Below are 72,089 nucleotides of genomic sequence, written 5' to 3'. Positions count from 1 at the left end.
TGTGGATGGATCTCCGACATTCTCCAAATCCCGAGCTGGCTTGGTGATACTATAAGACAAAGGAAAGAAAAGAGAGTAAGTATAAAGCTTAGTAAGTAAGTACATAAATAATAAACGATTTATTAACATATTTCTCAAGATAAAACAATCATAATAGTATATATACACATGTTCAGGTCAATCTGTTAAGTTACTAAATTCATTATATCTAGAGCTACGGAACTCCAAATTAAGATCCGTTAAATTTCTTAGATACTAGACTCACATATCTTCTTACCATAAAATTTTCATAATTTTTGGTCTAGCCAATAAGTACAGTTTATTATTTAAAGTCATCCCTGTTTTGATGTCCGATAGTTCTGACCCCTCTACACTAAAAATTAATTATCTCTTCGTACAAGATTTGGATAATGTTCCTGTTTGTTTCTTCTAGAAATATACTCATTAATTATTTTAAGCATATAAATTATAACCCATAATTATATTTTTTACAATTTTTAATGATTTTTCTAAGTCAAAACAAGGGATTCCAAAATCATTCCAATCCTATCTCACAAAAATTAAAATATCTCATAATATGAAAATCTTTTGCTTACATTGTTTCCTTTATAAGAAAATAGACTCAATAATCTTTTATTTCATATCTTATTTAACCTCTAATTCGATTTCGATGATTTGTGGTGATTTTTCAAAGTTACATAATTGCTGCTGTCGAAAACTATTTTATTACAATTTTCACTCTTACGTAATTTCACTTACTCCATTCCATCTTACCAAAAGTTTGTTCAACTATAGAGCACATTGCTCATAAATTTCCATAAACATATGCCTGCACTTATTCATCACATGGTCATGTTCACATGCATTTTCACTTAGTCGATTTCCCATTGAACTCATCGGAATAATAACAGATACTCGTTGGCCTGCACATATTACCACCCTTGTAACCAAAGCTATCTGGTAAGCATAGTAGCCTGCACTTAGTACTACACATGTGACCAAAAATTTGGTACACTTAGTAGCCTGCACTTAGTACTATACACGTGACCTAACCATTTGATACACATAGTAGCTTGGACTTAGTACTACACACGTGATCGAAGTTTTCGGACACGCATAGTAGCCTGCACTTAGTACTACACGTGACCTAAAACCATCTTAAACACATAGTAGCCTACACATAGTACTACACATGTGTTCTCACAATGGATCATTCGTATCATTTCTATTCTGAAGGTTCAACTGGGAAATTCTTCACTTTTCAACATTTAACAAATTCATTCATTGTCTATTTCTATTCGTAATTTACATCAAATGATCATTCTATAGGCAGCCATATCTCATAAAATAATGAAATATAATTACATAAAAATAATTGATATATTATTTACATAAAAACTTACCTCGATGCAAAATATTGTAATTTTACAATTTAGTCTAATATCTTTTCCTTTCCCTGATCAAGGTCGATTCCACGTCTTTCTTGATAATCAAGTTTGGAGATTGAAAAACCCTAGCTATGTCTTCCTCATATGAAATTCGGCCAAAGGATTGAAGATGGACAAAAATTGGCTTTTAATTTTGTTTTTAATTCATTTTAATAACTAAATAACCAAAATGCCCTTAATGAAAAACTTTGGAAACATGCCTAACCATATCCATTTTTGTCCACAAACTTAACCAATGGCCTAATTACCATATAAGGACCTCCAATTTAAAATTTCATAACAATTGGACACCTCTTGCATGTAGAACTCAACTTTTGCACTTTTTACAATATAGTCCTTTTGACTAAATTCAGTGCCCAAACGTCAAAATTTTCGAACAATATTTTTACAAAATAATTCCGTAAAAATGTAGACCATAAAAATATAATAAAATCACATTTTTTATGTCGAATTTGTGATCCCGAAACCACTTTTCTGACTAGACCCAAAATCGGGCTGTTACAAGTATTATAGGTTTATGAAATATATATGAAATGGTTGCCTATTGATGTGTAAATGTGGTATAAATTGCTTGTGTAAGGATGCTTAAATTTGGTGGCAAAATTGGCTTGCTAAATAGCCTATTTCCGTCCACACGACCTTGCACACGAGCGTGTGTCTTGGCCGTGTAACACCCAGTTTTCACACGGGCTGGTCATACGGGCGTGTGGTTGGCCATGTGTGCAAGTCAATATGTATGCCCTATTTTCACACGACCTGATGCACGAACATGTGACTCATGTGTACCACACAAGTTAGACACACGGGCGTGTAGTCTGGCCGCTGGAGCAAGTGAAAGAGTTACACGGGGTCAGACACGGGCTGGGACATGATCGTGTGATCCCATTTCGAATGTCTACATGGTTAGAGACAAGGGCATGTCACTTGGCCGTGTGAGGGACACGGTTGGGGAACACAGGCGTATGATTAAAGTTTGATATGTTTGATTTAAGTACATAATAGATGTGAATGAATGTTTTTTATTGAATTATGATGTTTCTGAATAAATAATTGTTCTGAATTGAATTACAAGTCTGGTAATACCTCTTAACCTATTTCGGTGACGGTTACGGTTTAGGAGTGTTACAACTGAATTCCTAGTAAAGGTGTCAAACCCGTTAGGCAAGTATGTGTTAGTTGATAAAGTGTGTAAAAATTTCCTTTTAATGATTAGAGGTCATTGTTTCTCGCTAATCTTATGCTATTACCGTTCGATGAATTTGATGTAATTCTTGGTATGGATTAGTTGACCACTCATGGTGTGGTAGTGAATTGTGGAAGAAAGTTTATCGAACTAAAATGTGAGAATGGTAATGTTCTTCGGGTTGAACCAGATGAATTAAACGACATGCCTGCAGTGATTTCTTCCATGTCTACTCAGAGATGTATATGAAAGGGGTACGAAGCTTACCTTGCCTTTGTGCTGAACACTAAATAGTCTAAGTTAAAGATTGAGTCAGTACTGGTAGTATATGAATATTCGAATGTGTTTCCGGAAGAATTTCCAGGGTTTCCTCCTATTAGGGAAGTAGAGTTTGGTATTGATTTGACTCTTGGTACTGCGCCTATTTCGATTGCCCCTGATAGAATGGCCCCAATAGAATTAAAAGAGTTGAAGGTTCAGTTACAGAAGTTAACTGATAAGGGTTTCGTGAGACCGAGCTTTTCACCTTAGGGTGCTCCTATGTTATTTGTGAAAAAGAAAGATGGTTCGATGAAACTATGTATAGATTATTGACAAGTCAACAAGTACCCTTTGACAAGGATTGATGATCTATTTGCTAAATTTAAGGGAGCCATAGTATTTTCGAAGATAAACTTGAGGTCCGGCTACTATCAGTTGCGGGTTAAAGAATCAAATGTGCCTAAGAATGTGACAGAGGTCAGAAGCTTTTTAGGCTTGGTCGGTTATTACAGATGGTTTGTTAAAGGATTTTTTTATGATTACCACTCCAATGACGAAGTTGTTACAAAAGGATGTTAAGTTCGAATGGATAGAGAAGTGCCAGCAGAGTTTTGAGAATCTAAAAGCGTTGTTCACTGAAGCTCCAGTGTTAGTTCAACCTGAGCCGAGAAAGGAGTTCGTGATATTCAGTGATGCATCCTTGAATGGTTTCGGATGTGTGGTTATGCAAGAAGGTAGAGTGATAGCCTATGCATCCAGACAACTAAAATCGCATGAGAAAAACTACCCGACACATGATTTAGAGCTAGCCGCCATTGTGTTTGCATTAAAGATTTGGAGACACCATTTGTATGGTGAGACTTGTCGAATATTCACCAATCATAAGAGTTTAAAATACCTGATAACCCAAAAGGATTTAAATCTTAGGCAATGGAGATGGTTAGAATTGATAAAAGATTATGAGTTAATAATTTACTATAATCCAGGAAAGGCGAATGTTGTCGCCGATGCCCTAAATAGAAAATCCTTGTTTGCTTTGAGAGCCATGGATGCTCGGTTAGCCTAGAAAATAGTGTTCTCATAGCAGAGTTGAGAACTAGGCTGATGTTCCTTTAAGAAATTTGTGAAGCTCAGAGTAACGACAATGAATTGTAAGCCAAGAGAAGTCAGTGTGAATTGGGTTCTGAATCCGATTTTTGGGTTAATTCGATGGTTGCTTGATGTTTCGAGATAGGATTTGTGTTCTTAAAGACACTGAGTTGATTCATAATATTTTGAATGAGGCACATAATGGTCGTCTGTTAATACACCGTGGTAGTACTAAAATGTACAACGACTTGAAGAAAACATATTGGTGGGACGGTATGAAGAGAGATATTTCCGAGTTTGTTGTAAGATGCTTAATTTCTCTTCAAGTAAAAGCTGAACACCAAGTGCCTTCAGGATTACTACAGCCTATCATGGTTCTCGAGTGGAAATGGGATTGAATTACCATGGATTTTGTATCGGGCTTACCTTTGACACCGAGTAAGAAAGATACAGTGTGGTCGTTATTGATTGATTGACGAAGTTGGCTCATTTCATCTCGGTACGTACCGAGTACTCGCTTTACAAACTAGCTGAGCTATATATTTCTAAAATTGTGAGACTTCATAGAATACCCTTACTGAGTATATCGGATAGAGATCTGAGGTTTACCTCACAGTTTTGGAAAAGATTGCAAGAAGCCTTAGGCACGAGGTTGAGTTTTAGTACTGCTTTCTACCCACAAATTGATGGCCAATCCGAGAGAGTGATTCAAACCTTAGAAGACATGTTGAGATGTTGTGTTCTAGAATTCCAAGGTAGTTAGGAAAAATACTTACCTTTGGTTGAGTTTGCCTATAACAATATTTTTCAGACGAGTTTAAAAATGGCACCCTATGAAGCATTGTATGGTCGAAAGTGTCAAACTCCTTTGTATTGGACAGAGCTCAAGGAAAGTAAATTGCACAGGGTTAACTTGGTTAAGGAAACCGAGGACAAAGTAAAAGTAATTAAAGATTGTTTAAGAACGGCATTAGATAGACAAAAGTCTTATGCGGATTTGAAAAGAAAAGAAATTGAGTTTCAAGTGGGTGATAAGGTATTTTTGAAAGTATCCCCATGGAAAAAGGTTCTGAGATTCGGTAGGAAGGGCAAGTTAAGTCCTCGTTTCATAGGACTTTATGAGATCACCGAAAGGATAGGATCGATAGCTTATCGGTTGGCTTTACCACCAGAATTGGAAAAGATTCATGACGTATTCCACGTGGCTATGTTGTGCCGTTATAGATCAGACCCCTCACATGTGATATCACCGATAGAAGTTGAGATTCGACCGGACATGACTTATGGTGAAGAGCCGATCAAGATCTTGGATCGAGAAGTCAAACACTTGAGAAACAAGAATATCATGTTAGTAAAAGTGTTATGGCATAGGCACGGGCTAGAGGAGGCTACATGGGAGCCCGAGGAAGCCATGAGAAATCAATACCCACACTTGTTTACCGGTAAGATTTTCAGGGACGAAAATCCCAAAGGGAGAGAATTGTAACATCCCGAATTAGGGCCTAGTCAGAACAGTGGTTTTGAGACCACAAATCTGAGATAGAAATAATCATTATATGGATGTTATGAGGTCCATGATATATATGCATGCCTGTGTGATAATATCGATGAGAAATTTTACCGATAAAATGTCCAATTGAGTTATTAGGACTAAATTGAAATAAGTAAAAAAACATGTGTTCTAGTTGATTTAAGGGCTTAATTGTGATGAGATTTGAAATTTGAAGTCCTTATTTTGCAATTAGACCATTATATGTCATTATGGATAAAAATGGACATAGGAGGGATAAAATATCAAAGTTATAATGGAAGGGCATTTTGGTCCATTGGTTAATAAAAGAATTAAAAGGGAAAAATAGTCAAAATTTGTGTCCATCTTCATCCTCCTTGGTCAAATTTCACAAGAAGCCATATCTAGGGTTTCTTTCATCCTTTAAGCTCAAAGTAAGTGCATTCTAGCCCCGTTTTTAATGTTCTTTATATTTTTGAAATCATCGTAACTCGATTTAGCTATTTCTACCTTTAATTTGAGCTAGGGTTCAAGTTCAAAAACATACCCATGAATGACATGCTTGTTCTTAGACGTCTAATGGAAGAATATAGAGGTTTGAGGTATGATAAACAACTTTTACTAGGTGGTTTTTGGCGAAATTGATAAAAAGGACCTAATTGTAAAAGTTATAGAAACTATGTGTAAATATGTGAATAAATGAAAAATTTGGGTTGGTATAAGAGGGAAAATGATTCGGCTATGCTTGAATAAAAAGAAAAATGAGTATTTTTCATTTTACGAGCCTAGGGGTAATTTTGTAATTTTGTAAAATTTTAGGGGAAAAATTGTAATTTTACCATATTATGAGTTTTGGACTGAAATGAATAATACGTGTATTAAATAAGCTAAATGTGCTATTGTAGATCAAGAGGGACGAGGGATAGACTTTGACCGAGGAAAAGGCAAGGTTGTGGAGTAAATCGCAAATTTGCCATATGTTGCACCGAGGTAAGTTGTGTGTAAGTAATTCAACAACTCCAATATTAAGTATTTAATATCTGACATTATATTATACATGTATGTATGCTTTAATAAAATTGACTTGTGATGTTCCAATAGAAGTTTAGTAATAGCCTCGTGTCTTAGAAGCTCGGGTGACTCAAAAGAATACTTAGGACTTGGATGTCGTGACACCATGCTAAATGTGCCTGTGTAAGACCATGTCTGGGACATGGCATCGGCGGTTATATATGTGCCAATGTAAGACCATGTCTGGGACATGGCATCGGCGATTATATATGTGCCAGTGTAAGACCATGTATGAGACATGGCATCAGTGATGATATATGTGCCAATGTAAGACCAAGTTTGGGACATGGCATCAATGATGATATCTGTGCTAGTGTAAGACCATGTCAGGGACATGGCATCAACAATGATATGTGGATTCATGTAAGACCATGTCGAGAACATGGCATTGGTACTTTAATTGGTGTATGACAATCGTGAGTGTTCTTTAGTATTCTGGTGGTTCAACGGGCCATTCAAGATGTTGGGTTAAGAAATGGAGTGATACGAGTAAGAATGTATGGTACAATGATATATTCGTAACAGGTTTTAAAAATTTATAAATGATTCGTTCTTGAGACTAACTTATTATCACGATTAAGGCAAGTGTACCTATCGAACAGTAGTATAGTTCAGCAAGACTGGATTGTCGAACCCAAAGGAACTACGAGTACTAGTATTTACTTCCTTTTTATTATCTAGCCTAAAAATTAAGAGGTTTGGTTATCTAAACTAATTACTAACTAAGATTGCACAGAAAGAAAATTTGGGAAAATTCGATTGATTAAGACAATACTTAAGGAAAAATCCACCTAGACTTCACTTGTTATTTGACTCTGAATCAGACGCTTTATTCATTTGATTTGATTCGTAGAAATCCCTAAGTTATATTATTATCTCTCTCGATACTAATAACGTCTAACCCTAGGTTGAATAATTGAAATCTCTTTCTAATTAACACCCTAGAATTGCATTAACTCGATCTATGGATTCCCTTATTAGGTTTCACCCTAATCTGGCAAAATCTTATCACCTTATCTCTAGGCGTGCAATCAACTCCGCTTAATTATGACAATTTTACTCTTAGACAGGGTCTATTCCTCCTTTGAATAAGAGCTTAACTTGAATCAATATCCTGGAATATCAAAACAAGAATTAAGAACACATGACTAAGAACAAGTCAAATATTTATCATACAATTCAGATAATAATAACAAGATCCATCTTAGGTTCATTCCCCTTAGGTATTTTAGGGGTTTAGTTCATACTTATGAAATAAAACATCTCAAAAGCATAAAGATAACAAAACATAAGAAAACCCAAAACTCCTGAAGGAACTTGAAGGGTGGTCTTTAGTCTTGATGATGAATCCGACTTCTGAGATGGATCAATCGGCTTTCCTTGAGTAATTCCTCACTTCCTACTCTGCGTCCTTCTCTTAAGTTCCTCCTCAGGAGTTTAAAGAGGCTTTTGGATGCCTAAGAGCCCTAAAAATTGGCCTTTTTCTGAATAGGACTATACTTGGGCTCGGCAGGGACACGCCCGTGTGCGATTGCTCCAGCCCGTGGTCAAGGTTGTTGAATAGGCACGAGCGTGTAGTCTAACCGTGTAAGTCATTCTTCAATCCTGCCAAATGGACACAACCGTGTGACATACTCGTGTGAGGAAGTCCAAGCCGTGTTGATTTCCCACGTGGGCCTATTTTCTCCGTTTCCGGCCAGTTTCTCACTATTTTTACTCTCCTATGCTCTCCTAAGTATAAAACATGAAATTAAAGGATTAGGAGCATCGAATTCACCAAATCTAAGGAGAAACCATTCATAAATGAACTAAGGATGGGATAAAAATGTGTATAAATTACGTTTTATCAAATACCCCCACACTTAAGCATTTGCTTGTCCTCAAGCAAAAATCCTCAACTCATAATCAAAATAAATTCTTCTCAATTTATAATCCCTATCAATAATATCTAAAAATAATCTATAAGTACTCTTACATTGAAAATTCAACTAAAAGTACATCAAAGTTTCAAACATTCCAAGTTGAGCATTTTATCACGAAAACATAGGTGTCTCCCCTCATCTAAGTGATTACCTTTGATCAAAATATCACAGAGTTTAAAATTCTCACTAAAGATTCAATCAAATCACCTTAGTCAATATAAAAAGTTATTACCATAGGCTTGCTTGAAAATCAAATCTCCACCACTATAAATTGAGCTGGTACATCAATCAAAAAGGTTTTTTTAGAGGGTTGTAACGTGGCTTTGGTTAGGGGTTGTGGTCACAAGCTAAAAGAAGATGTTAGAATTGAGATTGAATTGAAAAATTACCTAGCTAGAAAAATAACTAGTCATCAATTGAATACAAGTGAGCTTCTTCTCAAAAAATGGAATTAACACTCAAGCTCAAAAATGACGAATTACTACTAATATGTATGTAAGTATTTTATTTTATTTATTTAATTTTTTTTAGAACAAGTCAAATATTTAGAAGCACAAAACATAACTAAGCAATTTGTTCAAATCAAATCTCGACAAAAATAGGGATCAAATTAGGGGATTTCAACAATAATGGGTTATGGGTTAATATTGAGGGTAAATCAATTAATGGCTTGTTAGGTTCAAAAGGGGTTCACTAAGGGTTAATTATGGAGGCAGGCTTTTGTGGAGTGAGTGGGTTAAACCTAAGTGCCTTTATCATCTTGACATATCAAATCAAATGGTGTGGTCTTGACATGCATAATCAAGCAAGTTCTAGAATAACAAATCAAAACTGACGCACTCATAATGAAAGTGAGCATGAAAGGAATAAAATATGCTCTAAAGGCTCAAGATCTCACAAAAATTATGGCTTTTTTGTGTTCAAACTTGTGAATTTCAACTCAAGATAATACCTAAACTTAGGGAAACAACCTAAAAGTTTTTAATTCTTCAAAAATCAACTTATCATGCTTGATTCCCTAATGTCTTAAACTTTAAATAATCAATGCATAAACACCTATATTTTAATTCAAGACATATCAATAAAAATCATAAATTAATCAAAATTTATTATAATAGTGATATGAGTGATTCACGTGAGAATAAGACAAAATTTAGGGATTTCTAATGATGATATAAAAGACCCCCACACTTAAGATGTACATTGCCCTCAATGTACAAAGAAAGATATATTGACAAAGATAAATTTATAATCATAAGATAGGGAGAGAAGTGAAACTTCCTGAATGATGAATGAACTCCTAAATTGGAGTCATAGAGAATAAATGGCCAAAGCAATGATGAGGGTAGAGGAGGATACTCTGGTGGTGGTAGAGGTTGGGTTCCACAAATGCTGTGCCAAAAGAATATTATATCTCATGTTGGCTATGGTGGTGGTCGAGCAGGGCATGGCAGTCGTGGAGAACCTTTCCCAGTGGAGTTTCAAGTTCTTAAGTAATAGTGAGCTTTGGAGCTCTTTCTAACTGTGATAGAATCATGAACTTTTTTAGGAAATATATAGAGAAGAACAATTACTCGTAATGAACTAGCCGAAATTAAAAATTGTAAAATAATAATTATAAAACCTAATAAAAATAAGCTTAAAGAAAAATAAAAACTAGTCTTAAAATAGAATAATAGTAACAACATAAAATAATAAATAAAATTTTTTAAACATCTTCATCGCTAGATGGTTCACGAGATGGGGGACGATGAGATGTGGAAGTGCTGACAAATCCGCTATAGAGTAGCATCAATGCTATCGAAGTGCTGAAAACACTACTACTTGAATCGAGTAAGGCGTTCAGAGATGTCAGCGTATGAAGCCGCCGCATGAATTGGACGAGAGTGGGTGGTGGCTGAGATGGTGGGTCCTCATGACATGGAGGGACATCATCAGTAATGTCCTCTAGATCCTCCTCCTTGGTGGACTGGACAAGGCGGTACTGAGGAGGGTAGGTGCCACGTCGTTTCTTGATCATCCTCATATTAGCATGCTCGAGATGCCCTATGGGGACATCTGGCTGATGAGAGTGAGCGAGGATGACTGGGCTGCTGTGTTGAGGAGCCCGAAGTGCCGAGCCAGTCGAGTCACATAGGGCCCGATAGAGATGACCCCTCTTCTGTGCCCCTCCGTCTGGTGGCAATGGCGAGGGTAATAAAGTAGGCAAGGTTGATGACGTGCCCATTCACCATACTTCATAAGAAATAGGCGTCGTGGGTGGTGACGACATCGGTGCTCTCTCGTCTCCCTGTCAGAGTGTGAGCCAAGATGGCGTGTAGATACCTCAAGGATGGAGGGAGAACCGATGCCTTGGAGCGGCTAGGATCGTAGGTGGCCGAGGCAGAGACGAGGTCCCTCCATAATTTTGAGGGGGAGTAGTGGATGTGGTGGTGGAGGGTGTTGAGTTCATTATCGTCCATGAGTTCCTCCGTGTATAGCCCTAGTGTAATCCCGAACTCGGGTACGCTCAACTGGCGTACTAGACCACCAAGGCAGAACTGGACCATTCCAGGATCATCGAAGTTTGTCATGATAGTCTAAATATGGAATGTCGAGCAGAGTTCCAATGTGAACTCGAGATATGTCGGCTCAACAATCTCAAAGAAGAGCCCCTACGGGTCAGTCGTTAAGAGGGCTCGGACCGTGTCAGCCAATTGAATCTGTTTGAGTGCGGCCCAGTCAATGCAGCGGTCCACACATAAGGGTCAAGCCCGTAATATCTGATATAATTCCTCCTAGGGTCCCAAGGGAACCTGCAGGAACGGGTGCCTAATCTCCATGGTAGGACCCAAGGATGATGCTGCTCCTTTCCTCTTCTTCGAGGCGGGAACAGCGGTTTTCTCACCATGTAAGGACGACATTGTACCTGTATTGAAAAAACGAAGTTCAACCAATATACCCCAAGAATAGTATGGAAAATCAAGACTAAATATGAATATTTCATGAGATTTACGTACTAGATGATACAAACTAAAACAACTAAATATATCAGGTTATAAAATTATAGGAATAATGAATGAATGCTTATGGGTAAGCATAAATTTCAAGGAAACAAGGAAAAATGAAAGAGTATAGCATAATGTAGTAACTAAAATGAAAAAAAAATTATTAAACAAGCATGAGTTTTTTAATATTCTAACTATGAATATTCATTCAAAATAGTTCAATAGAGTAGAGAAATCATGAAATAACCAACATATTTAAAGAAAATAGAGAGAAGAGAGAAAACAAACGCAAAAGGAAGGAGCTTGGGGCATCGAAATCGGTGTTGTAGGCGGTGCACAGGCGTGGGGGGTAGGGCGTGTGAAGTTATAGCGGCTAGGTTTAGGGATTTTTGGGGAGGGAGATGATGAATAGTGAGGGGTTTATATAGATTTTAGGGTACACGGCCATGGGACACGCCCGTGTGGCCTAATTTTTGCCCATGTGTTTTGCGAATTTTGAATTTGGGCGCGTCTAACCTTCGGTCCACGCCCGTGTTCTTTGGTCGTGTGGGTGCACACGGCCGTGGCACCGTTGCCGAGGAACTAGGATATTAGGAACACTCTATTTTTATTACTTTAGCGATTTTACTTTTGTTGCAACTTAAATTTTTATTTTCTTTTCTAATTCTTCATTTATTTTCTTCTGACAGGTTTTTCTAGTTTTGACCAGAAGAAACCCGTCAGGACCATTACTATTTGATAGTGAGATCGATTGCACAGTTCACAGAAACTGAAGAGAAATATGGCGAAGCTTACGATACACAAAAGAGCAAGAGCACGATACTTCAACCACAATCGAGGAGATGGATGAAAACCAAGAAAATTTGCTACCTCCGTATGTGACACACGATCAGCCCCACGGGCGTGTAGTCTGGCCGTGTGTCCCCTGCACCCTATTTTTACAAGTTATTATGCATGGTAGTAAAAACTCGGGCAGAGACACGACCGTGTGTGTCAGCCATGTGGAGGACACGGCCTTAAGACATGGGCGTGTGCCTATGTGACATCCCGAATTAGGGCCTAGTTGGAATAGTAGTTTCCAGACCACAAATCTGAGATACAAATAATTATTTTATGATTTCTATGAGGTCTATAATATGAATGCATGCTTATGTGAAAGTTTCATGAAGAAATTCCATGCATAAAATGTCTAATTGAATTTTAAGGACCAAATTGAATAAAAATGCAAAACTTGCTTTCTAAAAGCTTTAAGCATGAAATTGCTTTAGATTATGAATTAGAGGGTCCTAATTAGAAATTTGACCAATTTCTATAATTTTGGACAAAAATGGACATGCATTGGAAAAATTTGAAAGAAAAACCCTAAGGGTATTTTGGTCATTTGGTAATTAAATGAAATAAAAAGGGAAAACCAAGTGAAAACGTTGTCCATTTTCCTCTTTAGCTGCCAAAATTTGTGGAGAACCATAGCTAGGGTTTTTAAACTTTTCAAGCTTGGAAGTAAGTCCGTTCTAGCCCCGTTTTAATGTTCTTTACATTTTTAAAATCCTCGTAACATGATGTACCCGTTTCGAACCATATTTTAAGCTAGGGTTCATGTTGGAATTTTGACCCATGCATGAGAAGTTTGTGTTTTGATGTTTAATGGAAGAATATGATAGTTTGATATGTGTACAACATATTTTACTAGGTGATTTTGCATGAAAACACCTTAAAGGGACCATTTTGTAAAAGATGTAATGTAACAGCCCGATTTAGACCCTAGTCAGAACGGTTGTTTCAGGACCACAAATCGAGTTAGAAAAATATTTAAAAATCATATTCTGTGTTTATTTTACGTGAATTTATATATGTGAAATTTTCGTGCTTTAATTTTATCGTTTGAGTGTTCGATTAAATAAAAGGGCTTAATCGCGTAAAATGAAAATTAGGTGGTAACTTGCATAAGGGCTGAATTGTTAATGGTTTTCTAAGTTGGAGTATTTATGTTGTAAATATTCCATTAGCATATTGTTTGGACGGTAATAAACATAAATTATATGATTTTATTATTATTTCGTTAAGGTTAATTAGGTAAATTAGTTAATAAGTTAATATATCTTATTATATCATAAAATAAGCCATGTTTTTCTTTATTCATTCTCTTTAACAAAAACTAAACTAAAGAAGAAAGAAATATCAAAGCTAGGGTTCGGCACTTATTCAAGCTTAATCAAGGTTCGTTTTTGTTCGATTTTTGATAATTTCTACGTTTTTGAGATCATTGCTTCGAGTACTACAAAACCCATGCTTGAATTTTTTATTTTGATGAACATTTCGAGTTGTGCCATTATTGAGAGCTTGTGATTTTTGTTATTTGATGATGAAATATGGAAGATATGTTTTAGATTAACATGTTTTGTATTGGAGTTTTTGATGATTTTGAGTAATTAGGACTAAATTGTAAAAATAATAATTTGAGGGACTAAAATGTGAAATAAATGAATTATATGGGCTTGTATGGATAATATTCGGCCTAGCTTGGGTATGGAGAATTTTGTGTACTTTGTGTTTTGTGCTATAGGAACTAAATTGTAAAAATTGTAAATGTTAGGGGGTAAAATGGTAATTTGCCCATTTATGTGTTTTTGGACTAAATTGAATGAAAATTTGTATGAATGAGCTTAATTTGAATATGTTTACATCAAGAACCAAAAAAATCAAATTTGGATCGGGGAAAATTGAAAGTTGTCGACTAGCCGCTCTGTTCCGTTTTATATCGTCCGAGGTAAGTTTATAAGAAAATAGACATGTTTAATAGTAGTTAAATGTTAAATATATATGCTGTTATGAAATGTTAGAATTTATGTTTGTTATGGTCGAATATGAAAAGGCTTGGTTATTACATTTCTGAATTCATTTCGATCGAGTTACAAAGTCGAAAGCCCTGTATGAACCGTAGGAATAGTTAGGATACATATGTCATGACATAGGATTCTGACTTATGTGTTCGAGTAAGACCATGGAATCAATATGTGATTCAGATATATGTGTGCGAATAAGACCCTATTTGGGTCAGTAGCATCGATATGTGATTACATGTAAGACCACGTCTAGGACATTGGCATTATACGATGTGTGTGATTATCCGAGTGTCCTATCCAATTCTGAATGGTTCATCAGGCAACGATAAATTGTGATCGAACGTATAAATGGGTTGAATGATCAGGTATGAATTAGCTTAATATATAATTGAAATGAGGTAAGTAAGTGTGTTTGATATTGGTTATAAATCATGTATGAAGTAAAGGAAGAATGTATGTGAATAAGGTAGGGTATTCGGCCTTGTGAATAAATAATGTGAATATTATTGAAATGAGTTTTGAATAAGGGTATATGTGATCTTGTATATTTGGACAAATAATATATGGATGTATAAAATGTTGTCTTTGATTCATGAGCTTGTGTATGTGAATATAGGTATATTTGAACATAAAATGACATCATGGCTTTGGAAGTTGAATGATATTTTACCATTTTAACTAGATAAGCATTCGGCCAAGGTAATAATTATGTATGAGAGTTTATACATTATTTATGAGATGGTAAGTTTGTAATTAGATGTGAAAATGATATTATAGTTTGATTCAATTTAATTGAGTTGAATATATTATTGGGTTGCTTATTTGCTTATGACTTACTAAGCTTCAAAAGCTTACTTTGTGTTTTTATGTATGATTCTATTTTATAGATTTTTTATTCAAGTTAGAAGCTCAGGGATCTTCAGCAAAGTCTATCACACTATCTACAGCTTTGGTATTTAAATAATCGAACTTGAATTATGGCATGTATAAGTTAGAATGTGTTTTGAAACGACGAATTTTGGTTTTGTATAAAGGCCATGCGAAAATGGATTATTTCTATGCTTGAATTCGGTTCCAGTATAGTAATGGTTTGAGTCTATTTAGATTAATATGCTATGTGTCACAAACGAACATAATATGTGTTATGTGTTTGTATATTGAATTTGGTTAATGATTTTGCATGAGGTATGGAGATGTCAGTCGTAAATATGTTTGGTTATTTTGGATGTGCTTTATACTAAGAAGTGGTATATATGTGAACTTGCCCATTATGCTCAGTTTTGATTTAGTATGTTCTTAGTATTATTGTTTAATAAATTCAGTTTTGATAATTCGATGATGGGAATTTTGGTTGTATATATGTTTTAAAGTAGTATGTTTCTGCTAAGCAATATGATGAGCAATGAAAAATGTCCATGTTTGCTTTGATCAATCGTTTTAGAATATGTTCAAACGTTAAATGTGGCCTTGGTTTTAGGGTAAATGTTCACCATACATGTATACATATATTGATTAGGTTATACATAAATGTTTGGTCTTGTAATAAGTCTATATCGTGGATGTAACCATAATTCATGACATTTGTGATGATGATATATAAATGTTTAGTAGTATGGTTCATTATGAATGTTATTGAGTTAAGATAAATTATGAAATTGATAGGTAAACAGAAAGACATATGCATGATACAAATTTTGGTGTTCACTTATGGACTAAGTTAAGACATGTGTATATGACATTTGGTCTTATCATATTAGTTAAGTTTTTATGTGCCTTATATGTGAGTAAAGATGTTCATAATTATGGATGCTATATACCTATGTATGTGGCTATATGAACTTGCTAATTTCGTGTAAGTTTGCAAATGTATACAATGATATATTAGCCGAATAGACCAGGAAATGAAGTGAGTTGACCCATAACCGAATACTTGCTTTTATTTGGTATTAATATGTAAAGCATAATAGATCCATATAAATTACTATGCTAATGCCGCATATATGAAATTATTGATATATTATATTTTATATGGTTTCATGTGAACGATATGACCATATATACATATGATATGAAATGTTCAAACTTAAGAGTTGTATTGGTTTATGAAATAAATTTTGATTAACTTTCAAGACTTGTTTATGTGAATATATGAATATTTATATTTAATTATTCGAAATCGTGTTTTATTTCGTAATGCCTTATGACCCTATTCTGGCGACGAATACGGGTTAGAGGTGTTACATGTAAAATAAGTGATAAAAATCTGATTTTTGATGAAAATATGGGCTGTCATGAGTACAAGGAAAATTTGACTAGGTTTGGGTAATAAAGAAAATGCATGCATTTCATTTTACAAGCCTAGGGACTAAATTGTAAAGAAGTGGAAGTTAAGGGTAAAAAGATAATTTTACCAAGGAATGAATTATGGATTGATTTGAATAATGTGATTAATAAACAAGTTAAATTTGGCATTCTAGACCATGAAAAACATGAATCGGGTCTTGATCAAAGGAGGAATAAAGTATACGACAATTAGGCTCGATTATCATCATTTTTGTACCGAGGTAAGTGCATATGCAAATAATGTGGTGTTGTAGCACATTTTTATGTTTTGATATATTGTGATAAATGTTTTCTTGTTATTTTTAGTTATATACTTATTGGTTGTTATGAAAGCATAAATGATAATTGGCTGTTACATACGACATCACGAGCACGCATGAAAAAGTATGCCTTGTGCAAGCGAGGAAAATCCCTTAGAACCTTAGGAATAGTCTAGGATACAAGTGACATGTCACTAGGAATTAAGTAGTCTAAACTGGTTAAGTGGTCTGGGTTCGTGATATATGTGGCATCCGAGCTTGTTGAGTGGTCCGAGTTCATTATGCATGCGAGCATCCGAGCTCGTTGAGTGGTCATAGTTCATAATGGATGCGATACATGTGATTGAGTTCCGAGCAATGGTCTTGCGTGTCCTACTGGTGGCTAGGTAATCCTTGAGTGGTCGGATACCTGACAGCTTTTGCGAGCATCCCGTGTAGTTACACCTTGATCGATAGCTTATATGTGCAAGTCCATGAGTAGCTCCATTACGAGCATTACATGTTATGAGGTAGCTTTGGCTACGTATGTTATGTGACACTTATGTGCAAGTTTCTGTGTATCCATTAGTATTCCGAGTGTTCAACGGGTAATATAATGAATGTGATGAAAGTCTAAAGGAGGGCATGTTAAAAAGGTATGGTTATATGATATACTACGATGAGTACAGGTATATACGCTAAACCTATGAATATTGCCTTGGTAAAGAATGATTTGTGATGAGCAAGTTTATATGTGAATATGATAAGTAAGCCAAAAGGTTTGAATGATGAATTATCTTTATGTATATGTCACTATGTCTTTGCATGTTGATTTCTTACTACCATTGCAATTATTTGCATGTGGACTTTCTAAGCTTTAATGCTTACCCCCTTTTTCTTTTCATCCTTTGTAGTTCCGCCAAGCTAGCTCTAGGATCGGAAGCGGTCGGAGTATTCGATCACACTATCAAAAGATCATTGGGTATAGTGAAATTATTATTTTGAGTATGGCATGTATAGGAAACTTGGTTATTTTGTGTTATGTGCCACGCTATTTGGCCAAATTGTGAAGGCCTATGATGTTGATGATTCATTTTGTAATGGCCATGTGATATGACTTATATTTGATCATTGGGTTGTAATCTATTTACCCAAGCATGAACGTGTTAGTGCCTTGATGATGTGATGTGTTATTGCTTGGTGAATGTATGATAAAGTATGGATTAGATGCTTAAAGATAAGGGATGACTTAATGGCTTAAAATGACTACAGTCATGAATGCATAATTTGAAATTATGGTAACAAGCTTAATAATGCATGAAATTGGTGTGGAATGCTTCTAAATGGTGTAACAAAATGAATGTGCATTAGGATGACATTATGAAGATGCGAGAGTGCCATCGTGTTGAATATTTGAGTGTCTAAATATGTCATGTTGCATACTATGAAATATGTTTGAATGTATGAATGATTGAGGGTGACAATTGGCTTGGAAAATAACCTTTAAATGGTCCACACGGGTAGACACACGGGCATGTGTCTAGACCGTGTGTGACACACGATCTGTCCCATGGGTGTGTGGAATGGCCGTGTGTCCCCTGCACCCTATTTTTGCAAGCTAGAATGCTCATGTAACACCCCATACCCGTAACCCATGCTGGACAGGAATACGAGGCACTACCTAACTCGATCTCATGCACACAAACGTTCCCCAAGTCACCAAGGCTTGGTCCAATTTAGAACTTTTTCAATTTCTACTTTAAACTTCTTATTATGGGCATACGAGCCCCAAATAGACCATTGAAAACTATTCAAGAATCAACTTGGGTCCTTAAACCATCTATAAAAAATTTGACTTTGAAACAGGGCTCACGCCCGTGTGGCCATTTCAACATGGTCGTGTTGATGGCTTGTGTGGCTTACACGGCCTAAGAAATACAGGGAGAAGCTCGAGTCCTCCAACCTTGTGGAATTAATTCTAAATGTACACCTACAAGGATTTTCACACTGCCTGGCACATGCCTGTTTCCCTGGCCCGTGTCCTTCACACAGCCATGACACGCCCGTGTCCTAGCCCGTGTGCAAAAACTTGGACATTCTGTTTCTGACGTCAGCATCCCCAAAATGTCACACGGTCAAGGTACATGCCTGTGTGCTAGGATGTGTCCATCACACGGTCATGTCTCTACCTATGTGTTTACTACCATGTATACTGACTTGAAATTTTTAGGTGCAGGGGACACACAACGGGACCACACACCCATGGGGCAGACCGTGTGTCACACACGGCCTAGACACACGCCCGTATGTCTATCCGTGTGGATGATATAAGGCTATTTACCAAGCCACTTCGCCACCCTTACTTACACAACCTACACAAAAGCAACCAAATCAATACAAGAATAACTTATTTAAACCAATCAGCCACAATAGACTACATATCAATTAAGCAATTACTCATTCATGAGAGTAACTTCATTTGCATATATCAAAATGAATATTTGCCATCAGTCAAGGCTTAATACAAAATGAAGGGTTTCCAACCCAAGCCAACACATTTGGCCAGTTCTCAACGACACAAAAATAGTAAAGTCTAAGCCCTATACATGCCATATTCAAAAATATAAATCAAACTATACCGAATACTTTGATTTATAGTGTGATCGATATCTCTGACTTCCTTTGGTCCTTGAGCTAGATAGGCGGCACTATAAGAAAATGAAAAAAGAGAGGGAGTAAGCATAAAGCTTAGAAAGTTGCATATAAATAAGTATACAACATAACTTTACCATTCATCAACTAGTATCATAATACACAAGTGGCATAAGCAAAACCTACTCATCAATATTCAATACACCTCATATAGCATATATTGAGCTCACATTTCTCACATACCATATAGGCACCTATACCACTAACAACACGGTTATACTTTCCTTGTTAACTTGAAATCATACTTTCATCGTTGAACCATTTGAAACATTATCGGATACTTATTTAGCCTCAAACATAGGGTCAGCTGTCATGCCATGTCCCAGACATGGTCTTACACAAGTTCTAGCATATCTGTGCCGATGCCATGTCCCAGACATGTCTTACACTAGCACTGGTCTCAATGCCAGTGCCATACCCCAGACATGGTCTTACACTGGCTCTCATAATGTGGCCGATGCATGCCCCAGACATGTCTTACACTTGCTCACACAAGTGACCCAAATGTCATGGCATGAATATCTGATTTATTTCCTAAGGTTCAATTAGGAATTCTACTATCTCTATTCTCATCACATTTTCTCATTTCCACAATCAAGCAATATATGCTATAATAATTTCAATACAATTCAAATACATATATTATTAATGAAGTTGTACTATTTACATACAGCTTACCTTAGATTACAAAATGTGGCGACTAGTCGATTTAGTCGATTTGCTTGGCTTTCCCTGGTCTAGGTTTGAATTCGGCATTTCTTGATCTATAATAGCAAAATGTACTTATTTAGTCACTAATTAAAATTAGGCAATCGAAAATTCATATCTTTGGTAAAATGACCATTTTGCCCCTAGGCTCGAAAATTGATTTTTAACGAATTTCTTCTTATCTTAAGTCTAGATGAACCCTTTTTACTCTTATAGCAACTCCAAATTCCCACTATATCACACATTTATCATCTATTTTACAACTTATGCAAAATAGTCTTTTTAGGTGTTTTCATGCTAACACCTTTCAAAAAAGTTGTTTATTAGACACCCAAGACTCATTTTCTTCCTTAAAAACTCAGCAAACATTACAAATTCTTTCTTGGAAAAACCCTAAAATCTTAATCATTTTGCAGAATAGTACCCTCATTTGAAAGCTCATGCTTTAATGGTCTCAAAAATGTAAAAATCATCAAGAAAACTATCAAAATCACTTACTTGTGAGGATTACAAGTTGCTGAAATTTTTTAAGCTTTCAAAACCCCTTCAATTGCTGATTTTTGGTGGGGAAAGAAGATGAAAAAGGGATGATATCATCTTTCCTTTATTTACTCCTATTTTAGTCAAAATAAGCCACCTAACTTACCAAATTTTGAAAATTTGACCACCTTTGTCTCCTATGGCCGGCCATGCCTCCCTAAAGGGTCTAATTTCCCTTTAAAGACCCCCAATTTAGGTTCTCTAGCTATGTGGCACTTTTAGCTATCAAAATAGGACTTTTTCATTTAATGCGATCTAGTCATTTTTCACAATTGGGCTCACAAACGTCGCAATCAACTCACCAAATTTTTCATGCACTCTTAAAAACATGCTATAACATCTAAATAATTATAAAATAATTTATTCGACTCTAGATTTGTGGTCTCGAGATGACTATTCCAACTAGGCCCTACATTGGGCTGTTACATTTCTCCTCCCTTAGGGATTTTCGTCCCCCAAAATCTTACCGGTGAATAAGTTTGGGAACTGATCTCTCATAGTCTCCTCGGGTTCCCATGTGGCTTACACGACTCCATGTCTCTACCACAAAACTTTCATGAGTGCTATGCTCTTATTCCTCAACTGTTTCACTTCCCGAGCTAAAATCTTGACCGACTCTTCGCCATAAGTCGTGTCCGGATGAATCTCAACCTCTTCGGCGCAATCACGTGCGAAGGCTCTGATCTATATTGATTTAGCATTGATACATGAAACACATCGTGAATCTTTTCCAACTCTGGTGGCAAAGCCAATCGATAGGAAATCGGTCCTACTCTCTCGATAACCTCATAAGCTCTAATGAAACGAGGACTCAACTTGCCTCTTCTACAAAATTTGAGGACTTTGCTCCACAGGGATACTTTTAAAAATGCCTTATCGATGACTTAAAACTCAATTTCCTTTCATTTCAAATCCATGTAGGATTTCTATCTATTTGAGGCAGCTTCAAGCAATCACGAATCACTTTCACTTTCTCTTCAGTCTCTTTGATTAAATCAACCCCGTGAATCTAACTTTCTCTAAGCTCAGTCCAATATAAGGGCATTCGACACTTTTTCCCATACAAAGCCTCATAAGGTGCCATTTTCAAACTTGTCTGATAACTATTGTTGTAGGCAAATTCAACCAATGGCAAGTACCTTTCCCAACTGCCTTGAAACTCAAGAACACAACACCGCAACATGTCTTCTAAAATCTGAATCACTCTTTTCGATTGGCCGTCGGTTTACAGGTGAAATGCCATTCTAAACCTTAATTTTGTTCCCAAGGCTTCTTGCAACTTTTTCCAAAACCTCGAGGTAAATCTCGGGTCCCTATCTGAAAAAGTTGACAAGGGCACCTCGTGTAGTCTCACAATCCTGGAAACGTACAATTCAACCAATCTCTCAAGGGAGTAGTCAGTATGCACTGGTATAAAATATGCCGACTTTGTTAGCCTATCCACAACAACCCAAATAGCATCATTTTTCTTCGGGATTATCGGAAAACCCGTCACAAAATTCATAATGATCCACTCCCACTTCCACTCGGGGACCATGATAGACTGAAGTAGACCCGAAAGTACTTGGTGTTCAGCTTTCACTTGCTAACACACAAGACATTTGAAAACAAACTCTGAAATATCTGTTGTTGCTTTAATTGACCCGGGGTCTACCCACTCTAATATTTGTATGGAATTGATACCTCACATGAACATGATAGTAGAGTCCACTGAGTTTGTAGTAAAAGTGTCCAACCCTTTAGGCAGACATATGCTAGTGGACCAAGTATGTAGAAATTGTCCTTTGACAATTAGAGGTCATTGTTTTTCAGCTAACTTGATGTTATTGGCATTTAATGAATTTGATGTAATCCTTGGGGTGGATTGGTTGACTTCTCATAGTTTTGTACGGGACTGTGGGAGAAAAGTTATTAAGTTGAAATGTGAAGATGGAATTGTTCTTTGGGTTGAACCAGATGAGTTGGATAATTTGCCTATAATAGTATCGTCTTTGACTACTGAGAAATATTTGAGAAAAGGATATGAAGCTTACCTAGCTTCGGTGCTGAATACTCAAGTGTCTGAGTTGAAGATTGAATCGGTACCAGTGGTTTGTAAGTTTACAGACATGTTTCTGGAGGAATTACCTGGATTACCTCAGGTGAGGGAAGTTGAGTTTGGAATCGAGTTGGTCCCCGATACGACACCCATCCCAATTGCTCCGTATAGGATGGCTCCTATGGAGTCACAGGAGTTGAAAGCTCAACTACAAGAGTTAACTGACAAGGGCTTTGCGAGACTGAGCTTTTCCCCATGGGGTGCTCTAGTGCTCTTTGTGAAAATGAAAGATAGGTCGATGAGGTTATGTATCGACTATAGACAGCTCAATAAGGTAACATTGAAGAATCCTTTTCCAAGGATCAATAACCTGTTTGATCAGTTAAAGGGAGCCACTGTATTTTCCAAGATTGACCTGAAGTCAGGATACTGCCAGTTAAGGGTGAAAGAGCAAGATGTACTGAAGACTGCGTTTCAGACAAGATACGGGCACTATGAGTTCCTCGTCATGCCTTTTGGTTTGACTAATGCCTCGGCGGTGTTTATGGATTTGATGAACTGCATTTTTTGGCCATATTTGGATAAGTTCGTGGTGGTCTTTATCGACGACATACTGATTTACTAGCATATGAGAGTGAGCACGCGAAGCATTTGAGGATTGTATTACACACCCTGAGAGACAAACAATTGTATGCCAAGTTCAGTAATAGTGAATTCTAGCTTAAGGAGGTTGGATTTCTAGGACACATTGTGGTGGGTGACGGGATTAGAGTTGACCCAAGCAAAATCTCAGCTATTGTTGAATAGAAACTGCCGAAGAATGTGACAGAGGTTCGAAGCTTTTTAGATTTGGCCAGATACTATAGGCGGTTTGTAAACGAATTCTCTATGATAGCTACCCCGATGACAAGATTGCTGCAAAAAGATGTCAAGTTCGAATGGACAGAAAAGTGCCAACAGAGTTTCGAGCAATTAAAGGCTTTGTTGACCGAAGCCCTAGTGTTAGTACAACCGGAGTCGGGTAAGGAATTTGTGATATATAGCGACGCCTCCTTAAATGGGATGGGGTACGTGCTTATGCAGGAAGGCAAGGTTATAACCCAAGCCTCAAGAAAATTAAAGCCACATGAGAAAAATTACCCGACGCACGATCTAGAGTTGGCCGACATCGTGTTATCATTGAAGATTTGGAGGCACCATTTGTATGGAGAGAAATTTCGAGTATTCACTGACAACAAAAGTCTCAAGTATTTAATGACGCAAAAGGAATTGAATCTGCAGCAACGAAGGTGGCTAGAGCTAATAAAGGATTATGAGCTGATAATTGACTATCACCCGGGAGAGGCGAATGTAGTCACCGACGCCTTGAGTAGGAAGTCATTCTTTGCCTTGAGAGCCATGAATACTCAGCTAGCTATGTCTAGCGATGATTCGGTCCTAGCAGAGTTGAGAGCTAGACTGACATTTCTAAAAGAGATCCGTGAAGCTAGAAAGATGATAAGGAGTTGCAAGCTAATATGACTCAGTGTGAGACGGAATATGAATCCGAGTTTCGTATTGGTGTTGATGGATGTTTAATGTTCAAAAATAGAGTTTGCATACCCAAGGGCAATAAGCTTATTCAGAAGATTCTACGAGAGGCACATAGTGGTTGTTTGTCTGTCTATACGGGTAGTGTAAAAATGTACAACAACCTGAATAAAGTGTATTGGTGATCGGTGATAGCACTACATGTAACACCCCATACCCGTAACCCACACCGGAGTGGAATACGAGGCATTACCTAACTCGATCTCATGCCACAAATGTTTTTTCAATTTCTACTTTAAACTCCTTATTATGGGCCTACAAGCCCCAAATTGACCATTGAAAACTATTCGGGATCAACTCGGGTCCTTAAACCATCTACAGAAAATTTAACTTTGAAACAGGGCACGCGCCTTTGTAGAAAGGCAACACGCTCGTGCGGCCATTTCAACATGTTCGTGTTGATGGCCCATGTGGCACAAACGACCTAAGAAATACTTGGACACGCTTGTGTCCTCCACCCGTGTGGAATAAATTCTAAATGCACATCTATAGGGGCTTTCACACGGCCTGGCAAACGCCCGTGTCCCTGGCCCGTGTCCCTCACATGCCCAGACACGCCTGTGTCCTAGCCCGTGTGCAAAAAATGGACATTCAGTTTCTGACGTCAGCATCCCCAAAATGTCACACGGCCAAGGCGCACACCCGTGTGCTAGGACATGTGATGAATCTGCCCTTGTGTTTACTACCATGTATACTGACTTGAAATTTTAACGTGCAGGGGACACACGGCCGGACCACATGCCCATTGGGCAGACTGTGTGTCACACACGGCCTAGACACACACCTGTGTATCTACCCGTGTGGATGATATAAGGCTATTTACCAAGCCACTTTGCCACCCTTACTTACACAACCTATACAAAAGCAACCAAACCAATACAAGAATAACTTATTTAAACCAATTAGCCACAATAGACTACATATCAATTAAGTAATTACTCATTCATGAGAGTAACTTCATTTGCATATATCAAAATGAATATTTACCATCAGTCCAGGCTTAATACAAAATGAAGGGTTTCCAACCCAAGCCAACACATTTGGCCAGTTCTCAACGACACAAAAATAGTAAAGTCTAAGCCCTATACATGACATATTCAAAAATATAAATCAAACTATATCGAATGCTTTGATTTATAGTGTGATCGATAACTCTGACTTCCTTTGGTCCTTGAGCTAGATTGGCGGCACTATAAGAAAATGAAAAAAGAGAGGGAGTAAGCATAAAGCTTAGTAAGTTGCATATAAATAAATATACAACATAACTTTACCATTCATCAACAAGTATCATAATACACAAGTGGCATAAGCAAAACTTACTCATCAATATTCAATACACCTCATACAGCATATATTGAGCTCACATTTCATACATACCATATAGGTACCTGTACCACTCACAACACAGTTATACTTTCCTTGTTAACTTGAAATCATACTTTCACTGTTGAAGCATTTGGAACATTATCGGATACTCATTTAGCCTCAAACATGGGGTCTGCTACCGATTCCATGTCCCAAACATGGTCTTACACAAGTTCTAGCATATCTGTGCCGATGCCATGTCCCAGACATGGTCTTACACTGACACATCTCTAGCCGATGCATGTCCCAGACATGTCTTACACTGGCTTCCGTCTCGAGGCCGATGCATGTCCCAGACATGTCTTACACTAGCACTCATCTCAATGCTGATGTCATATCCCAACATGGTCTTACATTGGCTCTCATAATCTGGTCGATGCATGACCCAACATGTCTTACACTAGCTCACACAAGTGTCCCAAACGTCATAGCATGAATATCTGATTTATTTCCTAAGGTTCAATCGAGAATTCTACTATCTCTATTCTCATTACATTTTCTCATTTCCACAATCAAGAAATTTATGCTATAATAATTTCAATACAATTCAAATACATATATTATTAATATAGTTATACTATTTACATACAACTTACCTCGGATTATAAAATGTGGCGACTAGTCGATTTAGTCGATTTACTTGGCTTTCCCCTGTCTAAGTTTGGATTCGGTATTTCTTGATTTATAATAGCAAAATGTATTTATTTAGTCACTAACTAAAATTAGGCAATCGAAAATTCATATCTTTGGTAAAACGACCATTTTGCCCCTAGACTTTGACAAAATGACCATTTTGTCCCTTGGCTCGAAAATCAATTTTTATCAAATTTATTCTTATATTAAGTCTATCTAAACCCTTTTTACTCTTCTAGCAACTCCAAATTCCCACTATATCACACATTTATCATCTATTTTACAACTTATGCAAAATAATCCTTTTAGGGGTTTTCATGCTAACACCTTTCACAAAAGTTGTTTATTACGCACCCAAGACTCATTTTCTTCCTTAAAAACTCAGCAAACATTACAAATATTTTCATGGCAAAACCCTAAACTTAATCATTTTGAAAAATAGTACCCTCATTTGAAAGCTCATGCTTCAAAGGTCTCAAAAATGTAAAAACCATCAAGAAGAATTATCAAAATCACTTACTTGTGAGGATTATTAGTTGCTAAAATTTTTTTAAGCTTTCAAAACACCTTCAATGGTTGATTTTTTATGGGGAAAAAATATGAAAAAGGGATGATATCATCTTTCCTTTATTTATTCCTATTTCAGTCAAAATAAGCCACCTAACTTACCAAATTTTGAAAATTTAACCACCTTTGTCTCCTATGGTCAGCCATGCCTCCCTAAAGGGTCTAATTGCCCTTTAAAGACCCTTAATTTAGGTTCTCTAGCTATTTGGCACTTTTAGCTATCAAAATAGGACTTTTACATTTTATGCGATTTAGTCCCTTTTCACAATTGGGCTCACAAGCGTCACAATTAACTCGCCAAAATTTTCATGCACTCTTAAAAACACACTATAACATCTAAATAATTATAAAATAATTTATTTGACTTCTGATTTGTGGTCACGAGACCATTATTTTGACTAAGCCCTAAATCGGGCTATTATAGCTCAGTAGTAAACACACGGACTAAGACACGGGCGTGTGTCTTGGCCGTGTGAGGGTCACAGCCTAACTAGATAGGCGTGTACTCTGGCCGTGTGAAGTCTATACCAAATTATGAAAAATTTATTTAATTTTAATTGACCACATGGTTTGGCCACACGACCGTGTGATATGCCATGTGACACTAAATTGATGCTGACGTCATAGTCAGAGAGTTACACTGCCGGAGGACACTAGCGTGTAGAGAGCACACGGGCGTGTCCCTTGTCTCACACAAGCGTGTGGCTCTGTATTAGGGAAATTTCCCAAACTTTTCTAAAAGCTCCCTATTTAGTCCTGATCCTTTTTCGATGGCTTTTTTGGGCCTCGTAGGCCCATATTAGGGACAATTTGTGTATGTATGAATGAAGTTGTTTTAAAGAAAAAAATTATAGCCCGACTTTTTGCATGAATGACTATGTATGTGTTCAATAATGACTCGTATCCTATCCTGGCCTCGGGTACGGGTAAGGGGTGTTACATTTAGTGGTATTAGAGCTATGGTTTAGTCGATTCTCGAATTAACCTAACTTACTTGAGTCTAGCTATACATGTCATATGTATATATATATGATAGTGTGATGACTCCTGACAATATTAAAATGTATTTTCATGTAGCAAATGGATCCCGACAAAGCAGTGGCAGATGATGTAGAAAGTAATGCACTTGCTCCAGCTGAAGGAGTAATGCCATCTGAAAATAGACCAGAAACTATTAGTAGAGGTGAAGGCGACAGAGAGACCTTTCTCCACAAGATGAATGTATACTATACGAAGTTCGTTCGAATGAACCCGAACGCTCAACCTCCCCCACCTCCCCCAAATCCTCAACCCGTACCCGTGATGCCTCAAGGTATAAATTTTATGAGATTCTCTAGAATACCAGTTAATAAAATTTGAAAACAAGGTGCTTAGAAATTTAGGGCAAATGCTAATGATGACCCTCAAAAAGCAGAGTTCTAGTTAGAGAACTCAATATGGGTATTTGATGAACTATCCTGTACACCCGAGGAGTGCCTAAAATGTGACATATCTTTGTTGAGAGATGCGGCATATCACTGGTGAAGAACACTGATATCTGTGGTACCACCGGAGAGGGTTACTTGGGAATTATTTCAAGGGGAATTATAAAAAAAATACATTAGTGAAAGGTTCATCGATCAGAAGCATAAGGAATTTTTAGATTTGAAATAGGGTCGTATAACAGTTAGTGAATATGAGAGAGAATTAGTCAAACTCAACAAATATCCTCGAGAGTGTGTATTCTCCGAAGCTAAGATGTGCAAAAGATTTGAGGATGGACTTAATGAGGATATTAAGACATTAGTGGGTATTCCTAAGTTGAAAGAATTTGTGGTACACGTTGAGCGGGCTTGTAAAGCCAAAAAAGTAGTCAAAAAAAGAAGAAAGTCGAGTCTGAGGCTAAAGACACAAGAAAGAGATACCAGAGTAAGTCGTTTCCATCTCAGTCTAAGAAACCTAGAGAGATGTACTCCCATTCACATGTGTGAGCTAGACACTTATACGGGAATCGTAGAAAGTAAAATTTGGGTTTTAGATCTCAAGCTACGTCTGTGGCAATTGCAGTTAACGCTAAACCTTCCAAAGCTGAATGCCAGCACTGTGGTAGACGTCATTCTGGCAACTGTAGGGTGAGTGAAGGATCTTGTTTTAGATGTTGTTCTCTAGACCACTTTATTAAAGATTGTCCCGAGATGATGGAGAAAGAAAGATTTCAGAGTCCAAGACCGAGTGGCGCAACTTCTAGGGGAAGACCCTTGACAAATGTTGGGAATGGGTCTAGTAGTAAGAATAAGACACGAGATACAGCAGTGGGATCTGAATCTAGGGCTCCGGCTAGGGTCTATGCCATACACGCACGTGAAGACGCAACTTCTATTGATGTGATCAGTGGTAAATTTTCTCTCTATGATACTAATGTTATTGCTTTGATAGACCATGGCTCTACTCATTCGTATGTGTGTATGAAATTGGCATCTAGTATGAATATACTTGTCGAGTCTACAAAATTTATGATTAAGGTGTCAAATCCGCTAGAAAAGTATGTCATAGTTGATAAAGTATGTAAGAAATGCCCTTTGATGGTTAAAGGTCATTGTTTTCCGGCCAACTTGATATTATTGCCTTTTGATGAATTTGATGTCATACTGGGTATGGATTGGTTGACACTACATTATGCTATAGTGAATTGTAGACAGAAAGTTATGGAATTGAAATGTGAAAATAGTGAGGTTCTTTAGGTTGAATTAGGTGATGCAGATAAGTCGCCAATGGTAATTTCTTCAATGACTGCTCAGAGATGTATGAGAAAAGGGTATGAATCTTATTTGGCATACATATTGAATACAAAGGAATCCGAATTGAAAATCAAATTAGTGCCAGTTGTATGCGAGTATGCGAATATATTCGTGGAGGAATTTCCAAGTTTGCCTACAATTAGAGAAGTTGAATTAAATATTGAGCTAATGCCAGGGATGGCACCTATCTCTATTGCTCCATACAGGATGGCCCTGACTGAGCTGAAAGAATTGAAGTTACAGTTGCAAGAGTTGACTGACAAAGGTTTTGCAAAACCAAGCTTTTCACTGTGGAGTGCTCCCGTATTATTCGTGAAAAAGAAGGATGGTTCCATGATATTATGCATTGACTACCGGCTACTCAATAAAGTGACAATTAAAAATAAGTACCCTCTTCCAAGGATTGATGACTTATTTGACCAGCTGAAAAGAGCGACATGGTTCTCTAAGATAGACTTAAGGTCCGGATATTACTAGTTACGAGTTAAAGAGTCTGATGTGCCTAAGACTGCCTTGAGGTATGGCCACTACGAGTTTCTTGTTATGCCATTTAGATTAACGAATGCTCCTGCCGTGTTTATGGATTTAATGAACCGAATTTTTTGGCCATATTTCGATAAGTTTGTTGTAGTGTTTATCGATGATATTCTGATTTATTCTAGAGATGAGGCAGGGCATGTCGAACACTTGAGAACTATTTTACAGACTTTGAGGGACAAACAGTTATATGCCAAGTTTAGTAAAAGCGAGTTATGACTTTGAGAGGTCGGGTTCTTGGCCATATTGTTTCAAGGGATGGTATACGAGTTGATCCCAGTAAGATTTTTGCTATTGTCAAATGGAAGCCGCCAAGGAATGTAACTGAAGTTAGTAGCTTTTTGGGTTTAGCTAGTTATTACTGACGGTTTGTGAAAGGGTTATCTATGATAGCCACTCCTATGATGAGACTACTTCAAAAAGATGTCAAGTTTGAATGGTCAAAAAAATGTCAGCAGAGCTTCAGGAAGTTGAAAATGTTATTCACCGAAGCACCAGTGTTAGTACAACCGAAATCAGGAAAAGAATTTGTGATTTACAATGATGCGTCCTTGAGTGGACTAGGTTGTGTGCTTATGCAAGAAGTCAAGGTAGTAGCTTATGCTTCGAGGCAACTGAAGCCCCATGAGAAAAATTATCCTACGCATGATCTAGAGTTGCCATTGTATTCGCTTTGAAGATTTGGCGACATTACTTATTTGGGGAGAAATGTCATGTCTATACAGACCATAAAAGTCTTAAGTATCTGGTGACCCAAAAGGACTTGAATTTGTGGCAACAAAGATGTCTTGAATTGTTAAAAGAATATGAACTTGTGATTGATTATCACCCCGATAAGGAAAATGTGATCGTCGATGCCCTGAGTAGAAAGCTTTTATTTGCTTTGAGAGCAATGAACGCACGACTAACCCTATCTCATGATGGTGAAATTCTAGCAGAGTTAAGAGCTAGACCGACTTTTCTTCAACAGATTTGTGATGCTTAGGAAGCTGATAAAGAGTTACAAGCTAAGAAAGCTCAGTGTGAGTCGAGCAGTGAATCAGATTTTCTTAGAGATTTTGATAGTTGTCTGAAAATGCTGAGCTGATTCGGAATGTTTTGCATGAGGCTCATAACAGAGGTATGTCAGTTCACCCGGGTAGCACAAAAATGTACAATGATTTAAAGAAAATGTATTGGTGGAATGGTATGAAAAGAGATATATCCGAGTTTGTATCAAGGTGCTTGATTTTTCAGCAAGTAAAGGCCGAAGATTAGGTACCTTTAGGTTTACTTCAACCTATTTTATTTCCTGAATGGAAATGAAACCGAATTACTATGGACTTTGTAATAGGCTTGTCGTTGACACCAAGAAAGAAAGATGTCGTATGGGTTGTGGTTGATAGATTGACTAAGTCAACTTATTTTATACCGGTACACATTGATTATTTACTTGATAAGTTAGCCGAATTGTATATTTCTAAGATTGTAAGACTTCATGGAGTATCTTTATCGATTACTTCAGATAGAGATCCGAGGTTCACCTCGTGGTTTTGGCAGAAGTTAGAAGAAGCTTTGGGTACAAAATTGAATTTTAGTACTGCTTTTCATCCAGAGACTGCTGGAAAATTCAATAGAGTAATTCAAATACTAGAAGATATCCTCAGATGTTTTGTTCTTGAATTTCAAGGTAGTTGGGAAAAGTACTTACCTTTGGTTGAATTTGCTTACAACAATAGTTATCAGTCAATCTTGAAGATGGCACCCTATGAGGCATTGTATGGGTGTAACTGTCATACACCTTTGTACTGGACTGAACTTAAGGAAAATAAGATACATGGAATTGATTTGGTTAAAGAAGTCGAAGAAAAAGTGAAAGTAATTTGTTATTGTTTAAAAGCGGCATCGGATAGACAAAAGTCATACACAGACTTGAAAGGAAAGAAAATTGAGTATCAGGTCGATGATAAAGTATTCTTGAAAGTGTCCTCATGGAGGAAGGTTTTGAGATTCAGTAGAAAAGGCCAGTTGAGTCCTCGTTTTATAGGATCGCATGAAATTACTGAAAGAATAGGGCATGTTGCTTATCAATTGGCCTTGCTGACTGAGTTAGAGAACATTCACAATGTGTTTCATGTATCCATGTTGCGCCGATATAGATCCGATCCTTCTTATGTGATTGTACCGATAGAGGTTGAAATCAGACTGGATATGACTTCTGGTAAGGAACCGATTAAGATCTTGGCCTGAGAAGTCAAGCAATTGAGAAACAAAAGTGTTGCTCTTGTGAAAGTTTTATGGCAAAGACATAGGGTTGAAGAGGCTACATGGGAGCCCGAGGAGGCTATGAGGAAACAATACCTAAACCTTTTTACCGATAAGACTTTCTGGGACGAAAATCCATAAATATGGGAAAGTTGTGACATCCCAAATTAGGGCCTAGTCAGAATAGTAGTTTTGAAACCACAAATCTGAGATAGAAATAATTATTTTATGATTTCTATGAGGTCTAAATATGAATGCATGCTTATGTGAAAGTTTCATGAAGAAATGCTATGCATAAAATGTTTAATTGAATTTTAGGGACCAAATTGAATAAAATACAAAATTTGCATTCTAGAAGATTTAAGCATGAAATTGCTTTAGATTATGAATTAGAGGGTCCTAATTAGCAGTTTGACCAATTTCTATAATTTTGGAAAAAATGGACATGCATAGGAAATATTTGAAAGAAAATCCCTAAGGGTATTTTGGTTATTTGGTAATTAAGTGAAATAAAAAAGGAAAACATATTTTTTAACTGTAGAAATTTGTGGAGAACCATAGCTAGGGTTTTCAAACTTTTCAAGCTTGGAAGTAAGTCTATTTTAGCCTCGTTTTCAATGTTCTTTACATTTTTTAAATCATCATAACATGATGTACCCGTGTCTAACCATATTTTAAGCTAGGGTTCATGTTGGAATTTTGATCCATGCATGAGAAGTTTGTGTTTTGATGTTTAATGGAAGAATATGATAGTTTGATATGTGTTCAACATCTTTTACTAGGTGATTTTGCATGAAAACACCTTAAAGGGACCATTTTGTAAAAGATGTCAAATAAGTGATAAAAATCTAATTTTGATGAAAATATTGGCTGTTATGAGTACAAGGAAAATTCGGCTAGGCTTGGGTAACAAAGAAAATGCATGCATTTCATTTTACGATACTAGGGACTAAATCGTAAATAAGTGAAAAGTTAGGGGTAAAAAGGTAATTTTACCAAGGCATGAATTATGGATTGATTTGAATAATATGATTAATAAACAAGTTAAATTTGGCATTCTAGACCATGAAAAACATGAATCGGGTCTTGATCAAAGGAGGAATAAAGTATACGACAATTAGGCTCGATTATCATCATTTTTGTACCGAGGTAAGTGCATATGCAAATAATGTGGTGTTGTAGCACATTTTTATGTTTTGATATATTGTGATAAATGTTTTCTTGTTATTTTAGTTATATACTTATTGGTTGTTATGAAAGCATAAATGATAATTGGCTGTTACATACGACATCACGAGCACGCATGAAAAAGTATGCCTTGTGCAAGCGATGAAAATCCCTTAGAACCTTAGGAATAGTCTAGGATACAAGTGACATGTCACTAGGAATTAAGTAGTCTAAACTGGTTAAGTGGTCTGGGTTCGTGATATATGTGGCATCCGAGCTTGTTGAGTGGTCCGAGTTCATTATGCATGCGAGCATCCGAGCTCGTTGAGTGTAACACCCCTTACCCAAGACCGTCGTCGGAGTCGAGCACGAGGTGTTACCTGACTTAACTTACTAATTCAGGGCATGAAATTTTCTTTTAAAATTAATTTATTTAGATTCATTCAATATGTCCCTGAAAAGGGCCCTCGAGACCCTAAAACATGCAATTTAAACGATTCAGGACCAAACCGGGAACATTAAAAATTTTCCGAATACTTAGACAAATCAAAACAATTTATTTCATTATTCCTTATAAAACTGTCCACCTGCGTCATAGTCACTAAATAAATCATAACTCAAGTCACAAAACTCAAAATTTAAATTTTTGAATTTTCCATGAAACTAGACTCATATATCTTCTTACTAATTGTTTTCCAGAATTTTTGGTCTAGCCAATTAGTACAGTTTATTAGTTAAAGTTTCTCCTGTTGCATTGTTCGACTACTCTGCCCTCTCCTCACTACGAATCAATTTTGTCCCTCTACAGAATTCAAATAACCATATTTGTTCTCTTGAAATTAGATTCACTAAGGAATCTAGAAATATAAACTATAACTCCTAATTATTTTTGTAAAATTTTTAGTGAATTTATAAAGTCGGAATAGGGGATTCAGAAATCGCTCTGACCCTGTCTCACTAAAATTCAAATATCTCTTAATATACACTTCTTTTGCTTACTTTGTTTCTTTCATATGAAAATAGAGTCAATAATATTTAATTTTATATCTCATTCATCATCTAATTCCATTTCTACTATTCTTGGTGATTTTTCAAGGTCACGTCACTACTGCTGTTCAATACTGTTTTAATGCTAATTTCACTTTTTCATGATTTCTTTGTATTAACTACCATTTAGGCATACATAACACCGAAACATGTTATTCATTAGCCATTTCAATAGCTAATCATTGTAAAATATTTACATACCATTCTTTAGCCATATCATAAGGACATACACACAAAATGGCTAAGCCGCTATACATGCCATAAACTAGAAAGTTTGTAAACGAAGATACCCATTTGGTAACTTGATAGTCGATAGTGTGAAGTTATCTCCGACGACCTCCAACCCGAGCTTGCTTTTAAGTACTCTGAAACATGGAAAGTGAAATAAGTAAGCTTATAAACTTAGTAAGTTCACATGTAAAATAATAAGCATTAGCAATCAATTTAGCTTACTACTATGCTGTCATAATTTGCTTAAATAATGTTTAGTTCTTACTTTCCCATCTTACTCATCGGTAACCTTACCAAAAGCTCAGAATACAAAAGGCATCTTACTTAATAGCTTGCTTACATACCTACAACATCTCACTTAACACTTGAGTACTCTTTCATAATATAGGCATATTGCCAATCATGTCATAAAGTGTCACAAGCATAACTGAAAACTCATCACTTACTTAACACTTGATAATCTCAATTACTTAAAATCTCAATATTAAATAAGCCTTAAATGCATAACTGTACTCTTTCTTCATGTTCTCACCTTGTCACTTCTTTGACATACTCTTTGGATTACTCGGGAACCTTTTCCTTTTTGAACTTACCATTGCCATGTCTTGACATGTTCTTACGTGGTATCCTTGCCTTATGAACTCACCAATGCCATACCTTGGCATGGTCTTACATGATATCTTTATCTTACCAAATGCCATGTTCTAAACATGGTCTTACATGGTATCCTTGTCTTACCAAATGTCATGTTCCAAACATGGTCTTACATGGTATCCTTGTCTCAGTACCAATGCCACATCTTGATGTGGTCTTACATGGAGTCCTTAATCAATGCCGATGCCATGTCTTGACATGGTCTTACACGGGATCCTTGTCTTACCAATGCCATGTCTTGACATGGTCTTACATGGTATCCTTAACAGTCAATTCATCCTTAAATGACATGTTATGAACATGGACTTTTCCATCAATTCTTCCTTAATTTCCATGGTACAACCATGGACTTTGAGATATCAATGCCTTGTCAAGTCATAGCTGAAACGTACTTGCTCAAATTCTCAAGGTTAGTCGCATAACTCAATAATAACAATACTAATAACAATAATTGCATAATAATAAAATGCTACTCAACTTACATACTTACATTCTCAATCTCATCATATCATCAACTTAACTTATTCTCATCAAACTGTGCTATTCAATAATTTCTTGTTATCATACAAAGCCATAATACAAAATATGGTCTTACATATAAATTATACAAGTTCTCTTTCCAATATCGAATTATTATCGAACATTAATCATTATATCTGAAACTCAATACTAAAGTATTTATGGCCAAAATATCAATTTATCACTCAAATATGCATAATTAAATGCTTATTAAACATATGAACTTACCTCGATACCAAAACGACCATTTTACCAACTTTCCCTATTTACGATTTTTCTCCCGTTTTAGGTCCAAATATCACTTTCCGGGATCTAAAACATCATATTTCACTTATTTAATTAATGTAATATTCAAAACATTCCCTAACTCAAACTTTGGCAAAATTACAATTTTGCCCCTAAACCTTTACAGAATTACGATTTTTCCCCCAGGCTCGAAAATTAAAATTTATCCATTTTTATTATTTTTTATGACATGCTGAACATTTTTCCCTTCTATGGAAACATCAAATTCCCATTATATCATGTACTTATGAACATTAGGTATTTTTATCGATTATGTCGTTTTACTCGTTTTCACTTAAAATCGCTTAGCAAAAGTTGTTTAACATAATTTCAAGCTTCATATAATACAATAAAACATCAAAATAAACACATTTAACCTATGGGTAGTTTTCCAAATATGAACCCTGGCAAGAATTATTGCTAGAATAAACTAAATCTAGTTACTGAGACTCCAAAAACATAAAGAACATTAAAAACGAGGCTAGAACGGACATACTATTGAGCTTGGAAAGCTTGGAAACCCTAACAATGACTTTCCCCATGCTATATTTGGCCTCCATGAAGAAGATGGACCAATTTTGGCTTTATTTTCCCTTTTTAATTCTTTTAATTACTAAATGACCAAAACGCCTTTAAAGGCTTTTCTTTCAAATTTGTCCCATTCTTGCCCATTTTTGTCCAGACTTAAATGTAATGGTCTAATTCTAAATAAGGACCTCCACTTTAAGAACCCATCTCAATTAAATCCCCTTTATTATCTAGAACACACATTTTTCTAATTTTACAATTTAGTCCTAATTATCAAATTAGGCACTTATACATAAAATTTCTTCACGAAATTATCACACAATTATTCAATCAATGAATAAACCTTAAAAATTAATCGGAATAATTTTTTTTGACCTCATATTCATGGTTTTACAACCACTATTTTGTTTAGGCCCTATTTCAATATGTTACATTGAGTGGTCTGAGTTCATAATGGATGTGATACATGTGATTGATTTTTGGGCAATGGTCTTGTGTGTCCTACTGGTGGCCAAGTAATCCTTGAGTAGTCGAATGCCTGATAGCTTTTGCGAGCAGCCCATGTAGTTACACCTTAATCGATAGCTTATATGAGCAAGCCCGTGAGTAGCTCCATTACGAACATTACATGTTATGCGGTAGCTTCGGCTACATATGTTATGTGACACTTATGTGCAAGTTTCCGTGTATCCAATAGTATTCTGAGTGTTCAAAGGGTAATACAATGAATGTGATGAAAGTTTCGAGGAGGGCATGTTAAAAAGGTATGGTTATATGATATACTCCAATGAGTACAGGTATGTACGCTAAACCTATGAATAATGGCTTGGAAAAGAACAATTTGTGATGAGCAAGTATATATGTGCATATAATAAGTAAGCCAAAAGGTTTGAATGATGAATTATCTTTATGTATATGTTATTATGACTTTGCATGTTGATTTCTTACTACCATTGCGTATTATTTGCATGTGGACTTACTAAGCTTTAACGCTTACCCCCTTTTTCTTTCCATCCATTGTAGTTCTATCAAGCTAGCTTGGCAATCGGAAACGGTTGGAGTATTTGATCACACTATCAAAAGATCATTGGGTATAGTGAAATTGTTATTTTGAGTATGGCATTGATAGGAAACTTGGTTATTTTTTATTATGTTCCATGCTATTTGGCCAAATTGTGAAGGCCTATGATGTTGATGATTCATTTTTTAATGGCCATGTGATATGGCTTATATTTGATCATTGGGTTGTAATCCAATTACCCAAGCATGCATGTGTTAGTGCCTTGATAATGTGATGTGTTATTGCTTGGTGAATGTATGATAAAGTATGAAATATATGCTTAAAGATAAGGGATGACTTAATGGATTAAAATGACTATAGTCATGAATGCATAATTTGAAATTATGGTAACAAGCTTAATAATGCATGAAATTGGTTTGGAATGCTTCTAAATGGTGTAACAAAATGAATGTGCATTAGGATGACATTATGAAGATGTGAAAGTGCCATGGTGTTGAATATTTGAGTGTCTAAATATGTCATGTTGCATACTATGAAATATGTTTGAATGTATGAATGATTGAGGATGACAATTGGCTTGATCAAATAACCTTTAAATGCTCCACAAGGGTAGACACATGAGCATGTGTCTAGACCGTGTGTGACACACGGTCTGTCCCACAGGCGTGTGGAATGGTTGTGTGTCCCCTACACCCTATTTTTGCAAGTCAGTATGCTCAGTAGTAAACTCACAGACTAAGACATTGCCGTGTGTCTTGGCCGTGTGAGGGACATGGCCTACCCACATGAGTGTGTACTCTGGCTGTGTGAAGTCTGCACCTTTTTATGAAAAATTCATTTAATTTTAATTGACCACACGGTCTGGCCACACGACTGTGTGACACTAAATTGATGCTGACGTCATAGTCAGAGAGTTACACAGCCGGAAGACACCAACGTGTAGAGAGCACACGAGCGTGTGGCTATGTATTAGGGAAATTTCTCAAACTTTTCTAAAAGCTCCTGATTTAGTCCCAATCCTTTTTCGATGGCTGTTTTGGGCCTCATAGGCCCATATTAGGGACAATTTATGTATATATGAATGAAGTTATTTTAAAGAAAAATTTTATAACCCTACTTTTTGCATGAATGACTGTGTATGTGTTCAGTAATGCCTCGTATCCTATCCTGGTCTTGGGTACGGGTAAGGGGTGTTACAGCCCAGGCCGTGTAAAGTCTGCGCCTTAAATGCAAAAATTTAATTTGCCACACGGCCTAGCACAGGGCGTGTGACTTGGCCGTGTGAAATTAAATTCATGCTGACGTCATAAACAGAGAGTTACACGGCCTAAGGTCACGGGCGTTTCTTGGGCACAAGGGCGTGTCCTTGTGTCCATACGGACGTCTGACCCTGTCTTAAGAAAATTTTTCTAAAGTTCACATTTTAGTCCTAAACCGTCCTCGATGTATGTTTTGGGCCTCGTAGGCCCATATAAGGGACGATATGCATGTTCTTGATTAAATTTTAAATTTGAACAAAATTTTATGGCCCGATTTTACATAGTAGTGTATGTTAAAGCCCGGTAATGCTTTGTATCCTGTACCGGCATTGGACACGGGTAAGGAGTGTTACAGAAATAAAGTGATTAAGTTTATAGTTGTGGATGGAATGGGAATAGGGTTTAAGGGTCAAGAATGAACCAATACTATGAGTGAGTTTTGACTCGAGACTTATAAGGCACTTAAGGTGGACTGGTGATGTAGTTAGGACCTTGACTGTAACATCCCAATTTTCGGGAATTCTGTGTATGCTGGCAAAATTTAAAATTTCTATGTTCTGTCTGCTTGGGGTAGGTTTAATTATGTTAGTGGGCCTCTAGAAGGCCCAAGATTCAGTTAAAACCTGGTATTTTTAATTAATTTTAATTCCATAGGAAAAAAGGGGTTCTGGTTAACTGGGCTTTTAAGTATTAATTGGGTAGAATAAAACACAAGGAAGCAGGTGGCAAAGTGGCATGTGATGCCACTGGGAAGGCTATAAAAGTGGCGTGTGGATGCTAGGGAGAACCAAGGTTCAAGTCACAATGGGAGCATATTAAGGGAATTATTTTTTATGTTTAGAAAGGGTAAGTAATGGAACTCAAGTAAAAGACTGTCAGGAGGAGTTTGAGTTGCTCAGGAGATTGAGTAAGGAGGGCATAAGGGAGAGGATTTAGGAGCTGATAAGGGAGAGCAGTATTGGCTGAACGATGGACTCTTGATGAGTAAGAGTTGGCCGACCAAGGGTTTCTTTAGGGGGCAAATTTTGGCTAGGTTAAATGCCAAGTATAAATTTAGCATCTGGGGGTAAGTTGTGCCGTTTTTCTGACCATCCTTCCTCCTCCTCCTTTCTTTACTTTTTCTCTCCATCTACCTTCTCCTCTTCTTTTCACCATAGCCAAATCCTTCTACCACTCTACTCTACACCACTTTTTTACTATTATTTTTAAGCCTTACAGCCGAATATCACAAAAGCCAAAATCCTGAAAGTTCATATTGTCTGTGCCGAATTCTCCTAGGAAAAACCTACTAATTTTTCTTCATCCTTTTTGATCAATTCTTTCTTTTTCTGAACCCTAAACCTCTGTCGACAAATCCACTACAAAACCCCATCTTTTCTTTACTGTTACAAAAAAAACCGAAAACGCATAGCCATAGGGACATAGCTGAATTTTAAGATCACTAAAGGCTTGACTTTTGTTATCATTTGAGGGGTTAGATCTACATCAGAATCAAGTAGGAGTTAATTGGAATCATTGACTGAAGGAACCGGTGGTAAGTTTTTGAGCCTAATCTATATTCCAGGTTTTAGAAAAAGCCGAAACCCCTAAAAGTTAGGGAGACTGTCGATTTGGGCTTGAAGCTCTAAGGGTTGTGATAACTATTTTATTTTTTATGCTAGTGTGATCTAGAGGCTGCTGATCAAAGGCTTGGACAAGTGGAACGACTAGATCTAGACATAATCGCTAATTTCGGCAAAGGTAGGATTGCTAGTGCTTAAGGTGCTATTGGCCGATTATGGTAAAGGGTTAATACGTAGTTTATTTTTGATAGTTAGATTAACGTGTTAGTAATCCAATTGTAGGCAGTTCGTGTGTAGATCTCGTCAGCATATCGTCGCAAACATGTGCGTAACTGACACCCTTTTATAGACTAGATTGGCAAAAGTCGAAAAGCCGAAATGCCGAAAAGCCATTATTTTGAGAACTTGTGAGTGTGCGAATGCTCGTGAGATTAATAGTTTGATGTATATGGTAAATTAAAGTGATAAGATTGCAAAGTGCACGATTCCGTGCATTTCAATGTTTTTGGGCTTAATGGGCCAAAATTGGGATAGTGGGCCAACGGGCCCAATTCGGTAAGAAAACGCGATAAGTGTTTCTGGTCATACGTAAATGGCTATGTTATACATGGAAACCTTAAGAATAGTTAAATTACTTGAATACCCCTATGTATGGAAATTACTGATATACCCCTAGGTGTAAAATTACCATTATACCCCTAAGGTTACTTTTGACTGAAAAGCATGATGATTTAATTATGTATGATGTATGCCATGATTGTATATCTATTGCATGGGGACATGGGTTATATTATGGAGGAATCGTCTTGGTGGCTATGCCATAATTATCTGATCTGGTGGCTCTGCCACATATATCTGTTCTGGTGGCTCTGCCACAATTATCTGTTCTGGCAGCCATGCTGCATATTTCTGTGGCGTGTAGCGGTTGGGTGGGTCGAGTAGTCTCCCCACATGGTGAAAGGTTGGTATGGGGGTGCATGTGGTTGGATATGGGTTGGGTTTTGCATAAACATGTAAAATCTGTTCTGATCTGTTATGGGCCTATAGGCTTTATTCTAAATTCTGTTTTGTTCTAAGGCCAACTTATTCTGTTTTCTGTGGTTTGAACCGATATAGGCTATGGTTGGGTTAATCTATACATTGAGTTTCCCCAAACTCACCCCTTTATTTTCATCCACGTAGGTACTCCCCAACCATAGTGGGCCTGGAGCTGTGAGGGATTCGGAGTGGCCACACGTTCTGCAAATTCGATTTTTCTTCTGGTGAACTGGACATCCTTTTATTTACGCTTAAGGTTTTGGGTTTTTAAATGTAATAAGGCCGCTTTCTTGATGGTTTTAATATGTTTTGTTAAGATAGGTATTACTTATATTTAACTATTGAAATTGGATAGCTTTAGGGCGCGTTTTCAAGAACAGTAATTGATTTCAAAATAACACGACAACAAGCAAAGCTTCCGCAATGAAAATATTTTCCAAAATTAATCACTTTTCCTAAAAAGGACTTAATCAAATTGGTTTCCTGAAAATATACATGGCGTTGAGGTGTGGCAATGGCAGTGTGCATGTCTAGGACTGGATCCGAAGGGAGCTTGGTACTTAAGCAGTCCGATGGACTCAGCTCCTCTTTTTCTGGTTTCCTACCTGGTGCACAGCTTCCATTCACTTTAACTTATAATGAAATTAATTTTTTAAAACACTAAGTAAGTTTTTCTAGATCAACAATATAAAATGTTTTGAACGCTTCGATGTGGCATGTCGGATCCGGCCATAACATCTAGGCTGGGTTTGGGGTGTTACATTGACCCACTATCTAGGATGATAGGAACCAAAGGTATCAATGGGGTGAACGCCACACTCGAAATTGAGTGATAAGTTCAAAAAGAAACAAGGTAGAAGCCACTAGCGATGGTAGATAAGTCAACTTGAGTCTTAAACAAAATAGGAGAGTTGAATAACTCACAAATATTATAAACATTCATCAAATGACAAAAAAGTCTTCTCACCAAAATAATGTCTTCTTACAATCTATTTATAGGCACTATTATGACTATTCAAATGCCTATTTGTGACCTTTCACTTCTAGCAATTAACTAAGGTTTTTAACAAGCTTTAATTTCATTTTTAAGTCATGTAGGGAAGCTAATAGTCATGACTCTTCACTTGATTCTAGTGTAGATGAAAAGGCATGTCTCTTCACTTTATTTTTGACTTAATGAACCCTTAATGTCCTATTTGGTGTCCCTTCATCTCCCTTAAACCAAATGTCAAACGACTTGTGCATTCATCTCTTTAATTGGTACCATACTAGCTTTGAGTGCATGAAACTGATTAGACTTGAAGAGTCACTCTTGGTCTATTTGAACAGCCACCATAATGAGCTTTGAGTGCTTCAATATCCACCAAAAACGTTCCCTTTTGGCACCAGCAATTTAAGTGACCAAATGCACACTGTTTTATGCCAAAACTGAACAGCCAATTGAATGTGACAGCATTTGATTCTTTTTGGCAAAAAAACAACCCTACTATAGCTTTAAAATATGTCTCCAGCCTTTTGAACTTTCCTACAACAAACTAATAAACACAATTATTTTATTTAAGAAAAAAATTAAACACACTAAAACTTATGCATTAAAAAGTAACAGCCAAATTAAATAACACTCTAATTCAAATAACTAAGATGTTTAAACGCATAATTTAATTAAGATGTAAACTAAATGAACAGATGAGTTACTTAATGCTTGACTTAATTTAATTATGCAAACTTAACTAACTACATAATTAAACTAACATGACTTAATTTAATGATACAAACTTAACTAACATGAAAGTTACATAATGCATAACTTTATTAAATGCGGAACACATATTAATGATGTGTAAACTATGACATAATTAAAGACTCATATTAATGATGTTCAAACTATGACATAATTAAAAACACAAGCTAAAATAACTAAAATAACTAAAAATAAATGAATCAAAGTCCTTATTCTCTAGCAGCCAAATTAACAAACTGAAATTAAAAGCTTCATTTTGCACTTGGGCCCCTCGTGCTTGGGCCAATTCTGATGTCGTCGAATTGTACCATGACATGACACGGCCTGGGCCGTATCACCTCTCTCCTCACCTATAAATAAGACCCCCTCATTCCTTCATCAATCATCTCTCATCCATCATCATTCTTTCTTCTCTCTCAATTTTCTTTAGCATTTTCCATTTCCTACACCTAAGATCATCTCTTCATAGAGATTTTGGCAATCAGATCCTCTTAAAGAGCCCTTGGTCAGCCACCTTGGAGAGCCATCAGCAAAGGAGCAAATTGAAGAAACAAAGGAGCCTCATCAGTCAGAGTCTTCGGTGATAGCCACTTTGATTTGTGTTTAATCTTTCTTTTCTTTAATTTAACCTAAAAATGTTTGCTATGTGTTCTTTGTTCTTGTTTACAATAATGTTAGCTTAATTTTATTTAAGCTAGGATGATTGCTTTGATTAAATAATATTTATTTGATTCATGCTTATAATTTTTGTGCCTCAATCGATCATGTTTTCAATTAAAATCAAGTCTGTATTTCATTCATACGTGATTGGAATGCACCTGAATTAGCTAAGCGATCCTAACTAGACGATGGCTAGTGGACACATAATTGAAATGTGCATGCTCAATTTAGATCCTAACCTGATTAAATTGCAGGTTGCATAACAACTCTAACTGTAATAGCCCGATTTTGGGCCTAGTCGGAACAGTGGTTTCGGGACCACTATTCCGAGGCCAGATAAAATTATTTTAGTATTATTTTATGTATTATAATATAATTTTATAAGTGCATGTAAATTTTGGTAAGTTAATTTTAGCTATTTCTAGTCCAATTTCGAAAAAGGACTAAATCGCGAAAAAGGTAAAAGTTGTGTTTTGATGCCTAAGGTGTTAAATTGCTTTGTGTCTTAAATTGGGGGACTTTAAAGTGAAATTAGACCCCTAAATGAAGCATGACCAGTCATGGGGGACAAAAATTGTTGAAAAGTCAAAATTAGGTGAAGTTGGTCACCAATTTTGATTAGTTTTATTATTAACAAATCAAAAAGAAAAAGTTATCATTTTTCTCTTCTCCTCCACTGAAATATACAGCAAAGAAAAGGGTTTTGAAGCTTTGAAATATCAGTCACTTACATCCCTTGCTAGTAAATGATTTTTAATGTCTTTCTTGATGGTTTTTACATTTTTGGAACCCTTAAAGCATAAGCTTTCATATAAGGGGTCTAGTTTGCAAAATGATGAAGAGTCTAGGGTTTTGCCATGAGAGTAAATGTGTTGTTTTCTGTGTTTTTATGGAATATTATGAGTCCTAGTTGTCTAATAAACAACTTTTGTGAAAGAAATTGCATGAAAACACCTTAAAAAGGGTTAGTTTGCCAAGTTGTAAGATAATGTGTTACTGTGTGTAATAATGATTTTTGTGAGTTGCCATAGTTATGAAAATGGTTTATCTAGGCTTATGGAGTAAAGAAATTGAATAAAAATCATTTTTCGAGCCTAGGGGCAATTTGGTAATTTTGGCAAAATAGAGGGGCAAAATTGTAAATTTTTTCAAAGTGTGTCAATGGACTAATTTGATTAGTACATTGTTTTAATAAGCTAAATGTGATGTTTTAGATGTTGAAAATTGAGATTTGGACTTAGAACGGAAAGAAATCGATTAAGGGATGATTACGTCCTTTTCACCTTTGTCGTATCGAGGTAAGTTCGTATGGTAACAATAATGCAATATCATGCTTGAATTAAAATTATTTATTGTTATGGCATTAAGTGTATGATCTAAAATAGTAGAAGTTTGTATGAAAGTAATGCTCAATTTCATTATGATGTGCTTAATACTTGATATTGCACGAAATGTGGATGTATGCCTCTATTGGAATTGACTTATAAGGATTCAATAAAAAGGTGATGATATGTGTGCTAGTATAAGACCATGTCCGAGACATGGCATTGGCACTAACATGAAACCTCGTATAAGACCATATCTGGGATATGGCAACGATATGTGGATCCATGTAAGACCATGTGGGGGACATGGCCTTGGGCATTCTATTTGGTGCATGATAATTTCGAACATCCTTTAGCGTCCTGAGTGTCCAACAGGTAATGTAATGGATGATGTGATGAAAGCTCTAAGGAGAGCATGTTAAAGAAGGTATGATTATATATTTTATCACGAGTTGGTATAGGTATGTACACTGAGCTTTTGAGTAATACCTTGATATGTGACAATGTATGATGTTTATAGTATTTGGTGAATACTATGGAAATGGAATGATTTGGAATAAGTCTTTGATATTTGATGACAATGAGATTATGGGTCCATGCTTATGATGCATAGCTATGTGTTCTTACCATGATAGATGATATGATGTTGTATTAATTTGGTGAACAATAATTGTGAATGAATAAATTAGCCTGGACAATGTTGGGCTATTGCAGTGGTGTAACTTTGAAAATACACCAAAAATAGTAGAAAATTAGTTAGAAGCTAAATAAAATATGAAAATAAATATTATTTAGTCTAGTTTCTTATAAAAGAAACCGTGTAAGCAAAAGAATTTCCTATAATGAGATATTTGAAGTTGCATGGGACAGAGTCAGAATGACTTCGAGATCCCCTACTCTGATTTCAGAAAATCATTATAAATTGTAAAAAAATGGTAATGAGTTATTATTGATATTCTTATAATCCTTAATTAGTCTAGTTTCAATAGAAATAGACGAGAACATTATTTGAGTCCTAAGCTATGATATAATTGAACTTTAATATAGAAGGGTCTGAACTATCAGACAGTGAATCAGGTGTAACTTTGAGGAATAAAATGTACTAATTGACTAAGCCAAAAATTAGGAAATTTTATGGTAGAAAGTTATATGAGTCTAGTTTCAGGGAAAATTAACGGCACTTAATTTGAAGTTTCGTAGCTCTAGTTATAAATAATTTAGTGACTGTTACTCAGGAAGACAGCTTGTTATGAACTTGAGAATATGTTGTAAACATTGATATAATATGTTAATGAGTTATTTATTGTTTTCATAAGAACTTAGTAAGCGTAAATCTTACCCCCCCTTTCTTTCCTATGTTCCCTAGGGTTGCTAGGTTAGCTCGGGTTGGAGGCCGTCAGAGATATTATGACACTGTCGAGTTAACGCTATTGGCGTAAGTAAATCCTAGTGTTTCGAGTCTATGGCTTGTATAGGGTTTTAATGTTGAGTTTGTGATATTATGATTTAGCCAAAGGTGTTGGCTTGTAATGATAAAGTGTTGTAGCCATGTGAATTGGCCTATGTTGGCTAATGATGTTGTGGGCCTAAATGTTTATTCATATATATGTATGATACTATCTCTTGTGATGTGGCTTATAGCATGTATGCCTAGAGATTGAAATGAGATTCATTGATGAGTTAGTAACTGATGCAAGATTAGGTGATTGGTAAATATTTAATAATGCCTCATGAATGGTTTTTGGAAATGATTATGTATGCTTAGTGATGGACATGAGGTTTGTGATGTAATGATAGTTATGACTAGTATGTGGTAATGATGTGAGAAAATTCTATGATATTTATTGCATAAGAAAATGACTTGAGCATAACATGTTTGTAGATGTTTAAGACCTCATTTATGCCATGTTGTATGTTATTGGATAAGTATGTGTGCACATGTTGTGAGGGTGACAAATGGCTTGGAAAATGACCTTGTAATTGTCCACATGGGTAGACACACGGGCGTGTGTCTACACCGTGTGTGACATACGGTCTGCCCCTATGGGCATGTTGTCCAACCGTGTGTCCCCTGCACCTAAGTTTTTCAAGTCAGTATCCATGGTAGTAGTACACAGGCAAGAGACATGGCCATGTGCCTCAGCCGAGTGAAGGACACGGTCATAGGACACGGGTGTGTGCCTTGGTCGTGTGGTTTTAGCAGAATGTCCAAGTTTTTGGACACGGGTTTGGGACACGGGCGTGTCCCTAGCACACAGGCGTGTGCTCTATACCCACATGGGCGTGTGAAGCCTTGATGCAAGAGATTTTCTAAGTTTTTCAGGAGTTCTCGGTTGGGTCCCGAACCACCCCGGATGTATGTTTTGGGCCTCGTAAGCCCGTATATGGGACAGATAGCATCTGAAAAGAAAAGTTTTTAAATTGATCAAAATTTTATGGCCTGGTTTTTGTGTGATTGATTGAGTTTAAGTCAGGTAGCACCTCGAACCCTGTCCCGGTGTCAAATACGAGCGAGGGGTGTTACACTAACCAAGCTCTATTATATGCATAGTTTTTAGACTTGTGTGATTAAACTGTTTCAAACCTAACACGTCCCTGTTACCTCACACAAATGCTAAGAAACCCTTAGTAAATAAGGATCAGTAAAATGCATATTTACTAAGTAAAGGATTCCGAAAGGACTTAAAGTGGTTTCCAAACTCATGAAAGATCAAGTTACGATGGAATATTTTTTCGAATGTTATTAAGCATGTTGATAATAAATTGGGTTTAAGTAAAGTAATTGACCTAGCTTATTTATGTTATAATTGTTGCAAATTGTGTTTAATTTCGCTAAAATCTATTTCATTCATATAGTTTGCATACTTAGGATAATTTGCATTAAGGATCCTTGCATTTAGTTTAATTTTAATCATCACTTCTCAACTATATTGTGTTTTTTTATTTACCAAGTTGTCAGTATAATTTTACAATTAAGTGATGAGAGGATAACTCGATACTTACTTATTACTTGATAACGACAATGTACACTTGCACAAACCTACGCGTTACAATCATCAACAGAAGTAACGATTAATCCAACAATCAAGTAATTACACACGAACTTTTCATAGAAGAAGTTTACGAAACAAACAAGAAAATCAAAAAAATAAAATGCTACTTACGGAATACCCAACAGCAGACCAATTCCCTCTCCAAAATTCATTCGAACAGTGCAAGATTAAAGAAAGAGAAAAAAAACTAGATGCAGAAGAAGAAAAGAAAAACCAAAACGTAGAAGTTTGGGAAAGCATGTCAAAACCAATTAATAATTAAATTCAAATAATTAAATTCAAATCCTACTAAATCTCAACACCCATTATCCTACTAACTAACCCACTAACTCTCAACTATCAGGTCCCTGCTGATTAATCTCAATATTGAAATGAATGTAACAAATTTATAGTATGTGTATGGAAATAAGAAGTGCCTCTGAATGGTTGATTTACTGATATTATTAATTTAAGTATAATGCCCAATAGAACGTAGTAAACGGTTAGGATACGATTGGCATACCAATAGGTTTAGTATGCGCGCTTGTATGGGATCGCACTTCAGTGCCTCTATTTGCATTTCGATGCCTCTATATTTGCACTACAGTGCCGCTTTTAGCATTTCAATGCTTTCTGGTGTGTTTTGGGGGAAACCCGAGTATCCAAGTCAATTTGATATAGTTTAATAGGCCATGAAATTTTATGTTTAAATGTTAAATTACTCTTTGAATTGCATTTATGTACAACAATATGCTTGTGTATATATGTAAATGTATGAAAACATGGATTGCTTTTGTTTGAGCCGTTGTGTATATTGAATTATATGAGATAAATGATTTGATTATTATAGTTTGATAATAAATATTAATTCCTTGGTGTAATTATATGTTTCATATGTCTATAAATAAGTTATATAGTTATGCTTGTGGTGTGTTTAGATAATTAAATGGTTATATGAGTATTTTTTGAGTATTCGAGGTTGTTTCATTTGGTTTAATGGGTAAATAAAGATTTAAAAGGTATATGGTTACATGAAATAAACTATGATTTTTGAGTAATGATATGGATTATGATGAAATGTGTAATTGAAAGGAAAAGATGGTTTAGTATATTCGTACGAGTGGTGAATTTTGAAAGTGAAATGTTAGATATGGTTTATACCATGTTTTGATTGGAATTATACATGCAATGTTACACCAACTAACCTTGTGAGATGGTGTGAATAGGAAAGGAAAGTTGCCTTATGACATAAGGAAATTGTGTTTGGTTGTTTAACTTAAAATGTTCGATAAGTTAAGTTTCTTTATACGAACTTACTAAACATTAGTTGCTTACGTAATTGTTTTTCTCTGTTTTGTTGTTCATCAGAAGCTTGACCGGTTGTAATCACATAGGAGCACAATCACACTATCCATTTGTCATATTGGTAGTTTTGGTTGTTTTGGATAACGATTATAAATGGCATGTACTAGGAATTTTTATGTTATTTATCTATATGATGTGGTTTAAGTGTAACACCCCTAACCCGTATCCGTCACTGGAATAGAGTTACGGAGCATTACCAAAACTTTCAGAATATTTTTGTGATAATTCACATAAATTGCTATTCATTAACTGAGATTATTATATCATCCCTTAAATGGACCCTCGAGGCCCAATACGAGCATTAGAATCAAGTCGGGACTTAAATAGAAACTCTAAGAATTTTTCTCGACATTTTAAAAATTTTATAAGTTACAAGGCTCACACGCTCGTGTAGTCCAAGGGACAAGCCTGTGTGACCCTAAAACACGCCTGTGCTGCGAGCCGTGTTCGTACCCGTGTAACTCTCTGACTTGTGCACACAACCGGCCACACGTCCGTGTGCTAGGCCGTGTGGTTAATTAAATTCTTCAAAATTAGGTGCAAGTTTCACACGGCCAAGACACACGCCCATGTAGCACACATGTCTGAGACACATACCGTTTCTCTGCCCGTGTGCTCAATTTTGATTATTCTTTTTCTCAAATTTAAGGTGCAGGGGACACACGGCCTAACCACACGCCTATGTACCAGGCCGTGTGTCATACACGGTCTAGAACACGCCCGTGTGTCTACCCGTGTGGACAAAATAAAGTCATTTCTAGCTTCATTTCTCACACAAAATCACACCAATGACCTGCACTTACACTCACATCCAAATACCAACAATTTTAGGCATTCAAATTAAGCAAACTCTATCATTCAACATGGAAAATCATTGCATACATACATGTTTATAATCTTACCTTGGTATATTCCATATGATAGGCATACTTTGAACAACCTTTTAACATGTATATAGCTACCATAGTATGACATTACAAGTATATCAAAAACAATCATTACTAGGCATTCCAATGACTAGATTACAAACCACATATTTAAGCTATCTATGGCTAGGTTAGCCTATACATGCCATTATACCAAAATGATTTTACTATATATACCCAAAATAAGCTAGTGGATAGTGCGATGATGTTCCAATGGTCTCCAACCTTCGCGAGCTTCCGAGCACTATAAAACAGGAAAAATAAAATCTAGTAAGCATTACATGCCTAGTAAGTTCATATAACGGAAATTAAACTTACCAATCTCGTTTATTAAATCTAAGCATGAAATATCATGTTTTCCATCAACTTGGCAAAATTTCCAAACACATGCATTCAATCAAACATGTTAGTCACGAAATTTTCATATGCATCAAGTAAACATAGATGAGCTCATCATGCTATATTCTTTCAAGACATTATTCATTTCATCTCATAATTCTCATAACATGTCAAGTATTTTATCCGTTGAATCATTGAAATTTCGATGGATACTCAGATAGTACACTCAAGGTGTACAATTCAATAACCTGTCATTTCATATTCAAAAGTACCCATTAGGGCACATAATCAGTGAGCACTCTCTCGAGCCTCATATCACATAACAGGATTACTTGTCCAAGCTAAATCCTGTTTCCAACATATTCTCATAAGAGCTTAATCAGGATTACCCGTCTGGGCTAAATCTTATCTGTAACATATGCTCAAGAGGGTTTATATCAAGATTACCCGTTTGGGCTAAATCCTTTTTATAATGAGATCAATAGGATTACTCGTTCAAGCTAAATCCCGTCAGCAACAAATGTAGGACCTCATTTTATAAGGCAATCACATTTATCCATCAAAATCCAATATTCAAACGAGACTTTACCCATTTTCCAACATTTCCCAACATGTAATCCTTTCACACATTTATAATATTCACATAAATATAAATCATATTGCATACAATCATAACATTCAAGTTAACATATTTACATGCTCGATTAAGTTACATGAACTTACCTCGACACTTGTTCATGTAAGTAATCTACTAATTCGAAACCTTTCCTTTTCTTCGATCTAACCTCAAATTTGTGTTGTCCAGATCTATATAAATAACTTTAATTATCAATTTCACACGTTTCATTTTCATTTGGACTCAATTTACATCCTAAGCAAAATTACCATTTTACCCTTAACTTTTCCATAAATTCCAATTTCATCCCTAGGCTTGAAAACTGAAATTCATGCAATTTACTCCCTATTCCAAGCCTAACCAAAATTTCAACATAAAATTTGTAGCACATATATTCTATAAATTTCAAAATTTTTCATCAATTTTCACAACTGTACATTTTAGTCCCTAAATCATGTTTTCATCAAAGATCACTTTGTAAAAGTTGTTTATCTATAAACAACCTTTCATTTTCTACCATAAATTTTGAATTTTTAGCATATTCATCAATGACCTAATTTCCATGCCTTGATAACTTTTCAAATTGATCATCCAAATAGATAGATTAAGCTATCTCAGTTTCAAAATATCTAAATTACTAAAAACAGGACATGAAAACTTACCTAATTAAGCCATGAAAGTTTCTTTTCTCTCTCCTAGGGTTTCCATAAAATTTTGGGGAAGAAGATGAGAAAAATAAGATGATATCTTTTATCATATTTTTAATTAATTAAATATTTTTCAATTTTCAATTTAGTCCTTGCCCTTTTTCTAAATTTCCATGGCTATATAATCCTTCTAGCTACTAGAATTTAACTTTTACATTTTATGCGATTTAGTCCATCCCATAATTAAGCACTAAATTGATAAAATTTTATTATCAGAGTTTTCCCATGACATTTCTAACATATTACAAACCATGTAATAAAATTAAAATAAATTTTATTTTTGACTCGAATTTGTGATCCCGAAACTACTGTTCTGATTTCACTTAAATTGGGCTATTACAACTCTTCCCTCTTAAGGATTTGCATCCTCAAAAATCTTACCAGTAAAAAGGTTTGGATATTGCTTCCTCATCGAATCCTTCAGTTCCCAGATAGCCTCTTCTATACCGTGTCGTTGCCAAAGAACTTTTACTAATGCTACCTTTTTATTTCTTAACTCTTTTGTTTCCTGAGCTAAGATTTTGATCGGTTCTTCACTATATGTCATATCAGGCTGAATCTCTACCTCTGTCGGAGATATAACATGTGAAGGATCAGATCGATACTGTTGTAACATAGACACATGAAAAACATTATGAATCCGATCAAGTTCTGCTAGTAAAGCTAACCGATATGTAACAGGTCTGATTCTTTCTGTAATCTCATATGGTCCAATGAACCGTGGACTCAGTTTTCCTTTACGACCAAATCAGAGAACTTTCTTCCAAGGCTATACTTTCAAGAATACCTTGTTACCGACTTGGAATTCTATTTATTTTAGTTTCAGATCAGCATAAGACTTTTGACAATCAAAGGCTACTTTCAAACTATCCCGGATTACTTTCACTTTTTCCTCAGTTTACAGACTAAGTCAACTCCGTGTAACTTTTTCTTACTGAGTTCTGTCCAATACATTGAAGTTTTACATTTGAGACCATACAAAGCTTCATATGGTGTCATTCTGATGCTGGACTGATAACTGTTATTAAAATAAAATTCAGCTAAAGACAAATACTTTCCCAGTTACCCTCAAACTCAAGTATACAGCACCGAAGCATATCCACCAAGATCTATATAACACGTTTAGATTGATCATATGTTTTTGATGAAATGCAATGCCAAAGTGTAGTTGAGCACCCAGAGCTTCTTGCAATTTGCTCTAGAATCATGATCTAAATTGAGGGTCTCTATTTGAAATAATGGAGACAGACACTCCATGCAATCTGACAATCTCAGCAACATATAATTCAGCCAATCTATCCAAAGAATAATCCATATGCACCGGAATAAAGTGTGCAGACTTTTTCAACCGATCAACAATCACCCAAATGGCATCTTTCATCTTTGGAGATAGGGGTAATCCCAATACAAAGTCCATTGTAATTCTTTCCCATTTCCATTCTGGTATCGTAATTGACTATAATAGTCCAGAAGGCAATTGATGTTCAGCTTTTACTTGCTGACATATCAAACATTTAGACACAAATTTAGACATATCTCGTTTCATTTTCAGCCACCAGTACATCTTTTTCATATCATTATACATTTTATTACTACCAAGATGAATAGAAATGTTACCATTGTGAGCTTCATTCAAAATCTTCTGTACTAGTTTTGAACCTTTTGGTACATATACTCTACTTCTGAATAACAAATAATCATCCGTCCCAATCTGAAATTCTGATTTAGGAGTCGATTCACTTTGTATCCATTTTTCTTGCAACTTAGTATCATTTTTTTGAGCTTCAAATATCTGCTGCAAAAATGTCGGCCTAGCTTTTAACTCAGATATAATTGAACCATCATCAGGTAATGACAATCAAGTATTCATAGCTCAAAAGGAAAATAGGGATTTTCTGCTCAGAGCATCAGCAAGCACAGCCACCTATGCTATCTCAAATTCAAATCTTTCTGTGTCATCAAGTACTTCAGACTTTTATGATTCGTAAATATGTGACATTTTTCACCAAATAAGTAATGCTGCCAAATTTTCAATGTAAACACTATGGATGCCAATTCAAGATCATGTGTCGGGTAGTTTCTTTCATGTGGTTTTAGTTGTCTTGAAGCATAGGCTACTACTTTACCTTCTTGCACCAAAACACAACCTAAACCATTCAGTGATGCATCACCGTAAACTATAAATTCCTTACCCAATCCTGGCTGAACTAACACTGGAGCTTTTGTCAATAAAGCTTTTAATTTGTCAAAACTCTGCTGGCATTTATCAGTCCACTCAAATTTCATATCTTTTTGCAATAGACGGGTCATCGGAGAAGCTTTCATTGAAAAACCTTTTACAAACCTCCGATAATAACTAGCTAGTCCCAAAAAACTTCAAACTTTAGACACATTCTTCGGTGGCTTCTAATAACAATGGCTGAAATTTTATTCGGGTCTACCCTGACACCTTTAGCATATACTATATGCCTAAGAAAACTAACTTCCCATAGTCAAAATTCACACTTACTAAATTTGGCATACAATTGTTTCTATCGCAAAGTTTGCAACACTATTCTCAAATGCTTCGCATGTTCATTTTCATCTCAAGAATAAACCAAAATATCATCTATAAATACCACCACAAACTTGTCTACATATGAGCTAAAAATTCTCATCAGATCCATAAGCACTGTAGGTGCATTTTTCAAACCGAATGGCATCGCAAGAAACTAATAATATCCATACCTAGTTCTAAAAGTTGTCTTTGGCATATCTGAATCTTTTACCTGTAGTTTATAGTAACCAGAACAAAGATCAACCTTTGAAAATATTGTGGCACATTTTAACTGGTCAAACAAGTCATTAATACGAGGCAATGGATACTTGTTCTTTGTTGTTACTTTGTTGAGTTGTCTGTAATCGATGCAAGCCTCAACATCCATCTTTCTTCTTTACAAACAGAACTGGCGCACCTCAAGGTGAGAAACTAGGTCGAGCAAAACCTCTGTCAATCAATTCTTGCAACTGTACTTTTAGCTCTTTCAATTCAGTAGGAGCCATTCTGTAAGGTGCTATGGATATCGGTGTTATACCTGGAACAAGATAAATAGAGAAATCTACTTCTCTATCCAAGGGTAAACCAGGTAATTCTTCTGGGAATACATCAGGAAATTCACATACAACCGGTAATGACTGAATCTTTGACTCATAACATCATAACCCTTTTTGACATATTTCTATGCTGATATTGCTGAAATCACATTAGGTAATCCATCCAGTTTATTAGATTCAACATGAAGTATTCACCACTCTGACATTTCAATACAATATATTTCTATTTACAATTAACCACTACATCATATTGGGTTAACCAATCCATTCCTAAAATCACATCAAATGGCAATAACATCAAGTCATCCAGAAAGCAATAACCTTTTACCATCAATGGACAGTTTTTACAGACTTTATCCACCATAACACATTGGCCTAGGGTGTTTGAAACTTTAATCACAACTTCAATGAATTCAACAGGTAATTTTTTCACAGACACTAGGTTTATGCATATGTATGAATGTGTGGAACCAGGATCAATCAAAGCAGTAATATCAGTATCAAGTAGAGAAAATGTACTAGTAATGACGTCTGGTGCAGAAGCATCTTCTCTAGCACGAATAGCATATGTTCTTGTAGGTGCTCGCGCCTCAAATTTAACTGTTGTATCCCTAGTAGTACCTCGACTACCACTAACATTGCCAGGGTGACTGTACACCCCTAAACCGTATCCGTCGCCAGAATAGAGTTACTAGGCATTACCAAACATATCGGTACTTTCACATATTCTTACACATAACATAATCAAAACATATAATAATCATTCATAATTGTCCCTTATATAGGTCTACGAGACCTTAAACATGCTTTAGAAAGGGATCGGGACTAAACCGAGCTCATATAAAAAATTTCAAAACTTAAACATTTTTCAAAGTTATAAAGGTCACATGCCCAGGTGAGGGCCCGTGTGAACAGGCTGTGTGCCTCACACGGCATTAGACACGCCCGTGTGTCTAGGCCGTGGTAAAACAGGGCATACATACTGACTTGGCCACACGGCCACAAGACAGGCCCGTGTGCCAGGCCGTGTGAAAATTAGGGAGGCTACTAACTTAGGTCGCACAGCCAGTCACACGCTCGTATGTCTAGCCCGTGCTCGAAACTGACTTGGCCACATGGCCTAGCACACGCCCGTGTGTGAAACCGTGTGATCTATCCAGGCGCATTTTGAAATGGCCATTGAGCAACACATCTGAGACACACACCCGTGTCCCTGCCCGTGTGGACAAAAATAGGCCATTTACAAGGCCAATTTACCACCCAATTAGGGTCCTCCCTACAAATACCATTCAAGCATCAAATACATCATATTTCCAACCAATTTCATCATTCATATAATATATTTATCAACTAAATTTATGCTTATTATCCAAACTAAAACATACCATATTTACCCACCAAACATATTCAATTATACATGTCCTTATCACTAAGTTTCACATTCATTCTCATATCAAAATCATACCATTTCCATAATCAAACCATATTACTAACTTACCAAATTGACAATTTCTCACTAGGTCATATATATACATCAAATAGACCACTTTAGCATCACATATCAAATACCAAAATCAAACCATAAATTCAACTATAACCTAGCCATATCACATGGGATGATATACACTTTACAAAACATATTCACATACTTCTAGCCTATACATGCCATATTTCAATATTTACATTTTCAAAAGGTACCAAAATAGAGTCGATAGTGTGGTGATGATCCTCGAGCTCCCAGTAGCTTCGATATCTATAAAACAGTTTAAAAACACACACAAAGTAAGCTTTCAAAAGCTTAGTAAGCCATATACAAATAAACTTAACACATAACATCAATCTAGATCAATTCATTCATATAATACAAGGCAAAATAAATTCACATATCCATATATCTCTTATAGTTCATTTGATCATGATTCACATATATATATCATATCTCATTTTCATAGCAACTCATACTTATATCATATGTTCACCAAGGTACGTGTACTTACCTTTCATTCTCAAACATAGTATACAATTCAAACGTTCCTAGATCAGATACACATTCACATAGTCATCCATTTTCTCAGAATGCTCATTGAACCGTTCAGAATCAATAAGGATACTCAGATAGCTTGGAAAGCTCATACAATGCCAACGTCCCAGATGTGGTCTTACATGTAATCAAATATTGATGCCAATGTCCCAGACAGGGTCTTACACGAAATCAAATACGATGTCGATGTCTCAAACATGGTCTTACATGTAAATCATAAGTCGATGCCAACATCCCAGACGGGGTCCTACACGAAAACACATATCGGATCCTATGTCATGACATATGTATCCTAACTATTCTTATGGTTCGTACGAGACTTTTCGGATGTTGAAACTTTGTCAATACTTTCTCGGATATCTCATAATCAACTCATATAATCATTCATCATTGTACAAAAGCATATAAACAAAAATAATTCAATTCAAAACACATTTATTTTTATATCAACTTACCTCGGACGGAAAAGAACGGAAACGAGCAACTATTCAACGACTTTTGTTTTCCCCCGATCTAATTCCGTTTTCTTTGGTTCTTGATCTAAACACATTAAAATTTAACTTATTCAAAATCATATTCATTCAAATCAATTCAAAAACACATATTTAGGGCATTTTACAAATTAGCCCTCACATTTTCACATTTTGACATTTTAGTCCCTAATTCACAAAATCACAAAATACACAAAATTTCTATACACACATGCTTAGCCGGATATACATGGTTTTCATATAAGTCTATGTGTTTCATTTATTTCAGATTTTAGTCTCTCAATCTCATTTTTTACAATTTAGCCCAAATTACTCAAATTCATCAAAAATTCAAAGACAAAATATATTAACCCAACACATATCTTTTATTTACTATCATCAAACTTCATAAAACTCATGATTTCATCAATGGCTCAACTCAAAATCATCAATAATTTCCAAAATTCAGACATGGGCTTTATATTATACAAAGCAACGATCACAAAAACGGATCAAAACACATACCTTAATCACCAAAATCAATAGTCGAACCCTAAAGCTCTTGTTCTTTCTTTTTCTTTTTGATTTTCAGCAAAGCAATGTGAAAATGAATGAATTTTTTCTTTTGTTTTGATTTAATTAATCTTTATTTCACAAATTACCTATTTGGCCTTGTTAAATTCATTTAAAATCCACTATCACATATTCATATATGTCCATTCATTAAAACCATGGTATAATTTCATCATAAGGACCCCACATATATAAAGATATAGTAATTTGACATTTTAGCAAATAGAACACATCTTTTGCATTTTACACGTTTAGGTCCTTTTAATAAATAAAACACACAAACGATCAAATTTTCATATTAAATTTTCACAGACATCAATTCACATATTATAAGCACTGAAAATAATATTAAAATATTTTTTTGACTCAAATTTTTAGTCTCAAACCACTATTCCTACTAGGGTCTAAATCGGGCTGTTACAGTGACGGGGTGGTCTACCCCTCGAAACAGGATTACTCGGCTTTGGAGCTAGTTCTATTTCTTTTTCAACTCTTTCTAGACAATCTCTGAGAAAATTTTCAAATGAGCCACATCGGTAACAGGCTCCACTTCTCAAGCGACATTCCCCAAAATGAAATTTGTTGCAATGCTTACACTTTGCTTTGGTATTACTAACACTACCCACACTGGTTACAGCTGGCAATGAAGACCTTTGGCTAGAGCGTTGAGAGCTTCACTCTTTTCCAGAATACACCTAGAGGTAGTAACACTATCATAATACTTCTTTATTTTCTTAGAAGCAGATGATTGTTGTAACACCCCAAACCCAACCTAGAAGTTAGGCCCGAATCTAACGTGTCACATTGAAGTGTTTTTTGAAAACCATGTTTTCATTGAAAACGCTTCTTATTTGAAAACTTGAGTAAAATCCTAGTTATGTTAGTTTATCTTATAAAGTGGTACATTGAAAAGTTATTAATTCTATTCCTAAAATTTCTTTTAAGTTGCGAAAGCTAATTTTAAAAGTAACTAATTTACGAAAATGTGATGTTAAAAACTAAGTTGCGAAACCGTTCCGAGAATGTTGCAGAAACATAGTGTTGTTTAAAAACAATTATAAATCGAAGTAAATAAAACCCAAAGTTAAAATCCAAAAACTTTAAGAGGCCTTATTACAAAAGTTGAAAACCCAAAATGGAATCTAAAACACAAATAAAGTCCAAAGGCAGTCGTGTGGCCATCTCCGAGTCCCTCGCAACACCGATCCTCCTAATGTTGGGGATTACCTGTACAGTTAATAAATGGGGTGAGTTTATGAAAACTCAGTGTGTAATCCCCTTACTAGAGTAACAGTCTGTAACATCCCAAAATAGGGCCTAAACAGAATAGTGGTTGTGAAACCACAAATCCAAGATAGAAAAGTTTATTTTGATTAATTTTTATAATTTACCGAGTGGTTAGATGCATGTGTTAGAGTATCAATGGAAAATTTTATAGATAACATGCTTAATTTGCCTACTAGGGCTTAATTGCAAAAGGTGATACATATGAGTTTTAGATGCTAAAGGATTAAATTGAAGAGTATAATTGAAGTAGAGGTCCTTAAATGGTAATTAGACCATTAGGTTTTCATGGACAAAAATGGACATACATAGATAAAAATAACTAAAGTTTTAATGAAGGGTATTTTAGTCATTTGGTAATTCAAAGATTAAAAAAGGGAAAAAAATGGAAAAATGTGCCCATCTTATACATTAGGCTGAAATTTCAAGGGTTCTTCATAGCTCAGGTTTTTTCAAGCTTCCATGCTTCATAATAAGTGATTCCAAGCCCCGTTTTTAATGTTCTTTATGTTTTTGAGGTCCTGGTAACTTAATTTAGCTTATTCTAGCAATAATTTAACCTAGGGTTCATATTTGGAAAAATACACATAGGTGAATGTGTTTATTTTGATATTTTATGGTAGAATATAAAGCTTGAAATTATGCTAAACGACTTGAGCTAAGCAATTTTAAGCGAAAACGAGTAAAACGACATTATTGGTAAAAATACCTAATGGTCATAAGTACATGTTGGAGTGGGAATTTGATGTTTTCGTAGGTAAATAAATGATCAGCATGTCATAAAACATAAGAATTAGAGACAAAGTTTCAGTTTCGAGCCTTGGGGAAAAAGTGTAAATATGCAAAAGTTTAGGGGTAAAATTGTAATTTTACCAAAGTTAGAGTTAACGACTGTTCTGATAAATGTGAATATTAAATAAGTTAAATTTGCTATTATAGATCAAGAAGAACAAAATTTGGGGTTAGGCCGAGGAAAGAAAAAGGTTGAGGACTAAATCAAAATATTTGATCGTATTTTGTGTCGAGGTAAGTTTGTGGTAAATAAATGTAATGTTTTATTATTTATAATTAATGATGTTATTTTTCAGCATCTATATATTTATTTTGTAAATTTATTCCTTGATGATTCAAGCAAGAATTGACGGAGAAATGATACTTAAAAGTCCCGGTTGAACTTTAGGAATGTGTAGGATACAAATGTCATGTCATTAGGGTTTAAGGATACCAAGTAAGACCATGCTAAGGCATGGAATTGGTAAGTTTTACAAGGCAGGAAATCATGTAAGACCAAGTCAAGACATGGCATTGATAAACTACGATAAGGCAAAGATCTCATGTAAGACCATGCCAAGGCATGGCAATGGTGAGTCATAAGGCAAGGATACCACATAAGACCATGTCAAGACATGGCAATGGTAAGTTTAGAAAGGAAAGGTACCCCTGTATCCTTAGTATTCCAAATGGTTCAACGGAAAATTTAAAAAGTGTACCAAAGGGAAGGTAAGATAAGTCCATTTCTATGATTAAAGAATGGCATGTGAATACTTGTTAATGATTAGCTTATGATATAGCTAAATAAGAACATGTTTTGGTATTATATATGCCTAAATGAGGTTTGATGCAAAGAAATTATGGAGGAGTAAGAGTTGGCCATGGAAGAGTTAGGAAACAACAGCAGTGACGTGGATTTGAAAAATCACTAAAAATTTTAGAAATGGAATTAAATGGTGAATGAGATATAAAATTAAATCTTATTGAGTCTATTTTCATAAGAAAGAAACAGAGCAAGCAAAGAAAGTCTATATTGTGAGATATTTAAATTTTTGTAAGACTGGTTTAGAGTGACTTCGTGATCCCCTGTACCAAATTTGGAAAATCACTAGAAATTGTAAAAAAAAAATAATTATAAGCCATAATTTATATGTATAGATTATTTAGTGAGCCTATTTTGATTAGAAACAAACAGAAATGTTATCCGAATTTTGTATAATGAGATAATTGATTTTTAGTGAAGAGAGGTCAGGTCCGCTGAACTGCAAAACAGAGGAATATTTAAGGAATAAACTGTACTCATTGGCCAAACCAAAATTTTTGAAAACATTACAATAAGAAGATATATGAGTCTAGTTTCAGGAAAAAATTACGGATTTCAATTTTGAGTTTCGTAACTCAATTTATAATTAATTTAGTGACTATTACGCAAATGGACAGTTTTATTATGAATAGTGAAATAAATTGTTTTGATTTGTATAAGTAATTGGAAAATTTTTAATGTTCCTGGTTTGGTCCCGAACTGTTCCAATTGCATGTTTTAAGGCCTCGAAGGCCCTTTTTATGGATTTATTAGATGAATGCAAGTGAATTAATTTTTTTTAAAAACAAATATGCCCCGAACAAGTAAGATAAGTCTGGTAACGCCTCGTGCTTGACTCTGGTGACGGTTTCGGGTAAGGGGTGTTACATAGTCAATGTATTGAAACAGAAACAAAAACATTCTGGGCTAGAGCCTTTTAACAGTAACAGTACAGTCTAGTTCATAGCATTCGTGGGCCAAAGCCCATTACAATATCATTTTGGTCACAACCCATAACAAAATCAATTGGTCCTAGCCCAAACAGAATGTATGAATACATGAATGCATGCTAACCCATCCAACCTTGCACTTGCCTCCATCCAACCCTGCACTACCTGTAAGGAATAACTCATCCATGCCATCCCTACACTTACAATATTAGCACCGGTTGCGGTACTAACCGAAATCGCAGCAAAGCTACTAGTATATATGAGGCTCCAAGCCTTCAGTAGCGGTATGATAATTGGCACAAAGCCATCGGTAACAGTAAGAAATTCGACACATAGCCATCAGCGATAGTAATATAATTGGCACACAGCCATGAGCAAATATGATCGACACAGAGTCATCAATAAATATGATAGGCACATAGCCACTGGTAAATACGATTTGCACAAAGCCATAATCAACATAACACAGAGCCATAATTACGTTGGCACATAACCATAATCAGATTAAGTAGCACTAATTCATCCATTGGTCCACAGTCGTCTCGTGTGACCTTAACAAGTCAATACTGGATCCACAGTCGTCTTGCGCGACCCATGCAATCCTATCAGAACTTCCTCCGTATCAATGTCCCAACCCCATGCAATATGTCGTGTATGTCATGCTAATAACAATCATTTAAACATATATTAAAGCATATCAGTCGTACAACCACCATCAAGTCAGTTCAAACACAGTCATACGATCACAGTCAAATTGATCAAATTCATAGTCCAAGTCAGTCATTAACCCACAAGGGCAAAACAATCGTTTTACCCTATAGGGGTATTTTGATAATTTTACAATACAAGGGTATTTTGGTAATTTTAAAAATTAGGGGTATTTCAGTAATTTTACAAATTAGGGGTATCTCAATAATTTTACAAATCGGGGGATATTTCAATAATTTTACAAATCGGGGGTATTTCGGTAATTTTAAAAATTGAGGGTATTTCGATAAATTTACAAACTGGGGGTATTTCAATAATTTTATAAACTAGGGGTATTTCAATAATTTTACAAATCTAGGGTATTTTGGTAATTTTACAAACTGTGGGTATTTCGATAATTTTACACTATAAGGGTATTTCAGTATTTTACAAACCAAGGGTATTTTGGTAATTTTACAAATCGAGGGGTATTTTGGTAATTTTACAAACCAGGGTCTTTACAACCCAACAAATGGTCCACCGTCGCCTCGAGCAACTTAAGTAACCTAAACAGACATAACAGTGTAAATAGGCCTAAGGCCCATTCTCGACCCAAGTGGGCCCACACGCTCGTATGGCCCATTTAGCCCAAATTTAGATACGACTATGTGTACACCATAGCCTGGTTCATTAATAGTCACTTACCGTAGATTTTATCCGTGTGGGCCCACGAGCCTATTGGGCCCACACAGCCCACTTCAGCCCATTAGGCCCAGAATGGCCTATGCCATGTGCGCAACCTAACAAGCCCCACTATTTTCCACCTAACAGTCAGATTTACACAAGCGGGCCCATGGGCCCATCGGGCCCATTCGGCCCATTATGGACTAAGCCCATGAATTCGTTTATGGCAGCCTTTTTCGCCGCACACCCATGTTTCGTGGGCTCGGTTTACCGTGCGTGCAATCGAAAAATTTAAGCCCCTCCTTTGGACTTTTCCACTTCTCATTATTTCGGCATTTCGGCATTTGCCGACCTATGGTCAAATTAATGTGTGTGGATTCACACGCTCTTTCGACTTTTAACCGATTATCAATTACGGTACTACTACACACCTAATGCGATTTGCTGTAAAACATTATCGAGCACTCCAGGACATGCAGATCCGAACAAGATAGTTCACTACTCCTGTAACACCCCAAACCCGGCCCAAACGTTATGGTCAAATCCGACGTGCCACATTGAAGTTAAGAATCCATGTTTCATTTGTGTTTTATAAACCGACTTATGTTAAGCTAACGAAGTGAATGGAAGTTGGGCACCAGGTAGGAATCCGTAACAGAGGAGGTGAGCCATGAAGGCTACTTAAGTACCAAGCTCTTTGATTGGATCCAATCCTAGACATGCCCACAACCATTGCCACACTTGGTTACAACGAGTTCAAATTTCTTTAAGTAGATATCTGTGATAAATCGAATAATCGTGACGTTGTGTTATTTTGAAAGCAAGTATCATTTTGAAAACGCATCCTAAGTCTAGCCCATTTGAATTATTATCAACCAGTTTAAAGTTATTAAAAATAAAATAATCCCAGAAAATAAAAGAAAATAAAGTTAAAATGGCCTTTTACAACCCAAAAATAAATAGTAAATAAGATAACTAAAGAAAACCGGTCACTTATTTCAAAAGCCCAAAAGCGATCACCGTGGCCACTCTGAATCCCCTCCTGGTCCAAGTCCCCAAATCAGAGCTCACCTGCAAGGTTAAGGAAAGGGGTGAGTTTGGAAACTCAATGTGCAACAAGCCCCTTTTAGAGCCCAAAACAATATCAGCCTGCTGGGCCTAAGCCCAAAATCAATCTCAGCATATACTGGGCCGAAGCCTTTACATTATTCATATCACTGGGCCGAAGCCTTTTCATTATTCATATCACTGGGCCGAAGCCTTTACTGTAACAATATGGCCCATAGGCCCATTTCAATAATACATGCAACATCAATGAACATATGCAAGCCCATTTGGGGAGACTACTCAACCCACCAACCGCCACTCTCCACCCGTACCAACCAAGCTCTCCATGTGGGGAATAACTCAACCCACCTAACCAAACTCTCCACTGGCAGCATAGCTGCTTTAACATATAACTAGAGGCCTAGCCTCTTTTAATAACTGGGGCAAAGCCCTTTTTGATAAACTGGGGCAAAAGCCCTTTTCGGTAAACTGGGGCAAAGCCCTTTTCGGTAAACTAGGGCATAGCCCTTTTGCACTCCTCCATCCATATAAACCCAACCCATGCATAAATGAATACATCATGTGCATATCATACATAACATGTGCATATCGTATCAAATCATATATATCAAAATCTCATGCATCAAACTCATAATTAAACCCTAGGGGTAAAATGGTCATTTTTACCTAGGGGCAAAACAGTCATTTTCATCTTATAAGGGTAATTTCAAAATTTTACCAAATATTAGGGTTTTCCATGTTCATTATCAGTTACTAACAGTTTCATGTGTTTTGACAACGATTCTAGCCCATTCTTAGCGAAACTGAGTTATTGGGCCAAAAACCCCTAATGGGCCCTACATAGCCGAATTAGTCATCTAGGCCCATTTAGCCCATTTTCCACAACGGTCTTAGCCATATTAACGTGCAATCTGACAGGATTCCATTTTCTACCAAATTTACCCAAATGGGCCCGGAAGCCCATTGGGCCCGATTTCAGCCCCTCGAGGCCCAACTTACCATCGTGCACCAAATCGTGCCCTTACCTATTCCAACGATCCCGATCATCGAACTTAGCGAATCTAACTAACCTATGAGCGTTCGCATGCCCACGAGTCCTCGAAATGCCAGAATTTCAGCATTTCGACTTTTCAGCAAACATCGAGTTAAGCTACGAAAGAGGGTTCGCTACATACCTGATTTGCGATATTCCTTGACGAGATCTCCTACGCGATTTCTCCTATAATCAACCGCTTATAGATTAGATCATGTTAGTAATTAAACCAAATCGAAGACTACCTATTAACACTTACATATTCGGCCACCATCCCTAATGGCCCTAGAATTCATACCTTTGCCGAAATTGATGACTAGATCTAGATTTAGTCACTCCGATGATCTAAGCTTTTCACACACTCCTCGATCGGTAGCCTTTAATCCTCATTAGCACCAACAAACCAAATAACACCAAAAAACCCTTTCAGTCTTAGTCGACAGCCACCCTATGTATATAAGGGTTTTCAGCTTTTCTTAAACCACAAGATACAAATGGAAAGAAGGTTCGAATACTTACCAAGAGATCTACTCGTTGAAGAACGTTCCAAATACCTTCCTACCCCAGATTCGTTGTGAATCCAACTTAAACGTGCGTAGAAAATAGATCTAAATATTAATTCCCAAATCTCTAAAATATGAAGCCTTTCGACTTTTCGGCAAAAGTAAAGATAGAAGTAGTAGATGAACGTGAGGGAATAGTGAACAGGTTTCGGAAAAAGAAAGAAATAAAGAAAGATGGATGAAAGGGTGGTAGTTCGGCTAGAGAAGAATAAAGAAAAAGAATAAAAGAGTAACCCTATGGTTTATACAGAAGAAAACAGCACAACAAGCTCCTAAATGCCGTAAATGCTAATCTAATACTTCTCTGCCGAAATCCCCTCTCTAATTCCCTCTATTCGGCCAACTCCAATCCCTCTCCCAAATCCTTAAAATCTCTCCCCTTATCACTCCTTAATCCATGGCCAAATTCAAAGTTTGAATTTCATTCAAACTCCTAACCGCTGATCTGCAGCCTGATCCACCGCTTCATCGTGCTGCTAAGAAGAGTTTCGGTCAAACTCTAACTCCCCCCCACGTGAGCAGAAAAATTGTAGCCCATTGCGCGTACAACAACTCGAACTCCCGACCTCAGTTCGCCCTTGCACCTACACCCGTGCTGCTGGCCACTGCACCATGCTGGCCACTGCACCATGCTTTCTTCCTTACTAATATACGGTCACAGTTAATTTTAAACCTTACCTGCTGAAGCTCCAGTCCGCTTAAAAATAAAAGGGAAATTCCACCTTCCACGCCACTCGAACCTTCAACCTCTAAAACACTCAGCCACACTGCTTGCCGCTGCGACACAACCTCGCTTTTGTTATAATATGACTACATTTACTTATAAGCCTTATTCGCTTCAGTCACGGGCTACTTAAAAGAAATAAAACAAGTTTCGCTGTCCCCTGCATTCGAACTCATGACCACTGGGTCTCCTTAGCGCGCTGCTGCCACTACACCAAGGTGCTCTTTGTGTTAAACTATACTCGCAACTCCTCTTAACCCTTATTCTAGCCGTGGTCTGCATATTAAAAAAACCCAAATTGCACACGCCGCAGCTTGAACCCAGGCACCTCCCTAGCGTCCTCTTAGCGTCCTTAGCCACTAGGCCAGATGCCTGCTTGTGCTAAAACTCAGCCTTAATTTATTAATGAAGCCTACTGCCCAGATTCCCTTAAGAGGCAAGATTCAAGAATTTTGCTAAAGCTATGGGCCGAGCCCCGGACTATGACAGACCTAATTTGACCCTAGTCGGAATGTGGTTTCGGGACCACAAAATCGAGTCATAAAAATTTACTTTAATTTTAATTGCATATATTTGATGTGTAATAGTGTGTGTATGGAAAATTAATGTTTTAATTTATTCTTAGGAATGTGAATTTTCTTGAAAGGACTTAGTTGAGAAACTTAGAAAAGATGATAGGTAAATTGTAAGGATCAAATAACAACAAGGTGAGAAAACTTGGGTTTGCATGTCAAATTGCCCAAAACTCAAGTAGTGGCCGGCCAAGCAAGGATGGTTCTTCCATTAAGTTGAATTTTTAATGTAATGCTTTTATTAGTAAATGGTTAAAATAAATTAAAGAAAGGAAAGATGAATAAAATAAGAAAGCAAGAGAAAGTCTTCATCCTCTTTCTTTTTCAAGTGCCGTGAGCTAGGAGAAAGAAGGGAGAAATGTTCTAAGACATTCGGCCAACCTAAGGGGTTGATTAAGGTAGGATTCATGTTAATTTTGTTAAAATTTTTGTGAAAATCTAGTAGTAGCCAATGTCTTATTATATCCCATATGTTAATTTTCTACCTAAATAGGTAATTAAATGGCATACGGTTAGGGAGAGGTAAATGCTAAGAGTATGGTGCTTTTGATGTTGTGAATGGAAATAGTAGAAAGGTGAAAGAAAATTTAGGTAGAAATGTAGTTATATGTGGATTTATATGATGTTACAAATAGATGTGAAGCTATGCTAGATTAGGAAAAATTCGGTCAATTGTTCATGAGAGGAAACTATGTGTTTAAAAGAATAAAAATGATATTAATTGATAGTATATGTATTCGGCCATCTAATTAAGTGTATAGGTGATGTTAAATCTAATTTTTGCACATTCGGCTATATAAGTATGCCCATTTGTGATATTACTTTTGATTGTATAAAATCGACTAAAATGAGTAATTAGTGAGGGTGGTTGCCTAATATACAAATATGTATATATGTATGTGTAATTGGATTATTGATAGTAAGGTGATATTATATGGTTATTAGCCGAATGGCTCAAAAGCATAAGGTAGAAAGATAAAAATTTACCATGTGTTTCTTATGATATGAAATCATTAATATCTTGATAGAAATATTTAGCAAGACGGTTAAACTAGTTTAACTTATTCGATTATGCTCAAGAAGTTAAAGGAGGGGAATCAAGCAAGGGCAAAGCAAAGAACATCGAGTAGCCGAGTTGGAACCGTTTTACCCAACACAAGGTAAGTCCTTAAGCATTTTTGTAAGGTTGATTAGTTTGTATATAAATAATACTAGTGAATCATAAAAGAATTCCTTTTGATGAGTATTCTTTTGGAGTGATTTTCCTATTTATTAATGTGACCATATGTGCTATTTGAATTAAGTAAATTGCCTTATCATAATGAGTTAACATATGGCACTATGTGTGCAGAATTAAGTGGCACTATGTGAACCGATTTGGATGTTGAAGCATGAGAGAAAATCCAATGCACTGAGTGTGCGGTTTACTATGGCACTATGTGTGCGAGTGTGACGAGCACTATGTGTGCAAATTCGGTTGATAATATAAAATGTGCATGAAAGAACGAAGTGGTAGAACTAGTAACTAAAATATCGAACTTGAGACATGTGCTGAGTAGGTATAAATTTATCTAGTGCATCATGATTCCATGCTTTGAGGAATCGGGTCTAAATCAATTGGGTTGTTTTGGTATTTGATTTGATTGTAGGACTTGGCATGAGATTGAATCGAAATTCTAAGAAATCATAGCATAGTTCGGTATGGTTGGAGTAGCTAATTTTGCATTATTTACTTTCTCTTATGATGTTTTATAAATGGACGGTATGTACGGCTTATGACTTACTGAGTTACATACTCATTTGGTGTGTTTGTTTGTTACTTATTTAGGTTTCTTGACCCATTTTGTGTGCTTGGGACCATCGTCGAAGTCATCACACCAGCTTGCAACTTTTTGGTATCCTCTTCTTAGTTGGTCTAAGAGAACATTTCGGCATGTATAGGCTATTATGTTTTGTTTGAACTTTAATATGTAAAATTTTAGCCATGCGAATATGGTTTAAATGCTAAGTTTGGATTTGGCCTTATGAGTGCTTAGTTATAAGGTTCAGTAAGTTTGGCCTTGATAATTCGGTTTTGATTGAGTAATAGTCTAAGTCTATTTGATTATTATGCCGTATGCCATGGCTGATCATTTTTGGTGTTACACTTATGATATGGTTATTGAGTAGTATGAAAATTCTTGGTAATGACTAGCCATTGGAATGGCTAATCAAGATCATATTTGGTGTTATGTATGCCAAATTACTAGCTAATCCATGGAAACCATGAAATAGGTAAATTTTACCATAAAATAGATTCAAACAGCAGTAGTGATGTGAATTTGAAAAATCACTAAAAATAGTATAAATGAAATTAAATAATGAATAAATTATGGAATCGAAGCTTGATGAGTCTATTTTCATATGGAAGAAGTCAAATAGGTATATGAGCTATATTTTATGAGATGTTTAAATTTTTGTGAAACAGGGCTAGAGCGATTTCTGGATCCCCTGTTCTGACTTTGGAAATTCACCATAAATTTTAAAAAAATAATTAGAAGTCATGCTTTATATGTACAGATTTATTATTGAGTCTAGTTTTATTAGAGACAAACGGCATAGGCATTGAAGCCCTGTACATGTAGATATCTAATTCGTAATGCATAGAGGTCAGAGTAGTTGAACCCTGATACAGGAGAAACTTTAACTAATAAACAGTACTAATTGGCCCGACCAAAAATTCTACAAAAATTTTTAATAGATAAATATATGAGCCTAGTTTCAGGAAAAATTTACGAAATTGGATTTTGAGTTTCGGAACTCGAGATATGATTTTTAAAGCAACTGTGATGCAATTAGCCAGCTTGTCTAGAAAATTTTAAAATGAATTAAGCCGTTAACACCTTGTGTTCGACTCCGGCAACGGCCTCGGGTACGGGGTGTTACACGGACCTTTCCCCACATTATACCCCTTCGTTACATATTTAATCACTAATAATAATAATAATAATAACAATAATAATTTCATAAACATATCTAATAATAAAAATTTCAAATACCAATAATACAGAAAATAATAATAATTTTCATAACAAATTTTCAAACATACATACAGTAATATCTTTCTAATAATAATTTTATCTCATAATACTAATTAAAATTTCATAAAAATTTAAAATATCCGTAATAATAAATATAGTAAAAATTTTCTAGTAGTAATTCAACTTTTTTTTCTTAAACGGTAATATTTAAAACTTCTTAATTATTCAGGTTTCCTTCTATCCGAATCCCAGACTCAAAGCCCAACTCTTCTAGACCCCAAAAATCGGAGCGTTACAACTCCACAATTCGTCGCGGACAATTTTGTAAAGACCCAATACCAACATCAATTCACATTTCATATCCAAGGGAAAAAGAAAAACTTTCCTTTAACACCACCAAAATATAGCCACTTTACCTACCAACCGCGTAACAATAGAATCGCACTATTCCAACGCTAATCGAGTCGTTCCAACCCTTAACCTTCGCAAATAAAATAGTCGATCGATTCACCAAAAATCCATAAACGAAAAGAATACTTCACAGTTGCGACACTTAGCAATAACGCAAGAACCCAAAACAAAGGTGGCAAGTTGCGGCAACGAAAACCAAGGATTAAGGAAGGAATGACTTATAAGAAAAATCCAAAGATGTGAGAAGAAAGAAAAAGAAAGTTCAACAGGCAGTTGGCAGAAACAAAAGAAGACAATGAAAAATTGGTAAGGGAGGTGGAAGGTGCAAATGTTGCCATAGGAAAGAACAAAACCAAAAGGGAACCAAAAGAAATCACGAAGAACCATCTAGCAACTTGAGAAGCAGAGGAAAACTATCGTCTATAATTTTTATGGGAAAAGAATGGGAACCAAATTATTTGAACACAAGATAATAATAACCCACATAAAATTCCATATTTTCCTCTCCATAAATCACTCCTTAATTTTCTCCTAATATCTCTCCATGATACACTCCATAAATCACTCCCACCTCCCATTCAAACTCTATTCAAAATCTCATGACCAATTCAACCTCAGAGTCTCAGTCCAACTTCACCTCCTACACAGCTCAAATAGCAAAATAAATATTCCATTGTGCATCCCAAGACTTGTACCTCAGACCTCATAGTTACA

This window comes from Gossypium hirsutum, chromosome A04 (assembly GCF_007990345.1).
Source record: "Gossypium hirsutum isolate 1008001.06 chromosome A04, Gossypium_hirsutum_v2.1, whole genome shotgun sequence".
Lineage (NCBI taxonomy): Eukaryota > Viridiplantae > Streptophyta > Magnoliopsida > Malvales > Malvaceae > Gossypium > Gossypium hirsutum.
The sequence above is the reverse complement of the archived record's forward strand: the minus strand, read 5'-3'. Positions refer to the sequence as shown.